Source organism: Aythya ferina (assembly GCF_964211825.1).
Source record: "Aythya ferina genome assembly, chromosome: 2".
In the NCBI taxonomy this organism is placed as follows: Eukaryota; Metazoa; Chordata; class Aves; order Anseriformes; family Anatidae; genus Aythya; species Aythya ferina.
Genome location: NC_140297.1, coordinates 130,780,747 through 130,852,561, shown reverse-complemented (window position 1 = coordinate 130,852,561; position 71,815 = coordinate 130,780,747). Strand labels below are relative to the sequence as shown.

The following is a 71,815-nucleotide window of genomic DNA, read 5'->3' as shown; positions in this document are numbered from 1 at the left end:
ATAATTTTTCTTCCTTAGGAGCAGACAAAATGAAGGTCACTGAGAACAGTGGATCTGCACAGGGCATTCATTCTGCACAGATATGCTGGTCAGCTCTGCAGCATCCCCAAGTCCTGAATTCTCTGAAGCCCGTAGGAATGCTGCAGTTTCGAAGCACTGTGAGCAAGACTGAAAGAAAGCATCTCACAGGAAAATACCCTCAGTGCGTATGCAGGCCACTGCTATTTTGTTACTTCAAAATAGCATTTTCAAAATGTGCTTGAATCTCAGAATTAACTGCTTTATCATCCCTCAGTTTGGATTTAAAAAACAGATGCTGATACACATTTAGATCATTTAAGAAATAAGTTTCCTTAGCAGAAAGTAGGTTCAGTGTCTAACCTTGTTCTGGCAAAACCAAGGCGGCACTTTTCTTCTGTTGCTTATTTTTATCCTGGTATTCCATAATGCAATGGATGAGACAACTGATGGGATTTGATTTTGATCTCCTCTCCAGAGGAGAGGGTTTAGTGGTTTAGGCAGCAACATTCAAATATGCAGCCTATATGGAATAAGGTTTCACATCCAAACCAGTCAGGCTTAGTCTTTAACTTATCTAAAGTAGACAAATGAGGTTGCTTTGCCAGGATCTCCCAGGTAAAACCTCAGCCAAAGTCCTGACTGCTCCATGGCAATTAAAACTCCCTGGCATTTTCTCACTCTGCTCACACATGCTAAACATCCCTCCGCAGCTCATTACACTGGGGCCTGGGGGTGCCCTACGTGGTGGCTGCTTCTCCATGTTGAACTTGTGCTCAGGTGGCTGGTGGCTGCAGGACAGCAGGGAAATGCTGCAGCAGAAAGGTGTGAAGTGAATGTAAGATATCCCCTGAGAGAAAACAAAGATGCTTTACCAGGAGCCAGTGCTCGCTACGTCAGATAGGTAATGTGCAGCATTCATTTAACCTGTCTGTGCAGTGGTCATCAAAGCTTTTAATAGCTGGTACCTTCAAAAGCAATAAATTGTTGCTTTGATTTGCTTTATTCCAAACTGTATTTATGGACAGCTAAGGGGCATGCTCAACTTTCATTTTTCTTTTTCCATGATGAAATTTAGTTCAAGAAAAATTGTTAAGAAAAATGGTTGCTTCTATTTGCCAAGAAGTCACATTTCCCGTTTTAAAGAACATACTTTTACATAACCGTTTGCACAGTGAAACAGAAGGTCTGGGAGTTGTTTTCCATCCTATTCTTCCTAGCAAGAACAAATAGCACACACATTTTTCTCAAAGCTGCATCTTACTGACAAAGAAGACTGAAAGCAGGACTTAGACTCTCTCTTTGGAGCAGGGCCTCCCTCTCCAACCATCAGTGTACCACATGAAGCATGTTTTGGTCATGACTCTTACAACATTAAAGTTGCAAAACTGCACAGGAAAACCTGGCTAGTTAGATTGTTCCTTGGTGGACTGCTAGTATTTTGACAGCAGAAAATAAGAACAAGTTTCTGTATTATTATTTCTTGGTCCAATCACAGGAAAAGTACTGCAGGAGCAGAAGAAAACTGTTTTGGCAAACTACAGATGACTTGGTTGAAAAAGTTCAGCCAGAAGAAAAACACGGTTTTACTGTGTGGAAGCCATACTCTGTGATTTTGAGGAATGAAGACAGGGTTAAATAAGCTGCCCAGCTATGGTGAATTTTCCCCCTCTTGGGAAGGTGTCTGTAGCTGCCATGTATCTGTGGCCATTGACCCCTCTACAATTTGACAAAGCTAATAGAAGCTGTCCTGCCAACAGCACATTACTGAATTCCTTTTGCTATTTTACATACACTCTTATACACATGGACACTATGGCATTTTCCTGTAATTAAGAAGGTGGCTGCAAATCAAACCAGCATTTTCTCCTCCCCCCCAATGTACTCTGCCCCCTTCAGCATCTTCTGCAACCTGGTGTTGTTCCTCGTGGAGGAGCTTGGCTTCCTGCAGCACACACTGCAGGCTGTGCCTTGTGAGTGGGAGAAGGGAGGTCTCGTGGAAACAGCTGCTGCCTGGAAGCACCTTGACTCAGAGCTTGCATGGAAAGAAAAAAGGGGTTGGCCTGATTGGAAAGGAAACCAGGCGGTAAAATAGCCAATCTGCCTGCCCCCACCTCAGTCAGAGGGCTGACTGAGTGAAAGGTAGCTCTGCCTGGGTGGCTTCAGTGTGTGCTCGTAGATTGGCCTTGTGTACAGTTACATCCCAGGTCTGGTTCTGGAGATGAGCTGAAGCCTCCTCAGGTGAAAGCAAAGACTACCTGCATTATTCAGGGCTGTCCAGAAGAGGAATGAAGCTCTGCTGTTACCAAGATGCTGACAGTGTGACAAGTGACAGACTTGCTCACTCATCACTATACACAGCTCCCCTAAAGTGGGAGCTGAGACCAGTGCTGCAGCACAAGTGGTGCAGCTGAGGCACTCAGCTTACGGTAGGGACTTTAGTGTGGCAGTCATCCCTGTCCTTGGCCAGTCTGAAGGAAGAAATGCATTCCCAGCACCCAGCACAGCGAGAGCTCCCCAACGAGCCTCTGTGTGGGTGCCTTGGCCTCAGAGATGTGCAGGTGTGAATGTCGGCAGCCAGCTCCTGCGAAAACACCCTCGCACTCAGAGTGCTGCTCGCAGACCACACAAAAAGCCTGAAAAGCTCTTCTGCTGTTTCCAACAACTTTGCAGGCACTTCCACACGACCTGTGACACAGCCCTGAGCCGTGTCGGTGGCATGGACAAGCCACACAAGTTCAGCAAGAAGCCAGCAAGGAAAATCACAGGAGCTGGAGCAGCAACTTCTTGCTTGCAGGGCTGACACCGCAGCTTGGTATGTGCTGGGGGGCAGGGGGGGGCGTTGATGTTTTTGCAGGGCCGCAATGAGAGTGCCAGAGCCACTGCTTGAATTGGGCACCGTAACCATAGAAACAGCAAGTTTCCGGGCGGGGATGACAGGTTGATGGGATTACTCTTCAAAGCACTTGCTGCCTTGGGAGAGCAGGCCGGGAGGGAGGGGACCAGAGTTAATTTAGCGCACGCAGCAGAGCGGGGGGCAGCGGCGGCAGGTCCCTGCTGGAGTGAAGCCTGCAGCAGTGACAAGCGGCTCCTGTTCACCATGACTTGTGCTAGTCCTGAAATCAACCTAGGAGGCACACAGCGATGAAGAATGGGGGGGTGCACACAAAAAAAATAAGGCCACCCCCTTCTGAGTGACAGTCATGACCAACAGGTGCTGTGCGCCGCACTGCTGAGGCTGCACCTCGAGTATCTTGGTCAGGTTGGGGCCCTTACTACAAGAATGTGGAGAGAAGGGCAACAAAGCTGGTGAAGGCACTAAAAAACAAGACTTATGAGGAGTGACTGGGGGAATGGGGTTGTTCAGTGTGGAGAAGAGGAGGCTGAGGGCAGACTTCATCACTGCCTACAACTACCCAAAGGGAGGCTGCAGTGCCTGGCCCTGGTGAGGAGGTGTGAGGGGAGCCAAGGGCCTCAGTGTGTGTGAGAGGAAGGGTGTGGGGTACAGCTGTGGGGCGCAGCGTCCAGGGAGGTAGCAGACCAACTGCGGCATGGCACAGTATGGCATAGTATGGCACGGTCTGGCATGGCATGGCACGGCACAAAATGGTGGGGGTCTCTGAGAGGGAAGGCTGCTGCCTTCTGAGGCCCATTGCCCCTGTGCTGCGGAGGCATTGGTGAGGTGCGAGATGAAGCTCTTTCAGACGTGCCCTTCTCGTGCACACTCTCCTTTTAATTCCCTCGGCCTTGGGCATGCAAAAGGCTGCTCTCCTGTCTGCCCTCCTGACCGCTGCAGGCAGAGGTGTGAGAGGTGCATGACGGCGCTGTCTCTACACGTTAGCAATTTCTGGCTAATAAAACTGCCCTTTGGGCCATGGTTAACAATTAGACCGACTGTGAGCACTGGGCCCTGCCCAGTATCACAGAGGCACAAGGTAATTTAAAGCTGTTCGTGCTGCTGTTCCTCCTCGTGCCGGACGGAAAGGTCGAAACAAACAGACAGGCAAACATTTCTTATCTTCCCCCTGCAGCTGACAGCCAACTGCAGTTATTGCCTCCGAGCCCCAGCCACGCTCTGCCTGATGGCTTCTGCAGGTCACCTGGAGAAGGCAGCGCCTGCAAAGAGCTCCCAGAGCATCCCTGGTGGGCCTGGCCCCAGTGCTTTGGGAGCTATGGGTGGGCTGAGCTGCAGGAGGCGACTGCTGGGACCTGGAGGTCAGACCCCACGCACATGCAGTGAGTGCTTGCTGCCAGGTAATTTCTCCTACCACATTTTTTCCCCGTGTTAGGAAGGGGTTACATGCACCTGGACGGGAGATGTCAGGTGCAGCATCTGCAAGCCAAACAGGCAGAAACGTCACGGCGCCTGCCAGGGACCTGCTTCTGGTCCTGCAAAAGTGAGTGAGCGGTGCAGACAGCTGTTTTCCAGCAAAAACACACAGGCTGGAAAGGTGGATGCACTGCAAGTGCTGACACAAGCTTAATTACACAGCACCGCAGAACAGACAGACTTATGAAAAATGCAGTGTGGGAACAGAATATTTCTACCACCTCCTGTTAGCTGCTTACAGGCAGCTGCAGCACTGCTCTGGGTTTCTCAGCTGCAGCTCCTACTGCCTGTAGTCTGGTCCCTTCTCCCTGCTCCTTTCCCAGAAGGGGTGCTTGGTCAAAATACAGGCAGCTGACTAAAATGTGCAGCAAGTGCATGCTGATTTCTACCTCAACAGCTGGGAGGCTGAAGGATGCTGTTCCAGGGGCTCGTCGCTCTCTGCTGTGACACCGGGCACGTGCCTGTCACCCTCCTGCCCTTCGGCTGCAACACTCTAGGGGATCAGCTTTGAAAGGGAGCCCTGCTGGAAAGGCTTTGTGTGCATGAAAACTGAATCGTGACGAAACCGTCTCAAACAGCACAGCCTCATTTCACCTGTGCTTGTTAGTAATATTGTTATTTTTTATTATTTAGTACTATTTTTATTTTTAATAATTTTTATTATTTATTTTTATTATTTAGTACCCCTTTATTATTTTTTATTATTTATTTTTATTATTTATTTTTATTATTTATTTTTATTATTTAGTACTGTATTTTATTATTCTTGTTATTACTTTTATCATTTTTTCCCTTCCTGCCCGCACCTCAGCTTCACACAACAGGAGGCAGCGGCTGTGTGCGGGGAACACACCCAGGCGCGGCGGGCCTTCATGTACGGGCTCCACACACACCCTGCCACCACGACACGACACCACGACACCACGACATGACACCACCAACCCCACACCGCAGCTTTCCCACGGCCGCGCGCCGCGGGGGCGGCGCCGCGGCGGCTGTGCCGGGCGGCGATTGGCCGAGCGCCGCGCGGCGGCGGCCAATGGGCGAGGCGGGGGCCGCGCGTGGCGGCGGGCGGCGGCTGCAGCTGCTGCTGGTGCTGCTCCTACTGCTCCTACTGCTGCTACTGCTCCTACTGCTGTTACTGCTCCTACTGCTGCTGCTGCTGCTGCTGCTGGCCGCGACCCGCCCGCAGCGGCTCGAGGGGCGCGGCGCGGGGCCGCCATGGGGGAGACGGGCGCAGGGCGTGCGCCGGGCCCCCTGCTGCCGCGCGCCCTCGTGCCGCGCGCCGCCCGCCGCCTGCCCAGCGGCCGCCCTCGCCCCGCAGCCGCCGCCGCCGCCGCCATGAAGCGGGCGCACCCCGAGTCCAGCTCGTCGGACAGCGAGGAGCTGGACGAGGCCGTCGAGGTGGAGAAGGAGAGCGCGGATGAGAACGGGTGAGAGCAAGGAGCGGGGGGGTTATGGGGTGTGGGGGTGTGGGTATGGGGGTGTGGGGGGTGTCCCGTCTGCTGCGCTGCCCGCTCTGCCCTCCTGCCCCCCTGCTCAGCCCCGCTCCTCCCCGCAGGACGCTGGGCTCGCCGCCGGGCTCCGTGTCGCCGTCTGCCACCTCGCAGATCCTGGCCAGGAAGAGGCGCCGAGGGGTGAGTGAGGGATGGATGGATGGAGGGATGGAGGGGGGCAGTGCCTGCCCGACGGGACGGGCTGCCCCCTCCCCGCAGCCCCTCACCCCGCTCTGCCCCGCAGATCATCGAGAAGCGCCGCCGCGACCGCATCAACAACAGCCTGTCGGAGCTGAGGAGGCTGGTGCCCAGCGCCTTCGAGAAGCAGGTCGGTGGTTCCCAGCCCGGCACCGGGTTTGCCCTCCCCGAGCCGCTCCGGGAAGGGCTCGGGCGTCCCCGGCCCTGCCTGGAAAGTTTCCCGCTCCCCCTTCCCTCCTAGGGATCGGCCAAGCTGGAGAAGGCAGAGATCCTGCAGATGACCGTCGACCACCTGAAAATGCTGCACACGGCAGGAGGGAAAGGTACGGTGTCCGTGCCGCACAGGAGGAGCGTGGCCACCCCCAGCGTGCGGGAGCTGCTGGGGAAAGTGGATGGAAAGCCTGCTGGGTTTTGCCAGCTCTTTAGGGCTTTCTTCTTCTTGGGGAAGATTTACAGCCCAAACGTTTTACAGCACTAGCTTCGGCTTGTTGTAAGGGAGAAGAGCTGCAAGTCTAGCACTGTGTCAGCCCTCTGAGGCGAACTGGCAAGTTGGAAAACACATATTTCTTGCTGTTGTCGAATGTTTGTTTCTCTGGCATTCTGAAATTTCAGAGCAGAAGCTAAAAAAAAATACAGCTTTCAGCGAGTAGTGCAGAGAATGAGCAAAAATGGTGAAATGTGCTGTGCAGTGAATAAACAAGTTGACTCTCTAAGTCAGGACTTGTGTTTCAAACGAATTTCACTGTGCTGTGGTTTTGCTTGCACTGGGAGACGTGAAAAGAACAAAAGTACTTTCCTCCCAGTGGTAGCGTGCAATTTCAGTTTAAAAACGGCAGTCTGTGACCGGTCTTGGGACTTGCAGCATCACAGCACAGAAATAAAAGAAAACCTTGTTAGCCTAAAAAAACTAAAAACAACAGCAACAACAAAAAGAAATAGAAAGGAGTTTGGCAGCTAATCTATGGTTGGGAATACTAACCACATCCAAGTGAAATATGCTTTATAGGGCAGGGTGGAGTGGGGAGGCAATGTGTAGACAAGGACTAGAAAACAGCATCTTAAGACTCCATTCTTTTCTCATAGGTTATTTTGATGCTCATGCTTTGGCTATGGACTACCGGAGTTTAGGGTTTCGAGAGTGCCTGGCTGAAGTAGCTCGATACCTTAGTATTATAGAGGGTCTGGATGCCTCTGACCCTCTGCGGGTTCGACTCGTGTCTCATCTCAATAACTACGCCTCTCAGCGGGAAGCGGCGAGCAGTGCGCACACTGGCATTGGACACATTCCTTGGGGCAGTGCCTTTGGACATCACCCTCACATATCTCACCCGTTGCTGCTGCCTCAAAACGGGCATGGTAACACCACTACTACGGCGTCTTCCACAGAACCGCATCACCAGAGCAGAATCGCCGCCCCACACGCTGAAACTTCCTCACTCAGAGTGCCCCCAAATGGCAGCGTCGGACCAGTGCTCCCTGTGGTCACATCCACGACCAAACTGTCTCCTCCTCTTCTCTCCTCCATGGCATCTCTGTCTGCGTTCCCCTTTTCGTTTGGCTCCTTCCATCTGCTGTCTCCCAACATGCTGAGCCCGTCTGCACCAACGCAGTCAGTGAACCTCGGCAAACCGTACAGACCGTGGGGGACTGAGATTGGAGCCTTCTAAGGACTAACCCTTTAGTAAGGGTGGGGAAGCCTGCAAACCTAGCTGAGCTGGGTTGTGCCACGCTTAAAATTGAAGTTTTTAATAACTGGGACAAAGGTACAGCTTCAACTTAACTAAGTTTGTCTAAAAACTATCTCTTTGGATTTTTTTTTGTTCATTTCTTTTCTACATTTTTGTATTAGCTTTTTTTTTTTTTTTAAATAGTTGCTGAAGTTGTCCGAAAATAAAATTACAATAGTGGATGTTAACACTTGTGTTAGATCTGTTCTGAGCATTTAAATCACTTTTGTAAACAGCTTGTTTCCAATGTTCCATTTTTCCTGAGTACATCAGACCGCCTTTTTATGAAGAGATATCACCTGTTATTGTTAGCAACAGCTTAGTTTAGCTATTAATTTTTCCAAAACCACTCTTCTCAGCCTTAACAAGCTGTGTTTTTGTTAGTATTTTGACATTGAGATGTTCTGTAACGAATTACTCTTTTTGTAAACTATATTGGAGTCTTATATTTCTGAACAAAGCGTTGACAAATCAGATGGACCAGCTTGACCAGCTTTATCTCAGAGCCCGATTTCTATTTCTTCTGCAGTGACTTGGTATATTTGGTGGTCATATTCTAGTCCCTAGTGGACATTTATTCGCATCACAGAATCACTACATTATTTCTTCCGCCCAAAAGAGCAGCATGTGCTTTAGAGCAGACTCTGAAATGTGGAGGGTGCAAAAGTGAAATTACAAACTACACTGGTGGTGAGTTTTGTTGCGGGAGATGTGAAGGGGAAAAAAAAAAATTGTCACCCACAGTAGTCTTCCAGCCAGAGCAGGTCATATGCATATTCATTTCAGAGGGCCAGATTCTGCTCTGAGTTACAGTGGAACGATTGTTCTGTTACCCTGTGTGCTCGGGGAACTGAAATCAGGCTCTTTCCCTCTGTGAGCTCCAAATTTGCACCTGAAAAAAGTTATGCTGGTATTTAAATAGCCAATGGGATGGTACAGTGGGAACCTGTTCAGTGCCCAACCTTATTGCTTAACAAATGTATTCTAACTGGTGGATTCTTTATTTTTTTTTTTTTTTTTGGTCGTGTTTTACTTTTAGGTGCAGTTCAGTGCCACTCCTCATTTTGTAAGGGCGCTGCTGCATTTTTGTGTGTGTGAGTGTGTGTGTGTGTGTGTGCATTTTGTTTGTTTTCCTGAGAATCTTAATCTGAACAGGTTTATCTAGTGAGTTCCACTGGACTGAGTTTGACTGCTCTTGTATTTGTGTTGTGGCTAAATAAAGGAGAAAGAACAAAGTATTTTAAATGACATGTTTGTCTGATATATATTATATATCAGTGGACAATTCTGTGCCTCTGCTATCATATACACTGTTGAAGAATTGCTATTGAGTGTGTCTGTGGGTATATGTGTTTACTTTTTCCTTGCTCGTGTATTACCTACGCTAGCTGAGTGTAGCATAAAGAGCTGCTGTGCCTCAGAGTAACAACCAAGGCAGTGAAAGTTAAGGATGCATTTTGTGTGTTACTGCTACCTGCCAGGCAGCGTGTGGGCAGAGGGTGAGGAGACCTCGGTTGCTGCTAAAGAGGAGGTTGAAGCTGCACAGCAACTAAATATTACTGCTTCATCTTAATATTAAAAAGTGATCATCTTTACCAACGCGGAGGCCTTTCTGGTCACTCATGAAATCTGTAACTGTTCTGTAGCTCTAACACAGGTCTGTACTTGGCAGCCTAGTTGTGTTCAGATGTACCCACGGTCTCTGACAGGTTCTGTATTTGTCACTGAGCAGTGTTATCATCACAGCGTGCTGCTTTTTGGAAGCACCAGCCTGACAGCCTTAAACACAGAAGGAAGGTTTTCTCCTTGAAAGAGTTGTGAGCGGATGGATCCATCCTACCTGCAAATCTCTACCTGGAGAACATCAACAACTTCTGGAAGTACCTCACTTCTTCCCTGTGCATTTGAGTTTGTAGTACACTTGCCTTGGTACATGCTGTATCCCTGTGGATTTAGCTCTGCCAGAAAATAGCAGAAAGAGCTCGGTCCTGTGGGAGAAGACTGCTTTGTTTGAAGAGGGGCTCTCGGGCCAATTAAGGAGTGGCGTTGACGAGAGGCTGAGAGAGGGCTAGGCTTTCTCGGAAGGATTGCCATGAGGCTGGAAAGAGTGGGAGGTTATTTGAGTGTGTAACCTTGTTCTACCTTCCGTCCCAGGCTGCCTGGGACCACTGCTAGATATGAAATGCAGAACACTGTGGGCAGCTAGAACTACACAGGTGTTATTGAGGAGAGATTAAAGTGTATAGTATTTCATGTATAAACATGAAACAGGAGGCTGTAAAATTCCAAATCTAGTTTCCTCGTCACAGTGTGTATTGTCTCCTGTTTAATTATGCTCTGCCCTGTCCCTAATAGGCTTTTATATTAAATTAGCAACTCCAACGTAGAAGATTGCTATAGTGCATGCAACTATACTTTAGATCTTCTAATCAATGACAATGCTTCTCAGCCTTTTAATGGTTATTTCATTGACATTCAGATGACTTTGCCTGCCTCTAAATAGCTGGCTCTTTTATTTAGAAAGACCCCTATAACTATTTCTGTCCCACTGTCCTAATCTTAAGCAAAATTGAGAAGCATTTCACAATAAATATTTAGCTGCTGGTGTTTATCTATATGCAGTCTTCTCTTTCCATTCCCAATGGCAAAAGTATTAAAGACAAGTACCAATCTTACTCAACTAGTGCAGTAAAGCTATGTTAACTTCTAGAGACTGAAGAAACAAGTCCAGGGCTATACAGCGACTTGTGCTGCTAACTCAGTATTTCATGCCTGGCAATCACTTAACGATATCCGTTTTGTCAGCAGGGAAAAAGGAATGGCATTGTTTGTTCTCCTTTCTTCAGGAGACAGTGGTAGCTGGAAATTTTCTGTGTAAGTGACAAATGCTGTTGTTTCTTAAAAACTGCAGTTCTGAGACATTCTGCTATTTTTATTTCCTGTAGAATACAAGGTTTCTGCAGACAGACTGAGAAAGGCAAGATAAGCTTGCTCCCATAGGCAGCAGATAGCTCCTGAGCCCAAAATATTTACTTGTTTACCCTAGTGTAAAAAAAGCAATTCAGGAGCAAAAGCTTACCAGAGAGGTAGTGGAGAAGAAAGGAAATGCAGATGTGACTTGATCCCATGACCCCCAACTACCTTAAATCTCTTTGGATGAACCCTGTCTGTCCGGAAATCCTCAGGCTAGCATTTTGTGTGGGATGTAAGACGATGTGGTATTTTATACAAGCAAATATTGTCTTCCTTTCTTGAGGAAGCTGGATTCAAGTGCAGGATGAATTTAAGAAGCTGGAAATACTGCATATAATCAGATACAAACCTTTGGAAATCCACTCCGATTTGGCATAAAGGAATAGCTCATCAAAGTGATATTTTTTGCTTTTGGAAAGAAGCTGTCACTAGTTCTTAGGCCTGTTTCTGTTCAGCGCTCCCGCCTTACACTTGCAGCGTGACACGGTTTATTAGGATCACGCTAAAATACATGAATCCTGACTGTTGCCCTCTTCACTCACACATCAGCGTGTGAGTCCCCAGGTGACAGGAGCCTTTCCAGGCTATTACTTAGTGGTGGGAAGCCCACGTTTTTCCGAGAAACAAACAAGCCCAAGCGAGCACAGATAAACTGAAACCCTTCTTCCTGTTTTATATTGTGTGCCTATTCACAGGCATTTCTTGCCAGAAACTCCCAGTTTGGATCACAATATACTCCATACTGAGCTGAAGCCTGCAGTGAATAATGTGCAGGCCACTGGCTTTGTGCTGGAAGGCAACAAAAACGATTTACAAAGCCCTTTTCTGAGGCCTCACATGAAAGGTTGTAGAGACAGGCTGTGGTGCTTGCCAGGTGACTCAGCACACGAGGTGTGAGCGTGCCCATGTATTAACCGGTCTACCTGGCCCCGTAGAGCAGCCCGTGCTTTGCCAGTAACCGAATGCCTCTCCTTCCACTTGCCCAGCTTATAAATAAAAATGAGAACAGGCCCTTTCTTCTGGAGCCAGAAGATGCAGGCACTGACTCATGCTTGCAATATAGTAGCTTGACTGCAGTAATAAATGTTGAAATGCCAGTGCAAAGCAAGATACTGAAATTTGAAGGTGTCTTTTGGGAGTCTGAAGAATTCATCTGGATGAAGCCTTTATTAAAGAAGTACTTGGGTATTTCATGTTGTTCTCTCTTATTCCACCTCATCCCACGTATTTTTTTTTTATAGCAAATTCTACTTATTATTCATATAGGATGAAGGAGTTGACCAAACTGCCTTGTTTTGACCCATACTGTCTGCAGCCTGCCCAAGCCTTCCCAGGACCCCAGAGTTCACAGACAGAGGTTCTCTTCCAGCTGTGTCTTGTTCTTCAACATATCCTGTAACGCAGCTGTATGATGCAGTGCTCAAAACAGCTGACCACTTGGAGCATCGTGCCCTGCTTATAAAGCCCTTAACCACATTCCATTGCTTGGACCTTTTCAGAGGCTTTTATCAGGCTTCTTTCTTCAGGAGAAGCCTCCTGGAAAGGAAGAGGAGATAGCTGGAGCCAGTTCTGCATATCTTTCGTGCTTCTGCTTGTCAGGGCAGCCTCAGCACAGGGAAACCCCTGCAGACCACTCTCTTTTCTCTGCATTGGAAAATCTTCATGGAGTATTCCAAGCAGCTTGCATGGTCTCCAAGGTAAGCTGTAATATCCAGGAGCAGACAGTAGTAATGGGTTAAATCCTGGTGATGTGTGCGTTTCTCCATCTTGCCCTGTTTCACAGAAGCAAGGATGTTGGAGCAGAAAAGTTGGTGGAACAGCTCTGAGAAGAGAATGGTAGAGAGCAGGAAGGAAGGCTAATGTGGATCAGAGGAAAGCTAAGGCTGTGAGCAGAAGAATGAAGAGTTGCATTGTTTGCATTGCCTGTTGCAAAGATACGGAAATAACTGTCATCAGATGACAAAATAAGCTGCATGCAAGTACGTAAGTGATTTGGAAAGGGGAAGGGAATAATCTTAGTAAATCACAGTTTTGCTCAGTCAGCCAGAATCAAATGAGCAACACACAAGAATTGAGGCAAATAATTTAAAAACAGTAAGGTGCTGGAAGAAATGTGTGTGGATATCTTTGTCTACTCTGGTGGGTCATCTCCCCAGCTGGGGAGGAAACAGGGCTTGGGGGACCTACTGCAAGAATGCATCGCAGCATGATTTGCTGGTTGTGTTTGTACAGTCTGGTCAAATGACCGTAAGAGAGTGAAAGAATTAAGTGTGGCCTGTGAATGAGACGGGGCTTGTAGCCTCACATGATGGAGAATTTGATATATCGGGATAACTGATATAAGCTCCAAATGACTGGCAGGCATTTCCACGAATTTCTCAGTTTCTCACCTGCTTAGCTCCCAAATTTTGGTACATTTGATTTTCAGTATGTGTTAGTCATCGACATAGGTGTGAGGTCTCCTTCACCATGAAGTGAAGAGGGCAGGTGCGTGTTCTGGTAGAGAGAAGCTAGACCTAGTGAAAGTGAGTATGGAGCCACTTCTCTACTTCTAGCAGAGAGCACCAAGAGCACCTGACTTGCTTTGCATTATATGTAGGCTATTTATAGTGCAGATAATGACTTTGTAATACTGGTTCCTATTATCACCAAGCCTGTCTTCTTTATCAGAGAGGCCATTTCAGAGACTGAATTTCAATATCAAAAGATGAAATGAAAATAATTGTCATCTATTGTTGTTCAGTGATGGTTATGTAAAAACTTGTGGGATTTTATGCTGATTTGAAAAAGTAGCGAAGGGAACTGAAGTGGGTGCTGTAGGAACTCTTTCACATGCTACACAGCAGGCAGATCTATTTTTTACTTCGTAAGAGAAACATCAATTTGATTGAACAATGTTCCCTGTATAATGTCGATGCCTAACTGTCTGTAGATTGCCCCTTTGAATTTCTCTGGGATTCATTGCGTCTTCTGTTAAGAGGAAATTATCAACAACAAGAGGAAATCCTGTACTAGTACTGAATAGTCCTTATTTTAAAGGTACTTCCCTTCTTGTGGGAATTGTATATAATCAGAACAACACTCCATAAAACAGACGAATTATTTTAGAAGGAGACGGGTCAGCCTTTTATTTAAAAGGTCTGACGTTATCGTACAGAAGAAAATCAATTGTTAGAGTGGATGACATTCTTCCATGAGTTGCTTGTGCTTCACAAAGGTGGGGCAAAGTTTAAGGCATTGGTAACAGGAAGTTTGGGCTCCTTAGAGACTTGTTTTTTGGAGCACACAATGACAAAAGTACTCTTTTTCTTCCCAAAAGCAGCACGAGGAATAAGAATGATTAAACTTTACCCTCTTAAGAATTTGCATGGGTGGGGATGTGAAGGGTGCGCGTACCTGCTGGACAAAACCAAATACCCTTCACATTTGGTGGGGAAGGGGGCAAGATGCACCAGTCAGCAGTGTTATAAAGGACATGCAGAACAGCAGCTCATTAGAAAACAGACCCTTCCCTTATATTTTGGTTCTGAGGTACTGCAGTTATGACTACACAGTGTGTTTTTTTTCCACCACATCAACCCGTACAAGTTGAGCAAGAGGCAGGTGCAGCCCCAACCTGAAGCCAGGGGCTGGACTGCAGTGTCCCAAGACTCGGGGCACCAAATCAAACAAGCGCACCGACAGGCGTGATTGCAGATCCGAGGCCAAGTTGCTGTCACTCCCTTGCCTGTTGCAAAAGAGAGGCTTGAAACCCCACATACTCCTCTCGGCCCAGCCAGCCACAAGCCAGACATGCACTGAAAGAAGTTCAAGCAAAATCTGTTACAGAGCTATAAAAATCTGTGGGTTGTTGTTGGTTTAGGCAACGTTTGTCCAATTTTTATCTCCTCTCTGGGAAGGAAGAAGGCTCCCTGCTTTTCCACAGTGCTGACAGAGGTCTGTGTGACTCCTTGCATAGCCCCTCAGGAATGCCCTCATCCTGCCTGTTAACAAACTGAGGCCTCATTTTCCGCCCCGGCAGCACAGCAGCATCCCAGGCTGAAAGCACAGCTTCAGTGACAGAGCTGGCCGAGAGCCATAGGGGCCCAATACTGGGAATTCCCATGGTCTGCCCCCAGGGACAAAGCTGAAGGAGTGACGCATCAGGTTTCCGGTTAGAAAAATCCCTGCTTTTCTTTTTTTCTGTTTTACACAGCATTAATATCCTCATAATGTGCTAGCCAGACAGTCTGACTTTATGCATTTTTTAAGCAAAAAGGGAGCCGTAATGAAATTGTTCATTAGCTTTCATTTTGGCTGTATGCTTTCAAGTAAAAAAAAAAAAAAAGAAAAAAGAAAAAGAATCCCCTCTTATTGCCAGCTCCTATGCTAGGAAGTGCAGCCTTCCCTCCATATTATTTTCATTGCCTTGCATGAAATAGAAACCCAGTCTGTATCAAACAGTTGCTGAGAAAGCTGTGATTCAAGCTTTATATAATGAAATACTTTTATACCGAAGTCTATTGGGATGCAGCCTGTTCAGCTCAGCTATCTGCATTGCATTAACTTTTATATCCCCAAAACTCCCATCAGAAAGGAGATTTTTATGAGATTGCATTTGACACACCCCAAACAAGGTTCCTTTAATAACTATGTCTGAAGCTTCTGACTGCAAAAGGCTAAAGAAGACTTTGCCAGGGGCTAGTGCCACCTCGTATTTAATTTTCTGGTGACACTATCTGCTCCTTACTCATTTGCAGCAGACAAACTGTTGCAACAATGCTGTTAATCCTAGGGAACCGTGAGAGATAATGAAGACAAATTTGTATATGCAACCCATACTCAGCATCTTTGTTGAAAGACTGCAAAAGTTGCAGGATGAATTGTATTCAAGGGGAGTTGGTAGGGCACAGCAGAAAATTTCAGACACTTTTTTATATTTAAATCTGACTAAAGAGGGGATTTTTCTTATTAATCCTCCTTCTCCCAATCACCAGGGCTTTTCAGTTTCAGCAGTGTTTTGTTTGCTCCTCCAGAGTTAGGTGATCTTTGCAATGTCCCATGGAGGTGTAGTTCTGGGTAGGGACCTGGGACTCAGAAAGGTGAAAACAAAACGGCTGGTTGAGGTGCTTGGCTGAGGTGTATGGACCTGTTGTCTTTTTTTTTTTTTTTTTTTTTTTTCCCCTCTTTCAGCACTTAAACAAGATTTCCTGGACTCAAAGCACAATGGCTCTTGACTTTCTGGAAGCCATGGATGATGAGTACTTCTTCACATCAGACAGAGTTAGTTCCCATGTCAGAGTTCTAGGCAATGAGGAACACTGGCAACCCTTAGAAAGCCTTTTCCTAGTATCCCAAAGCACTTATGCAAATGGAAGGAATAAAAGAACCCAGTTCCCCCAGCACGCTTCAATCCCCTTAGCAGTAGGGCTGTATTTCTGTATTGCACACTCCAAAGTCTCCAAACACCTTCATCTACTTCAGCAACAACTAGATCCCTTCACTACTCCCTGATGAAAGAAAATCCAGCCTGTAGTTGGAATGAAACAGAGTTCTTAGGCAAAATTAATGCTCCCCTTAGATGCATTTTTGTGTATTTGACTTCACAACTCAACATCATGTTTTTAACATACTCTTTTGTGTATTATGTACTAGGTCTTAAAAAAAATATTTGAAGGCACAGCTTCCCATATGAGGTTTCAGATCATCATGCATACAATTCATTGGTAGGGCTGAAGGTTTCAGATTTTCTACTTAGACCCCTTCAGCTGGAAGGGATAATTGGTGACACGTGAGGGTTATCTTCATGTGGACCAGACCTAGAGCAAAGTGAGTGTACAGGGAAGGAAAATTATCTGTCTAAGGATTTCTGTGTGGGGGTGGTGGTGCAGGATGCACAGCTGAAGGCTCTGTTAGGATGGCACAGATTGCCAGTGTGGGACTGGGTTGTGGTAGGAACATGAGGTGCAAGGTGGGATCGCAATGGGAAACCTTGCAGTGACAAAAATGTCAAGGAGGTGGAGTCCACCGGTATAGCGCAGCTTTGGGAAGGATTTAAAGAGATGAAAGAAAACTTGGTGGGACTGTGGAGAGAGGATAGGGCTGAGGAAAAGTTCGTGATTGAACGGAGAGGAGGCTCCCCCCAATACTTCTCATTGCTAGAAATGGTGGTTAGCAATCCTATGTGATTTATCAGAAACTTGGACAGGAGAGGTGGGGGATGAGTGAGGTAGGATAACTTGGACTGTACCCTTATTAAGATTGGGGTTGCCTCTATTTACAAAATGAACATAATTATCCAGATGAGAAGCTGGCAGTAAAATAGCTCTCCTTTTGGACAAGGTGGCCTGAAGCCTGACCTGCTGCAGACATGTCTGTGCTCTTACAATCTTCCCTGGACATAAGCAGTACTGTTTTAGATTTTATTTTTCCTGACTAATTGCTTGTTTCCCTTCTGCTGCCTCTCTAGTTCTACTGCCAGATACCAGCAATAATCACAAATATGTAGCACTAGATAAACAACTACATGCTTTGGCAAAGCATTTGTGCCTACACATGGCTCAGTTGCCTCAAATGGCAAATCTGTATCTTGCAGTGATGGCAAGAACCTATTCAAGAAGTGAACAAAGAGTCCTTATAACCTTGGGCAAATGGCCCCTCATGATAGTGTCAGGACAAAAGATGTAATTTATACAGGAGACCTGTTTAGGGATTCTCAGTAAAGAGAGAAAGGCTGAATCTCTTTTCGGTAGGAAGGAAAACTCTTTTCTGGAGGACATACAAAACTATGTCAATTATGACTTTCCTTAGGGAGCATGCAGAAAACACAGTACAGATTAGTGTCTCTGGAACAGTTTTGGTTTATGCTCTGGCTTTCACAAGACTGGAGGAGGAAGCCTGTGAGGCAGCAGAGCAATTGCTGTGTTTATTTGGGTGGCCCATGGGAGCAAAGCAGCGCCATTTGGGGGCGGGGGTGTTGGCTCTACAATAGCAGTGGAGCTGTTTGGGTAACACTTGCATACAATTTTATGAGAGAGAGAAAAAAATAGGCTTCTATAGAAATAACTTTTACAACTCTGTTGATTTAACAGAGAAGGAGAGTGCAATGAGAGTGCTTTTGTTCCAAAAAAGGACTTTATAGCATGCATTGTCTCCTGAAGTCTCAGTGGCATTCTGCAGGTTGAGGCACAGGGGGCTGGCTCTGTTTGGTTTTCCTTCCTGTCCCTCTCTAAGGCCAGCAACTGTGGCTGGGCTCAGTTCTAACACATAGGGCACCAGGGAAAGAGGATTTCCTTAAAAACCCAAACCAAACCAAAAAAAAAAAAAAAAAAATCGGTGCAGAGACTTGGCACAACACATAATAATTGAAATTTTCGCCCTGCTGTTTTCATGGAGGCAAGATTCTTGTAGCAGTCCAAGAATGCCTTTTCTTCCTAAGACCTGTGAGATCAAGTGTTACGTGGTCAAAACTGCAAAACAATTATTATATAACCAAGCAGGGAAATTTCCCTTCCAGAAAGTAATCTAGTGTCGGAAAGCATCTTTTGTCCCAGAGCTGTACTGGCAACTCTGTGGAGCAAGAATGCTGTGCTCCTGCAAATGCTTTTTTCCAAACGAGGGGCTATGTTTCTGCTGGTGAAATAGTCACTGTTATCAGGTTTGAATTAACTAAAAATGGGGATATTGTTCTGCAAAGGCCAGTCTGAAAAGTAAGTCACGGTGGACACACTGAATTATCAGAGCCTCCTGGCTTACGAGCAAGCATACATAAAAAGTAACAGCAGTTGTAGGCGTCACTGCAAATCCTCCCTCCTGGCCCCTGAACTTTCTCTTATAATCTCAGAGATAACACAGCCTGTGCATGACACACAGGGAATGACACCGTGTGACCTTAAAGTTTAAAGACACGTATGCTTCTAAGGTGTCCAGAGGAGCAGGGAAGGATCTGTATAACATTATTATTATTTTTTTTTTTTTTCCTAACAGATGCTTCGTTCTGAATGAATCATTGAAGAAGTGGGGCTAATTTGAACCATGTACACTAGTGGTGTGGAGAAAGCGTAGAAAGAGTCATGCTACTTTGAATTTTAAGAGGCAGAGATGCCTTGTCTAGAGAGGAAGCATGATGGCAAAGCGCAGAAGTGCTGGCCGGAGGATTTTGGCTCTCGTATCGCCAAACAGACAGAAAGTAAGGCCTCATCCTGGGAGGGAATGTTTGCCATCTACTTCCCTCTGTTGACTGAGTTACTGAAGTACACTAAACTTGGGTAAACCGAAGGCAAATCTCACAGACAACAAAGTGGGATTCAAAGGCAGAAAATCAGCCAGATTCTTGGTGTTTGTAAACTGGTGGAGTCTGGCTAAAGATGTTGTAATGGCTGAGGACCGGACCACTGTGCTTGTAGTTTAAGCAGCCAACTTTTTATAAGACCATGCTCCCAAAAAGAAAAGGCACATATTACATGTACACACTTCTGCAGGCGCTTCTCCTTCATCTTTTTTATGTCTAGATAATAACACCCCAATCTAAATTTTTCTTTGCATCCAACTGTCAATCATAACCTGCACTTGGCAATGAATTAAAAAGGAAAATGAAGCAGAACTACATTTTTCTTGTTCCAATCCTGTTTTTTAAAACAACAGCCTGGTATTAATCACCACAGCTACCGAGTGTGGGCAGTGCTTCAGGAGAGCTTTCCTTGAGTATTGCTTTCTGTCCCTGAAACATTGGTAAACTCACACGGGCTAGGAGAGTCTGTTTCCAGTTCTTCATAGAGTGCTATGGAAATGTGATGTGCCTTATAGAGGGACACCTTTATCTCAGTAATATCAACCCTCAGCAGCTCATTTGCACTGGTGTCCAACTGCACAATATCTTTCATCCTATCACGCTCTGCCTTGACCACAGAGTATACATTTTCCTCTTTTGGGCAGTCAGAAATGGCAGCAGTGACTCATGTTTGACACTTATGTCATTCGATATGAAAACCATTTCCACTGGAGACTTGCAAGGCCCTGTCTTGCAGTTTCTTTTGTTTTCTCACTACTTCTCTGGCATCCTCCTACGTGACATTATGTTTCAGAATGCTAAGAGGGTTGCTCAGCTGGCACAATTTCCACACAATTGATTTTCTGCTGACAGAAGAGTGTTATTCAAAGGGGCTTCAGCTCTCCCTAAAGCATCCCTCAAATTTCAACAGATTTATGTTTTCGTGGTTGCCTGAGACACTGCAAAACAGCATGTCTGTGCTCAGAACCAGACTTCACCCATGCTAAATGCACCTTCATGGCCTTGACATGACCCTCCTTCTGGGTGTATGGATGGCTTTGCCCCATCACCTGCTGGACACTGTTTCACAGCTCAACCTGCACTGAGATGTGACTGCCTGGGAGAGAGCTTAGAAATGCTGTGGTTCTCTTTAAGAGAAGGTTTGCAAGTCTCTTAAGGCTTTTTGGCAACAAGAGGTGATCATCTGTCCATCCGCAAATTATATTGGCTGGCCACCACATGGTAGTGGTCAAAAATAGCCATGGGATCTTCCGAACTTGCCAAGGAATGCTGCAGCACTTTCTTGGTGGCCTTTGATCAGAGGCACAGGCTCATGATTTGCTTGGCTCTGTTCGGGAGATACATGCTTTAGGGCTCTGGCTTTAGCTGTCATCACCAGGCATCATTTATTGTTATCCTTACTTTGGGCCTGTGCTGGTACATACAACTACCAGTGGATTTACTGTTCAAAGGTCAGTAGTTTTTTAGCACTGGCACAAATCGGGTTCTTCTCTCTTTCAGCTCCTACCCTCCCTTGGGTTATTCTGCCAGAATCCGAAGTAATCCCAAGCGACGTGGGATCACTGCTGAGCTCCGCTGCTCCCAGCACTTTCTTCTGGTTCCATCAAATGCTCTGAGTGCTGGGTCACTGAGGGCACGTTTGAAAACATACATCACAAAACAAGTCCTCATCAAGGTTCTTCAGGTGAATCATTTGCAAATCTCTATCTGCAGATAAAGAAACTCTGCTAAACATCAAGTTTTTTTGTGGATAGATTAAAATAATGATAAGTAATCTTTTCTGTCATCTCCACAGGTTCCTAAATACAACCTATATATCATCTCCTTGACTTTAGGTTTAGCACAGTTCCAAATTAGCAGCAATGTACTTCCTATTTTAGGGCATGTTATGAGGTGGCATCTAGATGAAAAGATGTTATCTGCAATGCCATAGCATGTGCCCTATTTTATTTACTCTAGAGACTCTAAATGTTTCCCTTTCACAGTGATTAAGCCTTTCAACTGTGAGATCCTGAATGACATATTTGGAGCTTGATTCATCATTTACTAACATTAAGGAACAAATTCCTGTTGATATTAATGAATATTAAGGTCAGATCCTTTACTAGCTGTGCAAAGATCAAATGAGCGAAAAACACCTCTTAAATATTACTTTGTCCTTTTCTATGATGTTGCCAGTTAATTTTAAATAATGTTTGTTTCTTTGTTTTAAGTTTCTGTAAGAATACAAAGGTTTAAACCTATAACTAAAAATATTTTCCTCTGAGGACATATTTATTTGTGGGTGTTAAAACACTACCGGTTTTTCTTGGAATAATAAAAAATGAGATAATGTTTCAACACCAAAAATTAATTCAGTATTCTCTTTGGGATGAAAACATGAATGATCAAAACCAAATAATGCTAACATAATACAAAACATTTGCAGCAGTTATTAACAACGTCCAATTAAAATATTCCTTACATGTTCATGAAGCTACAGCCATTTCACTATAATCCATACATTCTTCTTTGAAGCATCCATGAAAAAGGTTCAGGTTTAAATAAAATTATTGCTCTGTAATCAGATTGTGATTAATGGTAAAGAAAAGGAAAGAAACTTTTCCTTCAGTAATTTTGCAGATCCACATCTTTTTTTTTTTTTTTTTTTTTTTTTTTTTTTTTTGAGAGGCAAAGTCAATTCTTCAAAAAGTAAAACACTTCTCCAGTTTGACAAGTGCTGCATTCTGTGCAATTCCTTGTGTGTGACTTAAACAGGTTTTCACAGGGTAAGCACTGCACTGTTTCAAGAGGTGCACATGAATTTATGAGGTCCAAACACTCAAAATGATGTGTTGCCCTGTTATTTATGTTGCTTTATCCGCTCATACAAATCCCAAAGAATGACCTATGTTTGCCACACAATGTTTTTGTCAGGGCTTGTAAGTATTGTCTTATTTTATGGTATGATGGACAAAATATCTAAGATGGGGTGAAACAGGCATATTTTAGAAACTGTCTTTTCCTTTGCATGTCTTTCTCTACCATTGCCTCAGGAGAACTCTTATTCCAGAAGACATTAAGCGGGTTGTAGTAAGAGGGGGTCCTTTTTAAGACATTCATTAGCCCTTAAGAAGTTCGTAGGTTCTCATTCTCTTTTGACTGCTGTACAAAATGAAGCACAGTGCCATTCACGGGCTTAGTCAGAGGGTGAGTAGCTTATGTGGGCAAGTCAGAGTTGTCTGTAGGACTTGGGTCATGAGAGAAGCCTACCTAACTAAGGTAGGGAGTATGTGAGTCATCCAAAGTGTGGGTGAAAAGACAAAATTAGTGAAGCTTTATTTTCTGCTTTAAATTGCTTAGAATCTAATACTCTTTATAGGAACAGCACCTGTGCTTCCTTTGAATTTCCAAGGGCAGTTTAAAATGTTATTGGTGACCTGTGTGATGGCAGAAACTCGAACACAGGACATTTCCACCCAAACTGCTATCCATCTGGCCTCCTGTTTGCAGCAGTGGCCATTCTGTGTCTTGTAGGTGGCTTCCTGTTCATGAGCAGGTTGTTTCTGTGTAGGACTAGAGGCTGTTTCTCCTCTACTGCGTGAAGAATCCTCCTGATGGGTCCCTTGTCAGAGGGTGTTTTTTTGTGTGTTGTTTTTGATAATTATGTTAAAATAATTTTATGACCCTGTATGGAGTTGTTAATGCTTCACAGTTTTTTTCAGTGACTTATGATACCCAAAGTCTTTGAAGTTATGTAGTTAATGCTTTGTCTAGTAGCAGGCCGATTGCAACACTTGCTATTAAACATGCCATGTTTGTAATTTCATAGTAGGGTCATTTCTTATATTTAGATGTAATAAAATAACTGTAGTTACTGACGTGGTTACCTTTGTTGACAGGTAGCAGCTACCTCATACGATGCAATGAATAACATGAATATTCATGGTATCACCCACATACACATTTGCTTTCGTACTCCCAAAGTCTGTTGCTTCTTTGGTGTGATTTATCTCCATCTCCAGGCATTTTCTCAGAATCAGCCATCAAGACGGTAAGATTCATGAGTCTTACCTGATTCTGTGAAAGTTATGGAGTGGTTCTGACTCTCCTCTAGGCATTTTGGTACCTAACATTCACAATCTTTCTCTGAGGCAAGCAGCTGAATAAAACTACAACTGCTCTAGCTACTTGTAACCGTATTTTCAGCCAGTCCTTGTCTAGCCAAGTGTAATGGAGATTATTTTATATTTCATTTCTGTTTGCTTTCTTTTTTCTTTCATTTGAAGAATATTACTGTCTTCACAGTAATGCAAAGATGTGAAAGCATTTTTAAGCCCTTTTCCTAATGAGATAACATGCACGGTGCAAAAGATTTTCTGTGCTTTCAGTCAACTATAGCTTCTAATAAAAGGCTAGTGGAAAGAAAATAAGGCCTTTTTAACACCAGAATAATGAATAAATCTGAGCAGAATAAGGAGAAAGATAATGTTTTCCCATGTTACACAAAGAAAGATTAAGTTTATGTGTATCGCTATTCCGGGATTCAGTATCAGAGTATTTGTGTTTGATTTCCACTGCAAGGCAGCAAAACTCAATACTACATTCAGCATAAATCCATATACTGCTTGGAAACACAGTGTGTTTCTTTTTTAATGATTCGTTTTATTTACACTCCAGATCCATACATCATTCAGTTACTGCTAACTGGGTGTGCTTGTCACAGGACTTTAGAGCTACAGAATGCGTACAGAGCTCTTAACCACCAAGCTGAAATACTTAGCTGAGGTCTTGCTTTTGTCCCACCTTTAAGCCATTGGAAAATGGTCTGAAATGTGGTGGGAAAAAGGGAGAGATACAGGCTATGCCTATGTGCTTAATTCCCTTAGGAATCAATTATCCGTGCTTTAGAAACCTCTTGCCTTGTTCTCTTTGCCTGGAGAATCAGAAGAAGGCTACAGGTAAAATAGTATCTGATTGCATGTTTGTCACCGTGTATTAAAGGACAAGAGGCAAGCAGGAATCCCTTTACAGTGTAGGGAATAATTTTTCTCTGAAAGAAGAAAAATAGTTGTTTCTACATAGTTTCTATGTGAAAGGAGTAAAATGGGAAAAAGACAAAATGTTCTGTATATTTTATGGGTACAAATAAAAAAAGATGATTTTTTTCCAGTATTAAAACTTAGAGGAAAAAAAAAAAAAAAAGAATCCAGTTTTCCAGTTTTCCCTGTAATCTGGGACAGTGCTCTGAGCTTTCAGTAGCAAGCAGTAGCATGTCTGGGTGGCCTGTGCCAGCCAGGAGGGCTCCCGCGAGGGTTCCTAGGTCTTCACCCTAGGCCAGACACTTGGAAAACAGCCAGTGCACGTGGGTATTCATTTTCAGTGAGCAAGGAGAAGAGCCACTCCATTTCTGAAACCCCAGGTGGAGAGAGGCCTGCTCCTCGGGGGCAGGATTACTCTGGGCTGGTGTTTGCCAAGAACAGGAGCTGGCTTGTGCAAGCCAGCAAGGCACATCTGCACGGCTGTTGTGGAGTGCTGTGGAGCACATCTGTTAAAACAAACCGACACCCAGGAGCGCTTACGCTGGGAGGAAATAGGATGATTTGGTAGCATACAGGCAGCCAAGCTGTACTTTTGAGGAACGACTCTGCCTTCGTACGGGTGTTTGAGCAGGGGGTGGGTGAGCTGGGTGCAGAGAGATGGGGGTGCTGCTGGTCTGGAGGAAGAATTTTGTCCAGGATACTCCCCTTCTGTGACAACAATTTCAAAGTTTCCTGTCTGCTTCTGTCTCTGTCTCTCTCTTTTTCTCTCTCTTGAAAAAACTGCTGAGATTCTCAAAGATGTGTCAGGTGGCAGACACCACTACCAGGTGAAATCAAACCTGTGGGGCCCACACACCCGTGAACGTGAGTTCACACTATGAGTTTCCATAGGCCTCAAAAAGTGATCAGTCATATTAATAAAAGAAAATATCCCATCAGGGATGTTAAATGTACTGTGTAATTCTTGCTTGGGCAGCTTCAGAGGTGCATGTTGTTGGAAGCTGGAGAAGAACTGCCATGAGCCTGTCTTGTTCTTATACTTGCCTGTGAGCATCTGCCACCACCCACCAGACAAGACCGAGTAGGTCTTGACCAGAAGGACACCCTCTCTTCTGCTCTGGGGAAAAAAACAAAGACAAAAACAAAACCAAACAACAACAGAGCTTGGTGCAAGATAAAGTGCCAACCCTGCTTAGGCTCCATCCGTGCAGCCGTGGTGTCCCTGCCTCCCCTCCGCAGCGGCTGAGCAGAGCCAGCTGTGAGCTGGAGCCCATGAGTTGTGCTATGGCAGCCAAGTGCTTGCACTGGCATGTCCTGGGACTCCCAGCACGGCACTGCTTGGCGGGGGAGCTCCTGTGTGCAAGCTGAGCTCAGCCAGCTCTGAGACCAGGCCAGGGAGCTTGGGGCTCTTTGGATGCATCCTCACACATGTGCTGCAAGAGCCAGCAGCTGCCTTGGGCAATGCAAAGGCCTTTCCTTAGCCAAGACTGCTTGCTACATCTGTGAGCATTAAACATGCCTCGGCACGGAGGCCAAATGGAGCAAACAGTCTCTTAGTGAACTCTCGCAGGGACCAAACAACACGGCTGTGTGCAGGTGGGAGTGTGGGGCCCTGCCTGTGACCTGCCAGGCAGAGCAGCACCCTGCACTGGCCAAAAGGTGCCCAGCAGCACTGTACTGCTCTGCATATTCCAGAGCTCAGAGTGAAGATGTCCAACTTATCAGCTCCTTGTTAAAATGACCAGGTAGGGAAGACTGATTTTGTGTGGCTCCTTTATATTTAACTCTTTTCTCTTACTCATCCACAGATACATAGTTTTGAAAGAAAAAAAAAAAAAGGAAAAAAAAAAAAAGTATGTGGTCTTGGTGTGGAGAGACTGACCATGATGGATCCATGATGGATAATGATAAAAATAATGGAAAATAGTAAGGGAGAATCACCCCCCCCCCTTTTTTTTTTCATATTGAAATGTCCAGCTCGGTTTGCTGATGAGATGTATCAAAGCCATGGAGGTATCCTCCTGAGAGAACAGAGATGCCTGCCTGTCTTCCAAAATTATCTCAAGATAGAGATAAGAGGGGGTGCTGCAGCACCCCCTGCAGCACCCGAGGCATGTCTTCTCCTTCCCCTCCAGCTCTGCTGCAGGCTGTGGTCAAGTTCAGGAACCCCAGCTGACACTCCAACCTGTGCTGAGTCAGGCTCCTTCCAGCACTGGTAAGGAGCACAAGAGAAGGAAATCTGAGCTGGCCCCTCATAGGGATGTCTAAGGTCTAGCAGGAACTGTTAATTCAGGTACAGGCTGTGTTTTGTGAGCAAGCAGCTCTGCCTCTCCTAAACCTGTCTCTGGAGGCAGAAGACATGCATTTATCTGGCGCTGCTCCCAAAATAATACCTATGGCAGGGATAATCTGCAATCTGAATAATACGTTTATGGTTGATTGAAAGCTGTTTATATGGCATTGTACTCCACCAGTTTTTCATCATTTACAAAGGGGGAAGTGTAAAATACAGTGCAGATGTTGAGTCCGGTCGCTTCTTCATCATCCTTTCCTAAGCTGCTCTAAATTCAACTTTAAAGGAGTTAGGTTATACATAAAACACAATATATACAACACGACATATACATCTCCTATATTTATATTGTCCCATTCTACTCTGTACATATTCTACTGTACATATAAACTCAAATCGAGATTTTAGGGCAAATAATAGAGCATCAATCTTCGTGATGTCCTAAAGCACAATAATGCACAGCCTGACAGGTTTTTCAAAATAAAACTCACCGCCCACAGCTGTATGTTAAATAATCAGAGTTTGCCCTCTTCTGGTCACAAGAAGTTGTACATGACGATTTTTACGAACTTGTGAACCTACGGAAATCATCATCTAAAAGACTCTTTGGCAAATTACATATTTGAAGAGGTAATGTTTCAAAAACAGATTTTATTATAGAATAGTTGTATTCCATACAACTTTGAGTTTGTTTAACAACCTGTTGCACATATAATAGGTAAGAGAAATTTAAGTTGTATCTTGGCTGTTTCCTTACATCATTATCTCCTTAGGTCATAATTTCCTGGGATGTATCTTGGATAAAGTCTTTCACGTCCTTCTTCTTCAGGAGCTGCCCAAGAGCTTCCTTTCCCGGGACCCATTTGACCAAAGCCAACCTGTTACAGCAGGAAGACATTTCCCAGCATCCATTTACTGGTACCCAAAAGAAAGGGAAGCTGACATCCCAATGTAGACTTGATGGAAGTGGATGTTTCCCTAAGTAAATTATCAAATATACACATGCTTACAGTCTCTGTGGACCTCTGAATAGAAAAAAGAACCTCCCTTAATTTTCCCAGAGGAAGATTTAAAGCTCAGTTGCTATCAGCATAACACTGAAGTTGTGAAAGCTCAAAGCACAGGCGTTTTCTTGTACATCAGAGAAATGTACAACATCCATGGGGAATCTATAGCAGACTCTTGCTTCTGCAGCTCACAGAGCTTTGGGTATATTTGCATGCTTTCTGCAGGCTGGGTTTGAGGGTCCCCTGTCTCGTGCCAGTGTTTGGAGAGGGAAAAAAAGAGTTCAGTGTTGTTTTTGAAGGGTGGCAGATCTAAGGATGACCATCCTCTTTCTTCTCTCTGAGCTGTTTCATGGGTTGTTTAGCCTCTGATCTGATGGTGGTTTTTTGATGCTAGCTTTTCTTTCTTGCTGTTCCATACATTTCTGAAGTTGCTTTTTTTTTTTTTTTTTTTTTTTTAAATCACCTCCCCAGTATCGATTTCATGGGCTTCTGAATATTGCCTGTTGCTTTTTAGACATATTTGAAGCTGCAGAAATGTAGATACTCTTAACAGTCATCACAAGTTTCTGATGATGGTATTGTAATTCACACAAAAAAAATATTGTTTTACAGCAACCCGTGGCCATGTCACTCATGTTACACTGGAATTAAAGCTGAAAATATCTGGGCTCAGTCTCCAGATTTCAGAGCCATCATTTACCCTATATAAAGACCTAGTGTGAACTGTGCAGCAGGATGTAATGGCTATCCTTCAGAGGCAAGCCTTGCAACCCCGTGTATTTAGAGATTATCTCACTTCTTAAAACCCACCACTGCATGGCACTGTTGCACTATTATCACTGCGGGACCACCCCTGATGCATAGGGAAGTTTATCTGTAATTCTCCCACTGCCCGGCGAGAGCCCTTCGGCGGTGTGAAGTGCTGGCTCCATCCACCGCTGAGACGTGCTCAGCACAGGGCATGTGCTGCAAGGTGCAGGGAGGTCCTGCTGCTCCCCATGCAGTCTTAGCTCCTCTCCACCAAAAACCTGATGAGAGAATTTCATTTGACGTGATGGTATCTGAAAACAGTTGGATAAGGTAGGTGTTCGTGCTGACCCAAGCATAGGTTTTAAGCCATATCCCTCTTCTGGGAGAAGAGAGAGAAGCACTTCTTGGTATGGCTTAAGGTGTCATGAATAAAGCTCTTTCCTACACTGCTCACACTTCTGAAAGGCCTGCTAAAAAGCGATCAGCTCTGTGTACGTGTGCACCCTACATCCAAACCTCCGGACTTTGGAAATATTTGAGTCTGTATGAGCACCAGTTTTGTGGCTTCAGTAGACCACATGAACTTTTCACAGATTTGCAGCATTCCTGTCTGAGTACTCAGCCAGCCTCGATCTGACTGATGGATTAACAAAAAACAGAGCCCTTACCCCATTTTGGAGACAGTCCTGGGACATAGGTCAAAACTGCCTTTCTCACTGGGTTGCCAGCTCTGCCCAGCAGCTGAGCCTTCCCAAACCTCAGAGGGAGGAGGGAGCATCTGCTCTGCGCAGCACTGGCGCTCCAGGCTCCCTCCTGTCCACAGGGAGGTTTCAGACAGCCTGCAGAAAATGCTCCCCACAACAGCACCAGCTGCTCTAAGCTCACAGTTAATCCATCTCTGCAGTTAATCCAAGAAGCAGGCTATTTTTATTTTTATTTTTAAGTCCGGAGAATGCTACTGGCCACTGAATTAAAAAAAACAATCTGAGATACTTCAAGTAGCAAAATGGTAATGCAGGGTATTAGTCAGAGGCTTTTAGAATATATTTATACTTTAATAAAATGAATTCTACACCCACAAACTATTAAAATATCCAAATAAACCCAACAGGAGCAAAACATCAGCTCTGACACTGAGCTACTGAGGCCACATGGCCTTTTTCTTCATTGATTTCTCTGGTGCAGATTTGGTAGCCATGGAGAAGCATCTCCCAGGCAATGCCCAGGTCTGGTTCTGTGGAGGGCACGTGCCATGGAGCCTTCCAGCAGACACGCTGGATGTGGACACCCTTGTTTGTGGAGGCTGAAAGGGCCCAGCACCAGAGGTTTGTCCTCGGCCTGTTGTCCTAGCAAGTGCAGCCAGCAGGACAAACAAGAAAAGGGCCTGAAACACAACCAGGTCTTGTTAAGTCAATGGACAGGGAGAACTCTGTAAGTGACTTGTCATTTGGAAATGAAACCCAAATCCAGGAGACCTCAACTCAAAATTCGGGACCTTAAATAGAGATAAAAGCTTGACTGAATGACTCTTTTCATTGGGGCTTATAGCAAAATGCAAACTTTGAAGACTTGGCAGCACTGAGGCTTGTGTCATCCAGTTTCAGAGTTTGCTCTATGAATCCCCGGCCAGGTTTAATTCTAATAATCTTGCCAGAAAGACAAGGAGTTTAGGCAATGAAACCAACTTGCCATAAAAAATTTGTATTGTGCCTTTCACGCCGTTACAGAGCTCATTGTGCACAGAGCTGACCTTGCAGCCCTGTGCCTGGGTGAGCTTCTGCAGCTTGTTGACTGCAGGCCAGGACTTCCAGGGACATAACTTGGCTCCAGATTAAAACAGGCTGCATAGGTCAGAAACCGACTGTTGCAGATCTGGAACTTTTGGCCCATCTCTCTGAAGGAGCAAATGATGCCACTTTCATCACTTTAAATCAGAAAACTAATCCTAGGATCCTAGGTGTAATTCTTGATCACCTTTTGAGCTTTTACCCTGAGTATTTTTCCCCCAGTATTGAGTGAGGATTAAGGGAACATGTGCATGTGTGTGTAGCTTGTTCTTTTTTAATAATCCCAGTGCTAGAGGTCACATTCATAGGCTCAGTTTATACAGTAATCTTTAAAAATAACCAGCCTAAGCACTGAAAACACATAGCAGGGGTCAGTCCTGTATTAGCAAAGAAATAGGCTTGATTTATTAATAGGTCTTATTTAAATTTAATTTCCATGCTTTTATGACTTCATTAGACTTTCACCTCATACGGGCACATGTCAGAAGTAATGGAGCGAGAGAAGAGACAAGCCCTTTTTCAGTTCACAGAACCCCAATTCTTTATTAATCACAGCTTGCTCACAATGACATACAGGAAAATAGCACTAATGAAGAGTAGAATATGCAGGCAGCAACCTCCGGGGGGATAGGGACAACTTCAAAACTGCAGGTATTTTGGGGATGATGTGTTAGGTTTCGTGATACTGTACTTGGCACGAGCACCCTGTCTAGTCATTCCTGCTGCTTCAGCCCTCTTTAGTCCTAGATGTCCGTCACTAGGTAGGGTTGGCTAACACTGAAGAGTAAAGGTCATGATGAATGGAAGTCAGCAGTGTCAAAAACAAAAAATAAAAGGTAACACCTGGCTCATGGGTTCCTGGTGAAATATTTGGTAGCCTCTTTAACTGTTACACACGTACTATGGTAGCATCAGAGAAGTATCATAGATCATGGCACCTACAAATAAAGCCATTTGATGCTATCTATTATCTGCTCCATTAATAAATTTTCAAGTGGTGAATTAAGCTCACTTTACAATTAGCATTTGTATGGCTGTTTGGCATCATTTAGAATTTGTCATAGCTGTATGGTTACAATGTGCCTTTCAAATTCACCTCAAACTGATACCACTTACTTTTGTTCAGTTGCAAAGCTGTATTTGTTGCCTCTTGCCTCAGAAGCAGAAGCAACAAGCACTGCACACGGTGATTTAACCTCAATTCTACTGCACGCTACAGAGTCCTGTAGCACAAGTTGCATTTAAAGAAACTACATTTTAAGAGCCTTTTGTCTCGGACAGCTGAATGTGAAGTCACGATACCTGTGATCTAGTCACTGTTTCAACAAAGCTTATCGATGGCAAAGCGGTCTAGGTTATCAGGCAATGACTGGTCTCTAGCACCATAGAACTACTACTGACCTCGTGGTGGGTGGGAATGAAAGTCGCAGGGAATGGAGTTAGACGTGAGGTGCTTCAAATGAACAGACCCAGCAAATTCAACCGAGTGGAAATAGACAACATCAGAAGCCTGTTACAGGACATGTAAGATTATGAAATAACTTGCATAATGCAATACTTGTATTTTTTAACAAAAATGTAAGTATTTACAAAATAAGATCCAAGTTTTTTAAACATCAAGCAAATCATTCTGCAAAGAGACCGCATTGTTTTTGTTTTTATTTTTTGTTTCTTTTTTAAAGTTTTTTATTGAGTTCTTGATTTTTTTTTTTTAAACCATGTCATACATTTCCCATACTGATATCGCATGATCCATAATAATATAGGCAGGGGGAGTTTACTAATGGTGGGGATGGGTCACATCCACCATTGCTGTTTTCAGCCAGACAGTTCCACCTGGAGCTCCTTGTTTCTACGGACCTCTGCAGCATGCCTCTCCTGGAAAACATCAAGAAGGGAAAAATCAAACCTCTTTCTCATTCTGCCTACCTCGGAGGCCCCTGATGCTAACACATTTAGGTTGTGCATTGGATACCTGTGCAAAACGTGTTTTGCAGCACAACCATCTTTAGAGGATGCAGCTCAGGAGGGGTGTCTCCTACCTGCCCAGCCCAAGGCATATTCATTGCTTACATTTGTCCTGGTTTCAGTTAGCACAGAATTAATTTTCTTCCTAGTAGCTGGTGGAATGCTGTGTTTTGGCTTAGAATGAGAAGAGTGCTGATAACACCCCGATGCTTTAATTGTTGCAGAGCAGTGCTTATACTAAGCCAAGGACATCTCAGCCTTTGCTCTGTCCTGCCAACGGGCAGGCTGGGGGGTGCAGTAAGAGCTGGGAGGGGACAGACCCAGGACAGGTGACCCAAACTAGCCAAAGGGGTATTCCATACCATCTGACGTCATGCTAAACAATATATAGGGGTGGCTAGCCGGGGGGAGGGGGCCGGACTGCTCGGGGTTAGGCTGGGCATCGGTCAGCGGGTGGTGAGCAATTGCATTGTGCATCACTTGTTTGTACATACTATTATTACTTTCGTATTATCACCATTGTATCATCATTATTATTATTGTTATTATTATTTTGTTATTTTTTTTTTTCCTGTCTTATTAAACTGTCTTTATCTCAACTCACGGGCTTCACTTTCCATTTCTCTCCCCCGTCCCAGAGAGGGAGGGGGGAGGGTGAGCGAACGGCTGCGTGGTGTTTAGCTGCCGGTCGGGTTAAACCACGACAACATTCTCTTTATGCTCTGGAGTTCAGTTTTTTATCTTTTATGGCCTTATAGTTCTCAGCACCTCAGAAAGGTTCATTTTAAGGGTCCACATAGAGAGGTGATTCTCGCGGCCTAGAATATGTCACATGCACACATTTCCTCTTTGAATTCCTAGATACTGAACTAAATACAGGGAAGGATGAATGGGCTTGAATTAATTGTTTGCATGTTGTATGCAGAAGAAGTGACAGCTACTGTGTTATCTAGAAGCCACGAACAAAAGTTCACAGATTGTAGTTCTGCTAAGAAGCGTCAATCTGAGTGTTTTGAACATCCGGTACAAGGGCGGAAGGCATGTCCTATGAGGAGAGGCTGAGGAATCTTGGTTTGTCTGGTTTGGAGTAAAGAAGGCTAAGAGGTGACCTCACTGCTCTCTGCAGCTTCCTGAGGAGGGGAAGTAGAGAGGGAGATGCCAGTCTCTTTTCCCTGGTAACAGATGACAGATGTGCAGGAACACAGGCACAAAGCTGCACTGGGGAGATTCAGATTGGACATTAAGAACAGTTTCTTTGCCATGAGGGTGATCAAACACTGGAAAAGGCTTCATAGAGAGGTTATTGATGCCCCATGCCTGTCAGGGTTCTTGGACAATGCCCTCAATAACATGTTCTTGTTTTGTTTTTAGTTAGCTCTGAAGAGGTTAGGCGTTTGGACTCAATGATCTTTGGAGGTGACTTCCAACTGAGCTGAACTGAACTATGTTATTCTATTCTGTTTTGCTCTGTTCTGTTATAATCCCCTTAGACTGAACAATGAGGTTAGCTGTCCTCTCCATTCTTACTCCTGCTGTGATGGAAAAGGGGAGTTTTTACCATAAGTCAATGTTATCTCCTTCTGCCAAGTTACAGCCATGTTGCCTTTTACAAAAACAGCCACAATTAATTTAGACTTATTAGAGCCACTGTATATTCAGATAATTCTGTGGAAATGGGACTGTGGTCAGGAACAACATCTGTTAAATGTTAGGAATGTTCCACTCAGGGTGTTTATAATACTGTATTATTTTTGGCAGTTTATGGGGTTTAGGGTTTTTGGATTATGCCTACGTCTTTCCAACTGTCAAACCACCAGACTTTTACCTCTCATGTCTGACTACTGGAAGAAAAAAACAACACATTAGACAACTAAATGACAAGTCACAAGGTGGCTACAGAAGCAAAATTATTCCTAGCTGTCTTCTGTTTAAGGCACGTCTAGGTATTTTTGTACATTAGGGGATCTTTTATGGGGATTGGTCAAAATGAACTATGGATCACAGGCCAAGACTGCTTATTGTGTCAACTGAACCTGTAAATCACAGTTTCTTATAAGCTCCATAATTTTGAATGCTAGATTTTCTAAGGGACTCATTTCTCAGGACTTGTATTAACTGTAGTATACAAAGCTATCTTTCACTGTAGGAGCTTCTAAACACCACAGCCTTGGGTCATCCACAATTCTTGGTCACTCTTGAAAGTTATCTTACTTCATCTTTTTCTGCATAGTCAGAGTTGGCTTTTGTGTTGGCAAAACTATAGTCATAAAATTTTTAATTTCTGGTCTGTACAAATATTCCCAGATGAGTTATTGACATCTTAGTTCAGCAGCCTTCTTTGGATTTCATGCACATTTGCCATCATATTGCAGAGGAAAAGGGGCTTAGGAGTCTGTTAACAATAACATAGGACAGAGAATATCCAGCTGTCCATCCTATTTTCTTTTGGACCTTAAAGACAGCTAATTGGCTCTTCCCTTTGTTTTCATAAAATTTGGGATATGTGCCTGCAAACTCATCTACCACAAAAATGTCAAATAACCTGAATACAGTTCTTAAACTCCAGAGTTACCCGGTTCACTTATAACATCAATCTTTGGGAAACTATTATTTATTTCTTACTTTATGAGACTTTTCTTACCACCAAGGGAAAACAGGTGCTTTTGGAGATCTCGTTGGAAATGTCTGAGAGCTATTTTCTTTTTGTTAAACCATTTACTAACACATTAGAAAGTTCATTGTTGAGAGAAAAAAGCGTATTATTTTTTTAACACTTCTAAATCTTAATTCTAATGTTTCTCTTTCTTGTTTAGAAGAGCTGATTTGGAGAAGGTCACTGTGGTGTTTGGGATTTACTAAAAGGAAATTCCTCTGCCTTTAACAAAGATCTTCAAAAGAAAACTTACTGTCTTTTTTTTTTTTTTCTTCTTTTTCTTTTTTCTTTTGCAAAGCTTCTGGAAGAATAGGTCCCTTTCGATATGTAGGAAAGAGTTCTTTGCTTATTTTTCCCCTTGTCAAAAAGGAAAGTCAAGAACTATACATCCACGGGACAACTGTTTGATTTGGTCACTGACCTTTCTTAAAGACCAAAATCTAAATGCAAGTGACCTTTAATTTGTTCACAGCATTTTCTTAAAAGCTAGAAAATCAACATGTCTTTGTCTTGCTTTCTCCTTTTCATGATGAACCTTTGTCTTCATAACTCTGTGAGAATAAACATGAATGTTGGCCACCACAAAGGTCCCAAACCAAGATTAAGAACAGAAGCAGGGGACAGCTGAGTTTTTAATACACATTTCACCATGACAATCTCGATAGCAGCTTTGCAGAAAAGGACATAGAGGTCCTTGTGGACAGCGAGTTGAACATGAGACAACACTGTGCCCTTGCTAGTAAGAAGGCTGACAGTATTCTGGGCTGCGTTAGGCAGAGTATTGCTAACAGGCTGAGGGAGGTGAACCTTCTGCTCTACTCAGCACTGGTGAGGCCACACCTGGAGTACCGTGTCCAGTTCTGGGCTACCCAGAACCAGAGAGACACAGTCATACTGCAGAGAGTCCACCAAAGGACATCTAAGATGATGAAGGGACTAGAGCACCTCTCCTCTAACAAAAAACTGAGAAAACTGAGACTGTTAAGCCTGGAGAAGATAAAGCTCAGGGGGAGCTTTATCTTTATCATTAATGAATATCAGTACCTGAAGGGAGGATGTGAAGAGGACAGAGCCAAGCTCTTTTCAGTGGTGCCCAGTGCCAGGACAGGAGGCAATGGCCACAATCTAGAGCACATGAGATTCCCTCTGAACACCAGAAGCACTTCTGTATGGTGCGGGTGACAGAGCACTGGCACAGATTGCCCACAGAGATTGTTTCCTCCTTAGAGATCTTCAAAAGCTACCTGGACATGGTCCTGGGCAGCCTGCTCTGGGTGGCCGTGCTCCAGCAGGGGATTGGACCACATGGCCTCCAGAGGTCCCTTCCAGCCTCAACCATTCTGTGATTTTTCAAAAGTGGTTTAGATAGGCATCAGGGGGCTCTGTTTTAAAAATAACTCAAGTTTTGCAACAGAAAAGAGATACCCTCAACCTCTCTTCAAAATATTGGCTAGATTTTCTCCTCTAGTCTAGGTGAGGAGTGATGGTGCAGTTACCTTTTCTTGAAGACGTTCAATAAGAGCAGCTAAATTAGCTTCACGGTTTTCTTTGATCTGTTCCATTTTCAGTATCAGCTTTTCCTCTGCCATTTTGCTGAAGTTGTTGTTCTCCTCCAAAGCCTTTTGGAGCACTTCTCGCTCATGTTCTCTCTTCTCTGCCAGATGTTTCAGCACCTGGGCCTCCTGGGACTGGGAAACAGAGAGACATGTGGCTGAAATTAGTGTCTCACACACCCACGAGGAGTAAAATAACCCCCTCAGGGCTCTTCACAGTGTTTAGAAACTGTGTAAAGTTTGTTCCTTTGTTGTTACAGGCACAGTTTGGAAAGATCACTTCTGTATATAAACAGTATTAGTGTCAATAATAGGGGCTTAGTGGCACTGGCTAAATGTGGGGAATATGACTTATGCAGCAGCAGAGAAGCCTCTGAAGTACTTCTGTTAAAGAGAAATGCTGTTAATGAGAAATGCTGCCCTCAGCTACTGCAGTGGTTGCTTAACCTCTCAGAGCTGTGGTCTTTTAGATAAGAGAGTTTTATTTGCAGAGATCTGGGATTGGAGGCTGAAGTGCACAGTGTTAAAAAGGAGAAGAGGCACATTTTTTGCCCAGGCTGGACAGTCCTTCAGTGTGCATGAATTGTTAATAACAGGCTTTGAAGTTTACCACTGTGAAAGATAAACAGAACCAAATCAGACAATGGTTTTTCCTCATGATATTTGTGTTTCACTCCATCTTGGTAATTATGAAAGAAAAAAGGGTTTTATTTTATAGAAAATAACAACAACAACAAAAAAAACTATTGCTAATTTAAAGTTTAAATTCTACCAGGAAAATGAAAAGTGGAGGAAGGAATTAAGCACATTCATCCTATGCACAACAGTGTGCTATTCTTTGTGAACGCAGAAGCACAAGCTTTGTTATTGTTTTTTAAATCAAATTACTGACATGGAACCACTAATCCTAGGAGGGAAGCCAAGGAACTTGCAGCACTGGGCCCATCCTCCAGGCAAGTCTAGTAGAAAAGACAATATGTTTCAGAGGGGTTATTTGGAAATGATAAACAACATTGTATGCTCTTGGGTAAAATAAATTAGAGGGAGCATGAGAGGCAAACAGAAATCATGGAATGAAATAAGGCTCCAGGAAGATAAGTGTATATTTCAGTGCAGATAACAATACACTGTTGCCATTGTTAACCATAAAAATGAATTAGTTTAAGGCCTAAATTAAGGGTTTTAACCAATAATTACAATTAGCGGTAATGAATCCTATTAAATTATATCATGTGGTTTTTAATGGAGTGAAAAAAGCTGCAGTTCTCTTACATGTAGAAGATCAAACGAGGAAGAGAAAACATTTTAACAAAGATAAGGTAAACATACAGGCAAATGTACTGACAAGGCAAATTAAGCAGATTCTAGAAAAGGGAGCAGAAACCAGCCAGAACACCTTGCATCAAGACATTGGAATAAAACATCTATAGCTTTAAAAGGCTGCAATGGCTTGAGATCAGAGATAAATGCAAGTTTTTAATAATCTTGGCCACTTACTATATTTGCTTTCACCTCTATCCTGGTCACAGTTACGGGCTCATTTCTCAGTCTACGACCCTTGAAGCACTCGATGATGAGAGTGGTCTACTGAACTGGATTGTACCTTTCAAAGATCTTTGTTGCTTTTACCACTATAGCACATGCTGAACAGCTACTAATAGAGCAAGTAGCAAGTACTTTTTAGATCTTTCCATCAGACAAAATTAATGTTGTGCAGGCTAATAGATGTTGCAAATGGGAACAGAAAGTCCCCAGACAGGCACAGGCAAGAAGAGTTGAGGGAGTTTCTCTGGCAGAGAATGGAAGGAGAATGAGCCAAAGGGAAAGGCACCTGAGCAAAGAAGGTGTAGCCTGACTCAAAATTCATTAAAAAGCACGCTTACCAAAAATATCAATAATTTTAATAATTGCATGATAAAAGGCTTATTTTGAAGCAAAATGCTTTTTTCATGTCCTTAATGTTTATCATTTCTTTAAGCATATGCCGTTTCAAAATGGAAAAAAGTTCTTTTGAAAGATTTTGTAAAATGTAAAAAATAAATAACTTAATATCTTCATCCTGTTGGAATGTCTTTGGACCAACCTGTGTGGCTAAGTTTGACTAGTGCTTATGAAGTTTTTCTGCATTTTCTTTTTAATTTAGTCTTTAATGGCAATCTTCTGTTTGCTTTTAGAAAAGTTATCATCATTTTGGCTGCTGATCTGAATTTTGTGAACATATACATAAGTGATTTAAAAGTACCTTTGATAATCTAAAAAATACTTTCTTTTCTGTTGGGAGTTTGAATCAAAAAAGATAATATGATACTGATCTTCATGTCCATTCCCATGAAAGGTTAAAGAAGTGTTTTAGTTTGAAAGGCTAGCATTTCAAGATGTTAAAACATACCTTGGTATAAGGTGTTTATATACAATCAAGCATTTTGAGATTTGGTAAGTAGACATGTCCATGGATGTATCCCATGGAGATGCTATAATAAAAAGCAAGCTTTGGACTATGACTCTAAGCAGTATATTTGAAAAATAAACATTGGCTTTCAGTGGGAGGTGTCAAAATGCCTTTGGGTCTCTGGGGCACTTGCCTGTTTGTCAGAATTTGTTATCTTCCATTGAAGCCCTTTGCCTTCTGGAACTACTTCCTATTATCATAAGTCCATGAGAACTGTGAAAAATTAGAGTTACCTATCAGAGTACACACAGTTCTAGAGGCCACACTAGCAGATGAAGTATTCAAAAGTAATTTAGTCACTAATGCCTGATAAGGAAGAAAATGCTTATGTGGTAATTCAGTGTTTTCTGGAAGCAAATTGCATAGACACTGGTAAGAGTCCAAATGAAAGCTAAGCCAGGCCACGGGAACTGACTGCATGTTCCTAATATGATTTTCCTTTACAATGTGCCTTAAAAGGCATTCCTTCTTTTCCTCCTTCAAAATGTTTGGGGTACCCAGAAGTGGTTCAAAATAAAGGACTCCCCTCCCCATCACAAACCATCCAAGGGGTAGAGTCTCATTTAAACTGATGTTCTCCTAATGCCATTTACAACAGCTGTGAGTCTGTCTGTTTGATTGTATTCAGATCACTTTTGAAATCCCCTTGTGATGATTTTGGAATGTAGTTGGTGTGTTTTTGTACTGGATTGTTGAATGATTTTCTGTTTCAAACACATTTGGCAAAAGAAGTTGGCCACCCAGCCTGTTCAAAGTCTACTATGCATCCAGAAATTGCCAAAATGAATGACCCTTGATACCTAGTGTGGCTGGGATTAATGAACTCCCTTTGTTGGTGTTGGCTTTTAGCCACTGTGTTTGGACAGTCTTGACATAGGATTCCAACATACACAGGAAGTTTTTATTCCAAGTTTAATTTTCAACATTGTATTAAAGTGCTGGAAAGGGTATTCTCAAATCCTTGATAGTCCATTTTCTAATATACTTGTAAATGGTTTACAATAAATGCTTCTTGCATAGTTATGAGAAAATGAGGGAAAAAAATCTGGAAAGGGAATGGGAGATGAAGATTAATAAGGAGAGAAAAGTATAAAATGGTGGAGAAGGGAAAAAAGAATACTTAGAGAGGAATATTCAGAAGACTTCTTAAATATTAAATGGCTTAATCAGTGCAGCTACAGCTGCAGCTAGGTGTAGAGGAATAAAAATGTAGTTAGATTATTCCTGGTACAGACACTTTTGCTCTCAGAAATGTACTTCTGTGCTAAAAAGATGGATAATGTAGGCCAGCTCTTTAAGAAATTCATGCCATTTTTCTAAAGGATCATGTGCAACCTCAGTTTCCAGAGATGAGTGCTTCACAAAGAAATCTTTATCTCATGCTTATCTGGCCAGAGATAGATGCAGACAACTTAGAGCTCACTTTAATAGAAAAATTATTTACAGAAATTCTATTTAGAGATGCTTTAAAAATTGTTATTATTATTAATTACTAATTATTATTATTATTACCGAATCACAGAATCATCTAGGTTGGAAGAGACCTCCAAGATCACCTAGTCCAACCTCTGACCTAACACTACCAAGTCCTCCCCAATTATTATTATTATTATTATTATTACTCACAGGAAGAAAATTCCACTTACCTGAATAACAGGTGCTCTTGTTTTCTCTCATTTATCTATTTTTCTTTGTTGTATAGCTCCAAATATTGAAATCATTTATGCAGAGATAAAGGATTACTCTTAAAGCAAGGAATGGCCTCAGAAAATTTTTAAACTGGGAAACTCAGCTTGAGTGCATTTCCCTGACAATCTTGGTTATTAGAGTGTGTGAGACACACTACCAGTCATGAGAGTTCCACTTTCCTAATACATTTATTCACTCTATGGCTTTATTTTAAATTAAATTGTTCTGCAGAAGCTGAGAAAACTTTGGTATTCTTCAGTGTATTGTGTACTTAAGAGATACTACAGGGCAGGATTAAAAGCTCCAACTGCCATGCAATTGCCAGCATATAAATGCCCAGTTATTAATCAGAAGGAAGTCATATGTTGAAGAAGTGATGTTTTCAGGGCTGGAACTGGGATTTTTCCTTCCATATAAAGCAAGGGAATGAGCCCAAGTTAGACGTTACTCATAGCACTGGCTTCCTCCATCTCTTTGTTGTTACATCATATTCCTCATCACTGCCTACAACTACCCAAAGTGAGGCTGCAGCCAGGAGGGTGTTGGTTTCTTTTCTCAGGTGTAAGTAATAGGATATGATGCAACAGCCTCAAGTCGTGCCATTTAGATAGGAAGATTAGATAGATTTAGATAGGAAGAATAGGAAGATGGGAAGAATTTTTTCATGGAAAGGGTGCTCAAGCATTGAAACATGCTGCCCAGAGAAGTGGCGGAGTCCCCATCCCTGGAAGTAAGTAAGAGATGTGTGGATGTGGCACTGAGGGACATGGTTTAATGATGGGACTCAGTAGGTCAGATTGATGGTTAGATGATGATCTTTATGGTCTTTTACAGTCTAGATGATTCTATGACTCTTTGATTATATGATTTTATATTAACAGTGTTAACAACTCATATAGCTTTAACTCTACAATCAGCAGCATGAAAGCTAAAAAAGATGATTGTTCTCTAGCATTCGTTGTGGTGCTAACTACTAAGGACTGACATGATTTAATTTCATCCCAATACAAAGCCATTAAGAGGTTTTCATTGCATATGGTTTCTCTCCCTCATTCCAAAGTCTACTAAAAATGTACCTCCCTTTAGAGTTTCATTTTCATGCAAGTTGAATATAGGCAATAAAGATATATGATTCAACATACAGCTTTTGAAGTCTGTACATCCAGTGCAATTGTGGCTGAATATTCAAAACCAATAGGTAAAATTTGATAAATGCCAAAAGTTCCTTAAGAAATTAAATTCTGCTGCTTCCAACGTCACTGTGCACTAATTTCTTAAGAGGAAATGATGACGAGATCTTTCTGATTATCTACCAAGATGGGAAAATATAGTGCACACATGCCAAAGAAGTAATGGGATAATAATGACACACAACAAAGAGGGTTCTGTAAACAGAAAGGACAAGTCTGTCACTAGCTCAAATGGTCTTGCTGTATGATGTAAAAAGGAAAAATATCTCAGGTGAAAATCTCAATTTGGTCTGAGAGTATGAGGTCACAGTGACTGTCAATTGAGGTAGGAAAAAGGAGGAGAAAAGGAAGGAGCCCTATAAAAACATATAAGGAAATAAGCATGAACGATGAACATGAAAAAGCATACGCAGGAGGCTGCTGGATTGCATGTATTGCTGTAGATATTCTCACGACTTTTAAAGTTTATTAAAGAAAACACTGCCTAATTGACAGAGCAGGGCGTAATTCCTAAAAAGTGTGAAATCAGTTAGTAGTGTTTCAAAAAAGGCTATTCTCATCAATTAGTTATACTTGATTTTAATTAGAACTGTGCTGGAAGGACAGGATCTGGAACGGTTATGCCAGACAGCTGCCATACATAGACAGAAAAGTATGATAACAACTGCCATGTTGGATCTCAGAAAATGTCTGCCTGATTTGTCTAGCAGCAGAGAGTGGAAGGAAGATTCTTATGGGTAGTGTATACAAAGCTAGGCAAATCTGCCTAATTCTTTCCTACATACATCTGTCTTCCTGGTTTCCATCAGGTTAGGTATTTTCTGAGCCAGATGTTGCATCCATATAATCATGTTCTGCAAGGTACCGCTCTACCATTTTTTTTAATTTGCTTTTTGAAATAATTAATATTTTAATAACATCTAAATAACCTGTGTTAACAAACACAAAAACTTGATTAAGCAATACATGCAAAGGTAATTCTCTCTCTCTGTTTTGAAATTGTTATCTAGTTTCATTGAGTGTTTCTTCCACTTTGGATTGCATGAAACAGAACATAATTGTTCCTATTCATCTTCTCATTACTATTCATGACTTTATAGAATTTTATCTTCCATCTGTTGTCTGTCTCCAAGCTGAGAAGTGGACTGTTTAATTTATCTTCTTATACTCTGGTTGCTTTTTACCTTTCTCTGCACTATACACTTTTTTTTTAGACCAAAACTGCAGGTGATACTTGGGATGTGTGAGCACCAAGGACTTGTAATGAGGCTTGGTTCTTTTCCTTGCAATTTCTGCTGCATTGCCAATATGGAAGATTTAATCTATTAAAATAACTCAGTTAGTTATATGTTCATTCAGAATGAATATAGTATTAAGGGGAAGAAACTGCAGGTGTCTGTACTGCCATCACTGATTACTAGTTTATGGCATAATGAGCTCTCTTTTAGGAAGAAATGAACAGTAATGAAATCAATGAAATGAAATGTCTGGGACATTCAATCTATATTTCCTACTAAGTATATGCATAATATCAGGCTTCTTAATTGCTGCCATTTCATTCTGTGTCCAAATCTTTACTTGAGCATTTGTACTCAGTACAGAGGTACTTCACAGATTGAGTCTTTGAAGCATGTCATCATTTGGGTGTGTGAAAACTCATACTTCTGGGCAGGTGCTACTGCTTATGTGTATGCCTTTCACATTTAGACATGTCCTTCTGCTTTGACACAAGTAAAGACAGAAGCAATAGTCTTAATGTGCAACATTCGAATGACTGAATTGTTCAAATTAGTGAGATTCAGAATAGTCTGGTTTCATTGCAAGTCAAAAATAAGGGCCAGGTTTTAAGCAAATGTCAGCAAACCAGATTTACTAACTTCAGGGGATTCACTTTTCACCACACACCACTGTAATGGATCCACTGACTCTCCCAGGGACCCCTGATCTGGTCTGACAGAAGCAAAAGGAGAGCAGAGAGCTTTTTGCTGTTGAGGCTGTCCCATGTGCTATCTGCATCTCAGGTTTCTTGTCCAAAGCTATCAGTATTTTAATGACACGTGTTTCCCAAGCATCCAAATCAGTCAGGTTTGTCTGCAAGCTGCTGAAAGAAAATAAACTAATTTTTTTCCTTTAAAAACATTAATAGATTTTGTCCATGCAAACATACTGTGGGTCAGTGATGGTAATGCAAAACAATGATGGCAATGGATAGGGAACATGGCTGTTATCCTGTATAATGTCTGGTGTAATTACTAGTATTTTATTAAGGCAAAATACCTTTCTCCTCTCCTCTGCAGCCTCCAGCTTCTTCTGGATCTCCTCAAGAGAGAGTTCTTTCTTCTTTGGAGAAGCTAAAGTTCGTGGTGCTTCTGAGACCGGGGATGGTGGCTTTAGGATCAGTTCAAAAGCCTGGCCTGAGGCACGTTTGTTGATCTGTTTAACTTCCATGTCTGCACGATAAAGTGAGAAATGTTAAGTCTTTCAATACTTTGGTGGTATCAAGGAGAGAAGCAGCACTGACATTAATGTAGGATCAGAAGTACAGACAAAAGATTTAGCATCTTTGCATTGGACATTTAAAATGAAATAGCAGATTATGGGCTAAAAACTGTTCTCAGAAGCACATCCCATTTTATCTACAATAGTTTAATTATACCCTAATCTTATAAAAATAAAAATTTACAGCAGTTTTGGAAGCTTATTGGCGTTCTGTGTCATTTCACGCCCCATGCGAGCAGTGCCCAAGCTGATTAATTTTTTAAGCATGCTTTCATCTTTTCTTCATTTCCTTGGAAATTATGTCAGCTGTGAAGATCTGTAATTCTCAAATAGTAAGTATTTCTCAGGGTACTGGGAAAAAATACAGTTCACCGTGAAAGGGCTTTAAAAGTTTAGTTAGTTGCTATTAGGACCAATATTGAGCATTGCAGGTAATATACAATCAATAGTAGACAACAGCCAAGACCAGCAAATGAATTGTTAAATCAGCAAAGTATCGACTGCCTAACATTAGGTACCAGGATGGTTATCTGAGTCATTTCCTAGCATTAGCACATTATCTGACCTGCAGGATGATTTCCAATGAAAGTTACTCACCATCATATTTATAGATGTTCATGTTGCGAGGTTCAGGATAAAAACAGGAGCAGATCAGAGAGAGCATGGACAGCTCCTTCATCTTTTCCTTGTAAGCTGAAAGGAGAGACCTTATTAGAATAATTAATTTCCCCAACTTCTCCTTAGTGACCCTCTACCTGGGATGACAGACTAGTGACCAGCAAATCTGATTGATCATGCACCTGGCAGATTTATCTAAAATATTTACTTTCAGCTATTTCTTCTGGACATGGAGCCTTTACCACATCAAATATGAGATGCTCAGTACTGCAGAGACTGCTTCTGATCTCCTGCATGACCTCAGCCTCAGCTAAAATGAATACAGTCATCTTTGGTTTATAGAAGGTGAGTCTAGCTACTAGGCAATGTATTTAGTATTGGAAGAGTGCCATGACCCCACTATCTCCTGGCAGGTGGAGAGAAATGAAGCTCTTATAAAATTCTATGATGTATCCAAATGCAATTGAGAACAGCTCTGAAACACTGCCCATGTATTGCCATAGGCAGATGCTAAAGACATTATCCGTTACAAATGAAAACGTCATCCAGATAATTAAAATTAAATCCAGAAATGAGGATACATTTATAAAATCCTTAGGATAATATCCTTAATATGTGTAAGTCCTTGAGACAAAGAAGCTTTTCCTTCCTCACTTGCTGGCCAAAATACTTTGCTTCCATACTCAGGTATAGTGCATATCAGCTGATGCAATAAAGATGCTTGTGCATCTTTACTGTTAGTTTGTAGCCCAGTAATTACTATAGGCCCCAGTGATATACTGAGGATGAGTTCTAGAAATGGTGATATCAATACCTAGCCATTACATTTGCCCTTCCTAACATTTCAGTTTATTAATTGGAAAATAGTCTTGTATCTGGTTGCTTGGCAGGTCAATGACAGAGCCCAGACTAAAGCCAGCTCTCCCAAGTCCTCCTTAGTCAACACGCAAGCCATTGCACACACAGCATAAAGTATATATGTTGGGGGCTGCTTCAAAACTGACCTTGACACACACATATTGCTGCTGCTATCAAAATCATATCTACAGAGGCAGACACGTGTTTTCTGCCAGCATGTGAAAATATGGCTTAAAATATAACTTGGGCTGAAAGTATTGTACTTAACAGAATAGACCAAATTAATCCTTGTTACAAAAGGAAAATCAGAGAGCCCTTTGATCTTCAAATAGTGGATACATATGAAATTGTCATTCAGTCTTTCTTGTGGCTGCTTTAGAGTCTTTTATTTATTTATTTATTTGTTTATTTATTTTCCTCAGAAAGGCCCCTTGAGGTTAACGAGGGCTCAAGAACCCTAGGGTACTGCTCAGAATGGTGATATTTGAATGATACATCAGTTTACAAATGGATTTCTAACTGCCAGAGCATGATTAATGTAGCTAATGTAGCTTCACATGGGCAATCATGGACACTAAATAACCCATCCAAAGGACATACAGCTTTATAGATACCACAAGAGAAAGACAGCACCTCAGACCAAGAGTATACTGAAGGCTTTGCTTTCTCTGAACTAAGGTTGCCAAGGAAGCTTGGACTTTTTTTTTTTTTATTTTTTTTTTTTTTATTGTCTGTTTGTTTTTGAAACATAAGTACTAAATTGCAAGATATAACTCAAAAATCCTCTGAAGAGTCAAAGACATCAAACTGATATCTGTTGGTAGTCAAACATAATGAAATGCTTAACCATTTAAGCCTTAATTCAACAAAACATTTAACTGCATATGTAATTCTAAGCACACAGGTGTGGTCGTCCAGACTGTCCTTGGAGGAGGGCTTGTCTAGCCAGCTGCTCACACCACCAAAACTGCATCCTTTTCAGCAGAGAGTTTGTGGAGTGGGAGCACATGAGGCCCGGCATAAAGGGCTAGTAAACATACAGAAAACAGACTTGAAGTTGCCTATCAAAGACGTGGCCATTGATGGCACAAGCTGACAGCTAAACATTCTTGTAAAAGGTATGATGAATCACTGCTACAACACATAGCTTGAAACATCTTTATAGATAGAGGCATGGAAAGAGGTGTCCTAGGAACCTTGTCTTTTGGGGGTCCTTGTCATTATTTTTTATCTTTGTTTAACATTGAAGATGTGTTGTTTTCTAGCAGCATTTAAAATGATCAGAAAATGATGTCTGTTCTGCCAGCTTATCATCTGCAAAACATGGCTGGAGAAAGATAAGAAAATGCTCAGCTCTCCTTCCTTTCAACATAATAGCTGCACTGAAAGCACACTGGTGAAATGACTGTCTTATTTCATTCTGGCTACTGACAGAATTAGGATGATTTTCCATGCTTTGCAAACATTAAATTTCTTTTCCTCATTGTATTGATTCAGTCTCTATTTGTCCTAGAAAGTCCTTCAGCCACACTTAGAACCTGGCTTGAACACTCACAGCAAGTTCTGGAGGCTGCTGCAACCCTGGAAACCAAGCAACACACGAGTTACATGGGGAAAGCATGGAAAAGGAGACCTGTTCTGTCTCAGGCAGCTACTGGGAGAGTGTGTAATATACTGCACTCCTGTCCTGTACTGTCAGTGCTGACATGTAGTGTTGCCTGTTGGAGAATTGAGGTCTGAGGGCCTCAAAGGAATTGAAGACCTACACACCTCTTCAGGTGTCCAGCATCAGCGGTGTGAAAATTACTCCCCCATGACCAGACAAAAACAGCTTTACTTAGCAGCTTTAAATATCAGGAGCCATGCATTACTCAGCTGTCCTTTCCTTAAAATGCCATGCATTAAAGAAAAAGCTGTATTATTAGCCCATTGACAACTACGTAGGTGCCTGTAGATGGTGATCTAACTAGAGTGATTGGCCAGTGTCCCACAGGGAGTTCGTGGCTGAACAGGGATACAACCCTGGTTTCCCAAACCCTGTAAAGCTAGTGTTTTAGCCATAAAAACATGTTTTCCCTAAAAGAAACCCTTTTTTTTTTTTTAATGTTAAAAAATCAAAAAGCCAACATCACAACATTTATGTAATCTGCACAGGATTTATTGTGTTAAATGAAGTAGGCACAAAAATGCTCCATTTTATAGTGGAGCATTTAAAAACCCCTAAAGAGAATCAGTGATTGCAACAAAATTTATTTTTCAAATAAACTTTTCCTAACTCATTTTCCAAATGTGTTTCAACTGGCTTGCTAATTATATAGCTCCTTGTGCAGTCATGTAGGGTACATATCATAGCATTAACTGTGCAAGTTAAATGAAGGAAAGTAAATGATGGTAATCGTAATAATACAAAAGCTTTGATAGGGAAATTACTAGGGAAGAACAATGTTGACAAAAGACAGCAACATCATCTTCTCAGTTACAGGCAGCAAGATTTAAATGTTTAGATGCATTAAATGCTTTAAAGTTGGGCAAGATCCCAGAACACTATTTTTTGCTAAAAATCAGAAGGTATTTTGGTATTAGCAATTCTTGTGGTTTTGCAATGAATATCCTATTATTTACAGATCTTCTTAAATTCTAAGTTGTGTATTATTTCAGATTATTATTATTATTATTATTATTTTAAGAAGTGAATTCCTCACATCCATAGCTGCTGAAAAGGCTTGGAAATAAAATATTATCAAATACCCATAAAACCTTTGACAACTTCAGAGAAGAAGAATCTCAGATTGGCTTGAAACTCAAGATTGCATGTTTTTTTCCCCTGAATGAATCCCCAGTGCATCTTAATATCACAATTTTAAGCTAATATCACCACCTCCTGAAACTTCTGGCATAATATATAACAGCTGGTTTTAGAACATTTTGATGCTCTTTATGCTCTTTTTTTTTTTTTTTTTTTTTTTTTTTTTTTTTTTTGATGGGCTCTCTACTTGCAATCCAAGTTAGATCTCTCAGTGGCTTTCAAGTACTACTACATCTACATGAGCAAGTAGCAAAGCATATGGCAGGATAGGATCTGTGAAAGGACATACTTCTAAGTACACCATCCCCATGCTGTGTGTATTTTCTTTAGAATATATCCCATGTTCTGACCAACCATTAGCTCCTGGAGCATAGTAGTACTACTAAAGGATACCTTCTAGTTTTCTTCACCTCTCAACTAAACTAGTCTGTGGGCTTTGAGATTGCTCTGCAGTATAGACCAAAGCATGGTCAGCTGGGATATTTGATGATTCACTTCAAAATTGCTCTCCAGATCTCAAACAATGCATTTACTCAGATGCATTCCATAGTCCTTCACTAATGGCAGAAAATTTGTCCACTACCAGTCCTTCAGCTCACTTGCCCATTTGTTGAAGCTAACGGGAGAGTGCTATGGCTGCCATTGAAAGTCAGCAACCAGTTACCTGCTGGTGAGAGAAGCAGGGAAAATGCTGGTGAAACTACCTTGTCTGCTCTTATCTGTTATCAAATAGCTATAAGGAATTTTTTACAGTTTACACTGTAACATGAAAATCTGTCCTGACTGATGGGCCATGGGCAATTTTTGTCACATTTTGTTCCTTGGCAAAGCACAGTTAGGACAGATTGCTGTGTCACAGCAGAGCCCATTATTCATAATCAAGACTATTTTTAACACATGAAAGCAGAGAGATAGTGTAAATGTTACTTATAATTAACATCTGATGAATGCAAATCTGTTGATTCATTTTACTTTACTGAATCCAGTCTGTATATAAGAAAATGTTATAGCTTTTTGAAACTTGAAGTACCACCAGCCAACTAATTCCTGAGGTTCTGCACACCTGGAAGGAAGCAGGAACTGGCACAATGCCCATAGTCAAAATGTGCAAGCCAGAACATGACTCAGCCCTGTTCCCTTGCCTGGGAGACAGTCAGCTTGCTGTGATGAATTACAGTCACTGAAGTCCTTCTTTGTCTTTTTGATTTGGAAGAGACTGTAAGAGTAAGAAACATGATTTGATGAAGCATGGAATGCAAGGTACAGAAGACCTACCACAACCATCTTCTGTGCTGATTTCTTAAGGGTGTTACTGACACAGCAGTTTGCTACAAATTTTACTTTGTTAATGCTCCCTTTGAGGTGATAAAAGCAACACTTTAATTCATTAACGCCAGAAGGCACACTGTTGGCCAGTAATTTTACTTTATGTTGGTAATCCACTTTATTAATGTACTATGTTATTTTCTGTTAAATAAGACAGTGTTGTATGATCATAACTGTAACTGATATTTAACAGAAGTAAGCCAAGACAACCTTGTATATCTGGCCTGCATTTCATTCACTCTTTGTTGTTTTCTTAGTCTTTTAGGCTATAATTTTGATTAATCTCTATTGATTAAAAACAAGCAAACAAAAAACACGCACACACACAAAAAACACATTTAATTGATGTTATTATCACTTCTGATCATAAATGTGTCTATTCTTTTGTAACTAGTCTTTAAAGTTACATTCTTCATGTACTGTGAAGCAGCTTAATATTGAGACAAGTATAAAGTTTTGGTCATGCCCCCTGCCCCTGAATTTTGTGATATGTCAGTATCTACATGTATACCACAGAGGAAGTGGGTACTATGAAAAGGAAACAAGAAACAGAACAAGGAAAACAAGTTGTGAATTACTGAGATTCCTCTGTGAACACTAACTTTAATTTTTCCTACCATAAGTCCAGAAAGAAAGAACTTGGACAGATCTAATCTACATTGCGATGACTGAAAATGTTGTATCATGAGTTCTTCAAAAGACAAAAAATGATGCAAGTGACAGATCTGACCCTTCAGCTGCTTATTATGATTGTGTCAAATTTACCATGAATGCAACCATCAAATGCAAGCATTTATATGCCCTTTCTACAGCACAGCTCAGGTGACAGCACAGTATCTGACTGGAAAACCCACACAAAGGAATACACAAGCAACTGTTTGCTTATGCAAAGCCCAATACTGATTTTCTTGAACATGCTGGTGCATAGATGCAAACACAGGTGTCTTGTCAACATGCAGATTGCAGGGTGGCACAAGTCAAGTTGAAAACTGCCCCTAAATTTACAACTTAATTGCCAATCATGACTATACATTTTCAGATTGAAATGGACTACTCCAGATGCCATATCTATGTTTTTTACTTAATGAGTGTGATTGGATTCAAATGTCTGTTCACTTTATTTTCTGATGTCAGAATGTTAAGAAGTGAAGTAACTATTTTGTATTATTTCAATATATGTAATTTTCACTGGTGAGACTATAAGAAAATCCACTTACTGAACCCTGACTGCACTGCAGAGAACTTCTCCCAGGATGCAAATAAAAATAAATAAATAAATTCCACAGATCTGATGGTACTGTAGAAATTTTTGCTATCTCATGTCTTACAGAAAAGTCTTCAATTTTACTTTCCATTCAAGGCTACTGGTAAGAGCAGTACTACAGTAGTACAGGTATCAGCCTGAGTCTGATCCTATCATTAATATTCCTGTTCTCAAGGAAAATCCCTATTGACCAACTTCTCACTCAGAGACTTACACGAATGATTTAAGGATCAAAACCTTAAGCCCTGGAATTTTTGAATGCATGGATTTGCTTTGCATGATTTAATGCTCACTGTTTAAAGTATTTCCTTCACCTTGTATGCCTGAAGTGTTGTCACACACTTTTGCCAGCACATTAGAGACATTAGATTCCTTCACTTCTCTGACAGATTACATATAAAGTGGTTTAAAAAGTCAGATATTTCACCCCAAACTTTCTACTGACAGCTTTGAAGATCATCCCTGCTAAGTAGCACTGAACCAGAATCTCAGTCTCCACATAGGCTAAAAGCCATGGTTTAAGGAATGCTAATGTTCAAGGATAAAAGCCAGAGAAGCAGAAGGCCTCAACATACCTATCTCAGTGCTGTTGTACACAGGTTATCTTGTCTCAACATTTCTGAGACTGAGCCTGCCACCTGTACTAACCTGCTATAACAGCTTAGCAGAGTTGCCTCAGGAGTTCCCTGTAGCAGGAGACCCTGCCACATTTATGATCCTTCCCTCAGAAGTGATTTCCCTCAAACTGTGCTGCTTCGTGGGTGAAAAGCTGTGGTGCTTGACTCACTCCTGGGTCCAAATGGTGGCCACAGCACAAGGTAAAAATGATAACCACTTGGAAAGGAGATGGGACTTTCTACTAGATAACAAACAAGTGAGGTGTGGGGTGGACAGAGTTAGAGCTTGGAAGGACACAAGTCCCAGAACCTGCAGCCAGCCTATTTTTCCTGACAGGCCTAGCATGCAGGTACCAGTCACCATAACAGCAGTTATGCTGCTTGCTGGTGACCCAGGTACTGGGTGGGATGTACAATTTTGAGTCCTTTTGAACACATTACTTTCCCCTGGAGCACCCGGTGGTCAGGGATCAGACTATTGGAGATGACTGCTGTCTCCCAGCACGCTCTTAAGGTCATCTCATTATTGTATTGCAGGAGCATGCTGGAGTCCAGCTGGGATCTGCGCTACTTTCTGTACGAACACGTCAGATGTGAACACCCGGTGCCAAAGACCTTACAGTGCAAGTGAGAAAGCCAGGCAGAGAACACCAGGGATGAAATGACCCAGAGGTGACAAAAATTGCCTCAGGTCACAGAGTTAGTCTGTAGGAAAGCTTCATGAAGAACCCATGTCTGATTTCTGGGTGAGTGACACCTCTGTTGGCCCAGGTTGTCTCTCTGAGAATGGTGCAAGCAGTACCGGTACCAGCTGGTGAAACAGCCTCTCGAGTGAGGATGTAAATCAAAATTGATGAAACAGAGCTGTAACCAGTTAGTTATGATCAGCCTGCTATGATCAAACAACGTCTCCCAAGGTATGAAGTGTGCTGCAGGTTCTATTTTAGCAATAAGACTGGGTTAATAGAGCTGGATTCCAGCACCAGATTTTTTCTGAATCTCAGACTCGGCCATGTATGTGTGTTTGGAACAGCTGCACGTATTCAGTTTTTCATAATGATCTCTACAGCAACTTCCACTGACTGGATTTTGTATCACTGTGATCCCTCTATGTAGGCTCAACAAACTCTTCCTGGTCTTTCATCACCTGGCCTTGCATCATCCACTAACTTTGGCTGACATTTTATTCTGTGTTGGCTGTGAATATTATAGCTAGAGAATCATGACAGAATCCTGGCGTATTTTTCATCTCACAACTGAAATAAATGTTTTGCTACTGCTTCCTGTCATCTTGACACAGTAGATTCTTTCTGGACATGTGCTGATATTATTTCAGTTACATTATGACATATTCCCCCCTTTCTCCACATCTCTGGACTCAGATTGCAATCAAATTGTTCTGAGTCACAGTGGGCTTCTGGGTAGAGCAACTTTTAGCAGAATTACCCCCAGGTTCTGGAAGAAAGCTATTGATACAGCATCAAGCAAAGGGATGGCTCAAGATACTTCTGCAAAGCAGACAATTAAGGAAAAATGGCTAAGGAGTCCAGCTTTTTCTGTTTTCATAATTCAGCTGTTGTGAAGTAGAATATCTCCATCAAGTGAACAGAGCCACATTGCTCTGTGCCATTTTCCATTAACAAAGAGTATGGTCCTTGCTGTTTATCTGGAATCTGTTATACATGTGTTTTTTTCAGAAATATGTCAGATACATTTTTTTTTTTTTATAACTCATACAGAGTTTCTAAGCACAATCCTCATTAACACACATCTTGTACCACTCCAAAGACATCCTTGATGTCTTCCAGTGTTTTAAAAACTGTTCTTAGAACTAAAAAAAGTGAAAATATTAATTAGTGATAACTTAAGGCCCAGAAAATGATTTGCAAATTAAATTGCAAGGTACATTTGTTTGTTTTAGGCAAAGACAATATTGTAGGCAAGTCAGCTAAGTAGAAATTAGTGTTTATATTATATGGGATAAATACAATTATAATTTGCAGTTAGGATGGACTCTTGATCTTTATATTCCAGTAATTAAATGTATTCCTTGCTTGCTGAGTCATTTCAGTGAATGCAGAACGTATTGCAATTATTTTTACACTATAATTACTGGAAGAATCCATTTTAGAAACAGTATGCTGCTGTGAGGGATGTATAAGGTACCCCTCAAACAAACCTGGTCCCATAGGCTAGAAAGCCTATTTTATAGAGTCTGGAAGAAACAAATAGGAGCATTCATTAGGTTACAAATATGAGTATACATATACATTACACATATTTATATAAAGCTTTTTTACATAAGTTTAGTGGTTGATTTTGAGCAATCTGCATGTGTTTAATCTACTTAACCCAAAGCCAAACACATGTAACTGCATCTTTGTGCTACACAATCACTCTTATGAGCTGCCATGACTACCGGCTAAATATCAAAATGCAAAAGACAATCACAGAATCACAGAATCACAGAATTTTCTAGGTTGGAAGAGACCTCAAGGTCATCGAGTCCAACCTCCAACCTAACGCTAACAGCCCTCCACTAAACCATATCCCTAAGCTGTACATCTAAGCGTCTTTTGAAGACTTCCAGGGATGGTGACTCCACCACTTCCCTGGGCAATGAAAGGAGACAGCCTGAAAAATCCATTTTTCTTCTGGATTTTGAATAGAATTTTAATGTTGTGGTACATTTTAAAATAAGGATGTCTCATCTGTGTGAATAAAGGCATTAGTTATTCCTGTACACAATTACATACAGCATCTATAAGTAGATTATGTAAAAATGAAGGGCTCTTATCTTTGCAATAATACAATGACATACATATTATAATTGTGTTAATTAACATAACATTTTAAATTTGAGTACCAGAACAAAATGAGCTCTAAGCAAATGAGTTTTAAGTCTTTATATAAAGTTCTTTAACATTAGAGTTTGTATATGTGAAAAACAAGTAATTCTGAAGATTTTTGCTTTAAAACCATGCAGGTGTGATAATGACAACTCTGCTGCAGATACCCTGATGCTCTGTTTTATGGATGCTTTATGTCATATGGCTTAAATCCTTTTCTTTTAAATGTATTTATAACAATGTAAGAGTTCCCTTGATTGGGTATATATGGGAGCAAGGGACTGTATTTTCATTACAGGTATTCCAAAGAGACGAATTTCTGAGTTTAGACAAATTTAAAACCTGAGTTAAGAAAGTCTCTCCATATAGGAAGCATAACTAAGGTATGTTAATCTCTGGACAAATGTTTTGGTCCAAAAATAATGTCTTGAGGTTTTAAAGGTCTTTGAAAATACTGTGCAGAGTAAGTTAGATGACAGCAACTCCCTGATCAACCTTGTTGATACAAAACATTTTCTGTAAAACTCATCTTTTCATTTGGCATTACCTTACAATGAGTGGGAAGCAGATTGACTAGAAAAGTATCTTTTGGAAGATTCCCAAGTCTAGAAATTGTGGCAGCTCATAGACATTTCAACTATCAGTATATTCACAGTGAAAATTTATTTTCACAGCATTGAAGAGCATCGGTAATTGTCTGCTAGTCTTCTACACAGTCCTAAGAAATCCTACAAATGCCCAAGTGAGATTTCAGATGGTGTTTTAGTGTGTGGCTATATAAAGCTCTAAGTGTCAATGTTGAAAGATGAAGCCAAAGCACAATATATGAATGGATACCGGGGGAGTGACTTTTTTTTTTTTTTTTTTAATATTATTATTATTATTTATTCAGAGAAATTATTTCAGTATTAAAAGTCTCACATGAAAGAGACTTTTTTCTATTTCTTCCACCACTCCTTGAAAGGTATCAGATGAGATGACCCCCAGTTTAAGAGGAACATGGACAAACAGGAAAGGGCCCAGTGAAGGGTTGCCAGGAAGGTAAGGGACCTGAGCAGGTGGCCTGTGAAGACTGGTGGAGGGGGCCGGTTTTGTTTAGCTGGGCGAAGTATATCCTAAGGGATATAGATAGACTATACTAACTACTTAGAGCTAGGGGGAAGATCAGTGAAATGACAGATTCACACTTGCATGTTCCCCAGGTAATGCCAAGTAACAAGAAGGATCAGCAGCCACAAATTGTGGCTTGGGAATTTGTGAGATCATCCATGGAAGTTTTCAGAAATTGGCTGGACAAAGTGGTGATGGCCCTGCTTCAAGCAGCAGGACAGTCTAGATGACCACTGGATGTCCCTCCAACCAGAACCATGGTCCAGTTCCCACAGTAAGCTCTTCTTCACACCCCATGATATTGTGGAAGATAAGGGTTGCTAAGCACCTTACAGCCCCAGCTCCCCTCCTCTTTTGTATTCACATATTTTAATGTTTTCTATCCCAACAAAAATGCATCATATCTCACTGAACCTCTGCACTATCTCTGTCATTCAGGACTTGTACATTAGCTGCAGGCTTTTGGTGAGCTTATCCTCAGTACATTACAGGACCAAAGCCCTTAGGCTCATTCTTTCGTTGTTCCCCCAGCCAAACATTTCCTCACTGGCCTCCATCCTACCTTCTTTCATGCCAAAAAAACCTCCTGGTTTCCTTTTGCCATGTTGCAAGACCACCTTGCCATGGTAGCACAAAAGAGACACCAGCCCATTCAGCTACTCGCCTTTAGGTGTAGTCATCACCAGAGGTCACTTCTCCAATCATCCTACCTCTTTTTGAAATGCAGTGATTCAAGTACCATTTCAGGTTTGCAATCAATAAACCATACAGAAGAGATGGGGTCATTTAAAAGAAAAACAAACAAACAAATAAATAAAGATATAATTGTAATGTTAAAAAAAAAAAAAAGGCTTTGTGTCACTGGGAGGATTTTGTATAGCCTGTGGTGTTTAAGTAATTATTTAATTCCTGGAACTACTGCATATAAAACGGCAGTCTGAGCATCAGTGAATCTTAACTTACACAACACAAGAAATACAGGGTCTCTGCAAGATTTGTTATTGAGTGAAATCACTACATCATATTGGAAATAGAGCATGCAAATATAAATGTGCCTATTTTAACTATAAAATGTTATACCAAATCCAGTCCATGTAATAAATCTAAGAGATTTATTTGATTGGACATGCTTTGCCTTTATTAGTAAAATTGATTTGGGCAGTGTCAACAATGAAGTGACTCTTGCAAAGCAACGGATGAAATCTTCAGTAACCTTGACTCCTGTTAGGTGACAAGCATTTTCCAGTTTGTCACATCTTCTCTCAGTCTGAGAAGAAAAAAAAAAAAAAAAAAACAAACCAAAATATGCTATGCATGTATACTACAGTAAAGTTTGACCACTGAGCTGTAGCCATTTTTAAGTGGTCTTTTATAAGCCTCTCTGGAAGATATGGTCCATGTTCTGTAACATTCTACTGTCAGGAATGCATCCTAACTCTCAGTAAAATTAATTACAATAGTTTGAAGTTACTGTCAGTCCTGAACTTTAGCTGATTAATACCACATTTTACTAGCCATTAGATTATTTATGGATGAAATTCCAGCCTTGTTGCAAGTTGATTGAAAAGTTCTCTTTGACTTTGGCACACTTAAGTTTTACCCAGCAGATGCTTTCTGAGGGGCTAAGATGGAATTCTGGATCTACTTGTAGAATGTCTATTATTCTGTGGCTTTCAGAATTTTTTTTCTGCATGACTAAACTATCTATGCAGCTATTATTACTAATGAACTGATTTACACTTTTACTATTTTATCCTGGCATGTCTTTATGCATATATTCAAATATTTGATTGCCTAAATTAAGAAAACAATGATACCACTCAGCATCGTATTGCTAAAATTTATCAGCAAGGCATAGATTATAAATATTTTTGAGTACTTTAATCAGAGGATGTGTAAAATGAATGAAAAAAAAAGGGAATGACAGCCTCTGCTTTGAAACCATGCTGATGGTGCAACTAAATTAGTATATTATTCAGAATTGATTAAATTGCCTGAGAGAGAGCAATTGTTGGTGAGATATTTTTGTTAAAATAAACACAATAAAAAAACTAGAACAAAAAACACCGGTTAGTTGCAGCCACCTGTGTTTTAAGTAGCTTTGCTCAGATTTACATAATAGAAACATACTGATTTTTGAAGAGGTAAAATAAATGCATAAATTTATAAGCTACAATAAGTTATATGGGTTTTAATAATATGACTGCTCTGAATTAAGTCTTTCATGATCAACCACAGTTTTTTGTATCTCTCTGTTCTCCTTCCCACTTTTATACTGTTTTAAAGTTTAGCGATTTTTTCAATTTATGAAATATTACTGAAAATATAGGTATCTGGAGTTCATGTGTTCTGTCAGCCTCTCTGTAGCTGTCTGTCTGCTAGCCTGTCTCTATTTTCCTGCAGTACTGGTCCTCACTTACACGGAAGTGTTGATGAATTCAGAGGCACCTCTCGGCTGCTAAATTAACCACATCTGGAGTCAATCCCTGCCAAGATGCTCTATTGATTTCTGTGGGGCACTGGTGGAAGGGTTCTTGGCTCATTTACAGTAAGGGAGACTTTTTGCTTCCAATAACTAGATTTTCAGGACACTGTGCACCAGCATATCCCAGTGTCAACAGCCTGTCATTAAAAGCAAATGAGAGCCTCTTCTGCGTTGTTCTGCTTGTCCTTTGTAACCTTATCAGCCTTATCAAGCTTCCACAACTGGACAGGCTGTCACATTTTTCAATATATCCTAAAAGTAGCAGGAGCTGGAGATATCCAAATGTCAACTTATAATGGCCTGCTTTTTCTCTTTTATTGTATAATCAAATTCCTTTTCCTGTATTAAAAAGTCTCTTTTCCTGTATAATCAAATTCTCCTTTATTAGCGTAGCTGGCTCTTATATGACTTTTCAAAATAATAAAGGAGATGTTTCCTTCCTAAGCTGCTGCTTCTGGAGATTTAAAAGGGGAAAAATGGGTTCATCATACATAAAACAACACGGGTCTATTACCGTAGATTTACACTGGTATCAGACCTAATTCTAGCACAATCGATGTTCCTGACCTTCACCCATCTTATCCATTCAGATGTACAGCCCATATGCCACAGTTGCTATTTCCCATCTACTGCCACTATTTTTTTTTTTCCTCCACTGCATTAGAAAGTGTAGGACTCCTTCCACTGAGTACTTCTTTGATAAATTGCAACAATTTGGTCAATAATTTCGTTGGCTGGAGGGCCACCTCTGGCTGAGTTTGGGGAAAACTTTTAGCAAAATTCATTTCATCATTTCTGGGAAGGTGAATAAAATTAATGAAACTAGGGAAAAAACAAAAACAAAAACAAAAACACAGAGATTGTACATAATAAACTGAACAAATGCTTATTGCATTTGTTTGAAGGGCTGTAGAGCTCTGTGCCAGGAAATCATTCCTCCATTGAAAAATCTGCCCAGGCCTGGCCATGGAATGTCATTGAAATATCTGATTACAGGCTTCACCCATGGCGAGGAGAGACATGTCCAAGCTTTTCAGCCAATTTCTCTGAGGACACTTTGTGCTGTACATGACTGATTCCACATGGGCTGAGAGCAGTGTTTCAAACACTGCTTATCCTGCTTGCTGTGCAGAAGGGTGCTGGAAACAGGAAAAAGAAAACAACTATCCCATGGTGTCAATTCCTCCCTTTCTGGCCCCTCAGAAGTGGGGAAGATTATTGGAGGATTATTAAGGGTTGTGTGAAGGGATGAGAGTTGAATCTAGATGGTGAAAGAAATTGTAGACAGCAGATAAATAAAAAAAAAAAAAGGGGGGGGGTAAAGTTGGTTAAGGAATGGGATGATTTAAAAATGACCAAGAATGAAGATGACATTCTGTAGTGGATAAATAGATTGGGTTAAGAAAACAAGGAAAACTGCACCAAGGAGTTGGATTGGGACTGGAAATCAGTAGGTGGGGGGGACGGAGCAGATGGGAAACTGTGTTTTGGATGGCAAGGTGCTTGGAAGGAAGTTCAGAGGTGAGAAATCAAAAATAGAAATCTTCTTGAAGGCTAGCTCAGACTTTTTTTCTGAAGCATAAATAGCACTAAGAGACTATAAAAATGTCAAAAATATCAAAAAGCGCCAGCTTGGGGACAGACTGAGGTCTGTCTGATCCAGTATTCCATTTCCAGGACACTTTTCCCTAATTTTTGCTTTATTCTAGGAAATTATATACCATATAGGTGTTTTCTTAAAATGTGGCCCATATGGATAGGACAGGGGTCATCATAAAAGCACGGGCAACCACTGCTTTCTTTTAAAATGCTACTGAGGAGAAACATTGCTGGCTGTGTTACTGCTGCTCTTTGATACAACTGTCTACGGTGAGCACATTGGATTGGGAAATGACAGAGATGGGTTCAATCTCATTGAAAAATTAGGGGGTTCAAGCTGAAGGGTCCTAATTACCACCCAAAGAAACTCATGTTTTTTTTTCTGCTCCCATGATGTTTCTATTTTTTATCCTCTGGATGTAGTGTGCACAATTCATCGATGGTTCTATAAGCTAGAGCTTCCCAGGTACTAGGTGGGGCTCATGCCCTGGCTTGTTTGCCCTCTTGTTCTCTCTCCAGTGTGAAGCTGCTCCCATGGGATGGCAGTAAGGGGCCGCAGCTTGGTGGCTCTGGTGTTCTCTAGGGAAGGTGGATACACAAGGACTAGGGCCACCACATCCCAGTGCCATACTTGGAGACCAACCACCAGCTGTTTGGCCAAGGGAGAGGAGTGGACCCGTTGCCACCTTTTTCCTCCTGCGGTGATAGAGAAGAGAAGTCTGAAGTAGGTCTTTTCAGGAGCTGCAGGGGAAGTGCCTGAGGGAAGGTTTATGTCTCAACATTCCCCCTACTTGTATTTCCTCTAGGAGATGGTGATGAGTGCAATCACTCTGGGAAGACCTTGACCATAGCCAGAGGTGCTGACCTCTCCCCACCTTTTGTGTAGATGCAGTCACACCTGTATCCCACTGCAGGTGCCCTAGAGGTTTACTAAATATCCTCAGTCACTTGCCTAAACTAAAAAACATTCATAGTCAGTAATGGGAATGAAACAAACAAACAAACAAACAAACAAACAAAACCCTATCCTGGTTTGCAATTCAGAATCTAATGTGTGAAGGATCAAAATGTCTCCACATAATAACTGTTACAGCAATGATGGGTTTTGTGTATTTGAATGAGCGTACAAATTATAATTTTTAATGAACAGTTTGGATTAGACAAACTTACAAACATACAGAAAATAATGTTTCTAAATGTAGGTAGCAATGCCTAATGTTTCATATAGATGCTGTGCATCAGTTTAACTGTACATCCTGCTGAAAGATCTTAAATTCATTTCTTTTGTTAAATTATGTATTATCAGACAGGAAAAACATAGTAAGTGGAAGAAAATGAAATAATTAGAGAGAAGCTTTGTACGTTGGATATTGCTCAGACATGTGATCTCTTGAATATTTTGTTCCCTAGGGGCCAGCACTTCTGCATTAGGCTTTTTTTTTTTTTTTTTTTTATATAAATTGGTTGAGGATGCAGGTCTGTGCATGCTGGGATCTCCAAAATATTTTCTTCCAGTTTTTGAAAAGTGCTGAGCCACTAGAGTAACAGACACTGCCTTCACCATAGACATGGATGCCCAGCACCTTTCAGAATCGAGAAGTGCCTCCAAGGTAGAACTGCTGGCTGCTGCTCACAGACAGACTGACCCAATTCTAGCATCACACTGGAATTTGCCCTCCACAGTATCCACAGAATTCATCATGTGAGGTTTACGTGCACCCTAGGAAAAATCATGAATAGCAGACATTCCTCCAAGTCATCTACCAGATTTCTGCATCCCCCCTGGCTCAGGACCAGCCCTGACTGTGCTGAAGCCAGTGGCTGAACTCCATTACCCCATGGCAGCAAGACTTGTTTTGTGAATTTGATGCATCTACCATCCATTTTATAGTATTGCTGAAGAAGACGTTCTCTGCAAGTGCACTGATGACAACGGTAACTTTTGCTTATAAAGGTATGGACAATTCACACTGGATTTTTGAAGGTAGTTACTGTGGTGGTGAGTGATCACTACTGGTTCATGATGACCTATTTGCTCCTCTTCAAAGCAATGTGCTACTGAGAGTGTCAGGATGAAAAAAAAATGAGGCCTGACTATCTAAGTTGAAAGACAAATGTACTTAATACAGATAAAGCCTGAGGGGAGCGTGTTCAAAGAAAAGACTTGTTGGACTTCAATTCCAGCTGAGATGTTGCCTACTAGCAGAACAGTTGGTGACTAGTTGCCACCCTCAGTCCCCTGGGGTTAAGTGGTAACTGAAGTGCTGTATAGTATTTGACAAATCTTTCAGTGAGTTAATTTTGCAACTACATTGTTTTTTTTGGAGTGGTACCATTTTAGGCTGCCCAGTTTAAGACACCTAGGGCTAGATTTATTTCTCAGGAGTGCTAAATATCTCTTGTTGCTTTTGTCTATGAACTAATAAGGTAGTTCAATTAGACCTACAAGAAAATGCTACATGGGTCAAGTACTGCCCAGACCTGCCTGCCCTGGGAACCCTCTGATTTCTGTGCTTCAGACTACGTGATATTGCCTACTTCTCACAGGAGGCTTTTAGGAAAACTAATTAGTTCATTTTTGCACAGTCTTTGAAGGCTAAAATGCCACCTCAATATATTGCTGAATATGATCATCCAATCCCTCTGCTATAATCAGTCTTTTAATTAATGGTATTAATTTGAAAATGGAAAATTCTTTTCTAAAGAAATGAATATAAATGTCACCTGGGAAAAATGTAACCATGCTGTTATATTACATGCATAATTATGGTAAAAAAATGTGTGCGAAATGTGATCTAGAGAAACGTGTTATTATAGTTCCAAATACCAAAGAAATGAAAAAAGATTCCAGGCTTAATTAATTAAGGGAAAATCTGAAAAAAATCAATGTGAATGAATTATAAGAATACATTATTAAATAAGGAAACCTTTAGACTAGATAGAGCTTATATTTGGACAAGAGGTGATGGAAGTAGAGGTGAGAGAACATTTTGGGAGTATTCAAGCTGCTGAATTTTATTTTTATTTCCTCAGCATGTTGTGGGATGCCTTCCATAAGATGATGGAATAGATGACGCTCTGCTCTCCTGCCTCTGCATTTCACAGGGTAAGTAAAGAACTGCTATCAGGCAATATAAATTCTTAACCATATGGACTGTTTTCAAAATTATTACTGCCTGAATTTTCAGTAGCAGGAAGAGTAATCTACTTCTTAAAAACAGGGAAAAAATGTAAGTAAATGTTAACCTTGAGTTCTCTAGTGACTTGTACTCACTAGTAAATTTGCATTAACATAGTGATCAAACCTATCAAAAGAATGATCAATAGACTAATTGAAATGTTTCTTCTTCTAGACCCTGACAAAATTTGGAATAACCATGTCTCAGTCAAAACACATTTCTGTCAACATTATGAGACAGCAAACTCTCTTTTCTGAATCTTGCCTGCATTCATTCTCGTCTTAATCTCCTTTTGTTCTATTCAAATGTGTATTTTTCTGACAATTAATAATAATTCATTGATGATTTGTGTTCCTTTCTATATAAAAGGGGAAAAAATAGGTTAAAACCTTCGCTTAAAACCCGTACAGTATGGAAAGGAGGATGTTGAGTCTGAATGCAGCCTGGCATTTAGCCATATGTTGTTTAACTTAAAGCTTGTCTCTGCCATTGATGTCCAGATGACTACTAATGTGAAATTGTTAAAGACAAAGCAGTTGTTTAAGTGTAGTGGCAAATCAGGGCAAAATGCTTAGCACTGTGCAGTAAAAAAAGCTAGTTATTGAAATAATTGAACCAGTTAAAATCAACAATCACGCACATGTTTATGACTTCACATGTATGTTTACATACCAGATAAAACGATAATGTAGCAGTCCATTAACAGACAAAGAGCAGTGGCATTACATCCATCAAGCTAAGTATCTAGATCTGAGCATGTAACTAAAATGCAGAGGATAAAACAGAACATTACTCTGAAGCACTTTTACAAAGGTTTGATCAGTCCCACTGAGGGGCAAGGTAGGGCTGCTTAAATTCCCTTATTATCCTAATGTCAAGGTCCGAATTAAAACACTTCTTTAACACACGAATCCTATGTATTTCTGTTAGATGAATTGCTATAAAATAAACAAGGCCTATAATCAGGACTGAGACTTTTTTTTTATGGTAATTGTCTGAACATGTTTTCAGAACAAATAGTCCCTAAATTAAACACTATAAGAAAATACTCAAATAATGGGTTTAAACACCTTTTTTAGTTCCACTGGCACAACTGCCTGCTTCACCCTCACACTTTCACATACTTACCCTAAGAGAGTTTATTCAACCACATACATGGTCTACATTGTCTGTAGTGACCCCACCCAAAAACAAAACAAATAAAAAAACAGCTGATTTAACTGATTAAATCAGATTAAATCAGCTGATTTAGCTGATAAATCTATCCATATAACCCAGATTTTATTTGGAAGAAGGTGTCCAGGGGTGAGCAAAATTTAAAAATCTCCAGATTTTCTGCAGTCATGTTATATGGAATTTTAAAGTAAGACAGATATGTGCATGGTATGCATAATTTATATATTAAGCAAACTAAACAGGAAAACTTTATGAGCAGTCAGGCTTTACAAGAAAGTTCTTGTAGCTGTTGAAATTGCCATGTAAATCAATGGAGTTTTCCTTTAAAAGATTTTATTTAATAGAGCCTTAAAAATTTTTTATTTTTTATTTATTTATTTATTTATTTGCTTTCTATGGAAGAAGATTAAAAGCAGATTTATCAAGGTATTTAGCATCTGCCTAAACTGAGTTAGGCAAAGACTTCTGCCCAAAGCCAGTGGGACTGTTCACATGCTCAAACTCAGACACCTGCTTAAGTGTCTTGCTGGAGAGGGGCCAGAAACGTAATGGTGGACCAGCTTAAGCCGATTAGAAATGTTCTGTTGGCTCTGATGGCAGCAAGACCTAGCCTTTATTGTCACTTTGCAAACTACAGTGCTCAAAAGGAAAAAAAAAATCAGGCACTGTGTAGTTCTCTCAGTGGTCTATTGGGTAAAGCTTAGGTACCAAGCAAATGTAGCTTATTTAGCAGTAGCTGGAAATGTGTATGACTGAGAACAAGTCTATTCTTCTACATGACAATAAAAATTGTTCTGCTGAAGAAATTCTCAAAATAGAGATGAAATGACTTATTCTAATATGCTGCCTAGATCCCAAATCTCTCTAAAATGAATACGGAAAGGAGGAATAAAGTTAAAGAAAAGGCTCCTCTTTGCCAATACCTTCAGGAGTTTAAAAAGAAAATATGCTTTTAATGATGTTTCTTTCCTTTTTAATTGAACGCTGTTGCAATTAGCATTTTTAGAAACCTGAGCTAGGTGGTTATATTGCTTCTTACTGCTTTTCTAAGCAGCTGGTTAACCAGGTATTAATAGGCAAACGGGAACCATATAGCCAACCAGTCTCTGGGCAAATCTAATGATTTCCGCCATGTCTCTTGCTGCAGAAACCTTTATATTTGTGTGCTGCGAGCTCATTAATCAAAGGCTGAAGAGCCCTTTCCTTCCCACTGACAGGATTCCTTGCAGGGCCTTCTGCAGCGATAAGTCTCCAGCTGACTACAAATTATCAATACCGATTACTAGATTGCTGCAGTGGGGAGGGGACGGCGTGCTCGGCACTGCAGGGCTGGCCAGACTCCCACAGCCCTGTCTCCTCTCCTCTATTTGCATATCCAGCTGTCTCAAGCCTCCTTCCCAAGGGTGCCACAGCCAAGGTAAAAGGCTTTCAATCCCCACCGATTATTCCTCGGGAGCGGAAGATCAGCATTCAGATAAATAAATGTGCAATGCATCACTTATAGCCAGCGCCAGGAGGATTCGGAGCAACTTCGTGCAACACGGTTAAGAGTGGTAACAGCATCTGCACGGAATGGGAGTCTTTTCTTAGGAAAGGAGCATAATTGCGGTGGGGCACTCCATCATTATTTTGTGTGATTTGTGTGCTTTAATGGTGAATGATTGTGGAAACTTGTATTTGAATGCGACAAGCGGAGGGTTTGCCTCATTCCACACCCACCCACCCCACCCCCCCCCCCAATAAAAAAAAAGGAAAAAAGAAAAAAAGAAGAAAAGAAAAAATAAAAAGAAAGGAAAAAATAAAGAGAGAGAAAGAAAGAAAGAAAAGGAAAAAAGCATGAAGTAGCAGGGTTTGGATGCTTTTGACCCCACGGTTGTTCTGCGTCTCCCTCTCCCACGCCCTCCCCTGCGATTTTCTGCTCCTCCACCCATCTCAGCAGCCTCCCGCAAACAAAGGGGCAGCAGCAGCAGCCGGGCTGGCGCCGGGCCCCCCTGTTTTCCCCCTTCACCCCCCCCCCACCAGGACCAACGCCCGGCGGCCACAGCGGGGCTGGGGGCTGGAGCCCCCCCTGGGGCCGGGGCCGCTCCCGGGATGCGGGATGCGGGGTGCGGTGCGGCGGCAGGGCGCGGCTCGTGGGGGGGCACCGAGCAGGGCGGGGGGGCTGCCAGCTCCAACACGCGACATCGCCCCAGCCCCGCAAGCTGCCCCTTGGGAGAGCCAAAGCAGGGTGGGAGCCGCTAGAAAACACCAGCTAGCGACGATGCAGTGACCTACTTCCCTCCCCCCACCCCATTTTTTCCCCTCCATCTTCCCCCCCCACCCCCCCCCTCCCCGGCAGACTGCAGGTGCGGGCGGGCGGCGGCTCCATCTCCTCCTCGCCCCCCCGCAGCCCCCGGCGCCGGGCTGGGCGCGGCCGGCCCGCAGTGCGCTCCGCAGCAGGTGCCCGCCGCAGCCCCCCACCCGCAGCCCCCCCAGTCCGTCCCCCCTCGGGGTGCCTCTCCCCTGGGACCCCCTTTCCCCAAATTACACCCCCCACCTCCGTCCGAGGCTCTTTTGGGAACGAAAAAAGGGGAAGCGCTGCCTCCCGCGGCTGGGGGCTGCGGGGCGGTGGGAGGCGTATTTACGGCGGGGATAACTTTCCGGCTCGTTTTTCTTTTTTTTCTTTTTTTTTTTTTTTTTCTATTTTTTTTTTTTTTAATAAATATATCTGCCTCTGTATCTTTGGTGCCGTGAGATAGACTAATGTTTAAAATCAGAAAAGCGAAATGAAAATTGTCATTTTCGGAAATGAGGCTGCGCTCACGCTGCCGACCTCGCCCATCAGTAAATCCTTCATCCGATCTCAGGATGCTAAAAGAGACCCGGGGTCCCCTCCCCTCTCCCCCCTCTTTTTTTTTTTTTTTTTTTTCTTTCTCCATCAAAGAAATAAAAATATGTTTAGCGTCGTCTTGATTTTTCTAAACTTTAGGGCCACTGAGAAGAGCTGCCGGTGCAGGCAGTGCTCCCAGGAGTTGTACTGGCTGAAGGAAAAGAGATGCGTTTTCTTACCCATTGCTGTTTTAGCCATGGTGGGATGTGCAGGCTCTCAGAGGTGGTGAAGGCAAAGGGGTCCAGCTACAGCAGTGGAGAGAGGGAGAGAAGACTGAATAAGGCACTGAGTCAGCAGAGTGGGGCTGTGCAAGAGAAGGAGCAAGAGGCAGGAGCCCATGAATAATTATCACTCCTTTACCCAAGCAGATTGGCTCTAGAGGTCCCCTGACATGACTCCTGCAGAGCCAGAATCTCCGGGCATTAAATATTGATCCACCAATGGTGCTGGAGTACAAAGTGCCAGAATGCAGTTTGAAATGGAAATCAGTCCTTGAATGCCTCTCCCCCCTCGGTCTGGCTTTAATAGTACATTCCATGTCAAATGTTTTATGTCTTACATGAAAAAAGCCTATTGGTGTTGAAGGCGCTGCTGTTGCTACCTGTGAAACATGCAGAAATTCATTTTAACACATTTTATTCCAAAGGTCTGACCAAAAAAAAAAAAAAAAAAAAAAAAAAAAAAAAAAAAAAGATTACCAATGGAAAGGGTTTCAATAAACCATTTCAATAAACCATATCCATAAAACAGCTGCTTAGATTACTTTTTCCTCTGCATCTCATTTCCTACAATTGCATGCAGATACCATATACAATTGTTTTATGACACATATTTATTTTAGAGTGCCCAAACCTAACCCTGGACAACTCACATCATGCCAAAACCTGGGGAATGACAGCTGGACCAGCTCACACCCGTGAAGGGCTCTGGGAAGCCCAAAGCAGGATAAATGTGAAAAGAAGTGCCAGTAACCACTTCCTTGATGAACACTGGGAAATTGTGAGCCTGATTTACTTGATGAAGAGTGCAGAATGTCACCTAATAAGACTATTACACAAAAGGGGGTGGACTCATTTTAAGGATTCCTTTTTATTCATTTTAAGGATTCTCTGTCCCTGTCAAGAGGAAAGCCAGTGAAATGACTGATGGCTAACACATGTGGGTGGTGATCTGAAATGCTTGCTAGAAACATGGTAGTGCAGGGATGTGCATGCACACCTCATGGGCTGGAAGCAGTTGCTGGCCTGCAGGAGTCACTGCCTGGGGCTGTGCTGCCCCAAGGACGATGCACCATGCTTGCAAGGCCATCTCGTCCTGCTCTGCCCAACTGGAGCTCATTCGCCTCTCCCAGGGGGAAACCAGCCTTACTGTCAAAGGCATGCAGTGATAACAGACTCCCAGGCTGCTGGCAGAGAGGCAGCCATCGGGTGAATTTTCAGCTCGGAGTCTGGAGGATGCTACCTGTGGGGTTGTTTTGTGGGGTGGGTGAGAAAGGTGGTGAGCGAGCAGAGGTCTCAGGGAGGAGCTGTGTCCTGCCGGAGCAGGCAGGGCACTGGCACCTTTCTCCTTCCTCCAGCAGTGCCATCTGCAGCTGCTCAGCCCATGCACTGTGCCATCATGAGCTGCAATGCTCTTCCTCTGCGTGCGCTTCCCCGGGACAGGTAATGCAGGTTTATTCTTTTCAAGCTGCCTCCAGGGTCAGAAGAGCATCTTTGCGTAAAGCAGGGCCTGGAGCCTGAGGCCAGCTTTCTCTTTTGAGTCACTATCGATCGTTTCTGAATTGCAGGAACTAGGTTTTTCCTCTAAGTGAGAGCAGCACGGTCTGGAAGCGGGCTGGGGGAAGGAAGCAGCCCCACTCTGTGCCCAGAGCGCTGCTGTGATTCACCGCGCGTGGGGCGCAGCGCAGGAGGTGCTGCCACGGCTCCCCGCTGGGGCAGCTTTGGCTCGTTGGTCCGTACCGGGAGGGAGGCAACCCTGGGGGGGTGATTTGCCTTCCTGGGGACACCCTGCCCCCGCGGACAGCTGTCCTTTGGGGACTGCTTGTATCTTTTGGGGCGAGACAACCTTTCGGAGGGGAGGCTGCGGGAGCGGGGAGAGTGCGCGGCAGGGCGGAGATGTGGCTGCGCGGGGCTGCCTGCAGCGAGGGGGGCTTATCCCGGGGGGGTAGAGGCCGGCTGCAGGGAGGGGAACGCCTCGAGGGGCTGCGGGGGTCGCCAGAGCCCCCCGCCCGCGGCTCGAGAGGCTGCGGGCTGTGAGCGGCCAGGGCAGGCGCGGCCGGGAGCTGCCCACGGTGCTGAAGGAGGAGAGGGAGGAAAAGGAGGGGAGGGGGCGGGCTGGGGGGGGAGAAGCGCAGGGAGGGAGGAAAAGAGGGAGGGGGGTAGGTAGGGGCACAGAAGGGGCATGGAGGGGACAAGGATGGGGCAGGGATGGGGCGTGGAGGGACCAGGGTGGGGCAGGAATGGGGCAAAGAGGGATGGAGGAGGGGTGGATGGAGTAAGGGTGAGCAGGGATGAGCAGGGATGGATGGAGAAGGGGTGGGCAGGGATGGAATAGGGCTGGGGTAGGGCTGGATCAGGGAAGAAGGATGGAGCAGGGCTGGATAGGGCTGGAGAAGTGGTAGACAGGGATGGGGCAGTGATGGGGCAGGGATTTGCAGGGATGTGGCAGCCGGGCGGAGGCAGGCAGGGGTGCAGCCCAGCAGGGCAGCGCCTTCCCCCCCTTTCCTCCCCCATCTCCTTCCCCCGCCGGCCCTGCGCCAGCGCAGCGCGGCAGCCGCATGGCGGGGCGGGGGTGGGGGCACCCTGCCGGCCCCGCCCGGCTCCCGCAGCCTCTCCCCAGCGCCTTCCCGGCACCGGGGCTCGGACACGGCTCGGCTCGGTCCGGGGAGGGGTGCGGGGGGATGAGGATATGAGGATGGGGATGGAGATGCAACGGGGCGGTGCTGCCATAACGCGGCTCGGCTCGGCTCCCCATCCCCCGCCGCCGCACCCGGCACGCCCAGCAGGCAGCGAAGCCGCCCTGGCATCTGCCTTCCCCGTTTCGTTCCTTTATTTTTTTTATTATTTTTTTTTTTTTTCAGGGAAAGCAGCTGCGGGGCGCGGCAGGCGCAGCGGGAGGGCTCCCGGCCCCGCCGCATGGCAGCAGCCCTCCCCGAGCCCCCCGCCTGGGTTGCGAGGCCGGGAGCGGGGCAATCACAGAATCATAAAGGTTGGAAAAGACCTCCGAGATTATCCGGTCCAACCACCCCCCTGCCAGCAGCTCGCCGCTCCCCCTCGGAAAGTGGTGCAAGAAATCGCCGGGCAATCACTGCCTTGTCAAAGCCGTGGTGTAGATGGGAGCGATATATTAGATGTGCCATACATCATGTCACCTTTTAATGCTGTGTTTCATTGGAAAGGAGAATGGAATTAAGCTCCAGCATGTCCCAGCATTGCTAAGACTTGTGCTCTTTCACAGCCTGGGCCTTCTTTCAGTTGACATTAAAAGGCTCCCTTAGCCCAGCCCTACCTCTGGGTCTGCAGATGTATGGGCTGTAAAGATGCACCAGCACTCCTTAGCTGCTCCTGAATGGCAGTAGGATATGTCTGGGGTTTCTTCTGTGGTGTTGGCCAGATAATTGAAAAGTCTTTTTTTTTTTTTTTTTTTTTTCCTTTTTTTTTTTTCGTTTTGTTTTTCATTTGTTCTTTTCTTCATTTGCTAGAAAGAATCTTAATTTTCACCCCCTTGGAGACAAGGGAGAGAGGGAAGCGATGCTGGAAAGTGAAATGTTTATGCAGCACTTTGAAGGCTATTGTTGCTAGGTAAATGAACTACATTGGCATTGAAAATGCTGTTTGCACTGGCACCTACAAACAGCAGAGGTGGGAGTAGGTCATGAATCTCTTGCTGTCTGCCTGTGCTTTGTGCCTCTCTGCTGCATAGGCTGGGAGGCTGTGCAGCCTTGTTTATCTTACTTAAATAACTTGAGAAATTAAGCTCTTATTGACTTTGCGGAGGCTTGTTTACACTTAGCCTTTGTCATTAGGAAATGTAATGGACCTTACTTATAGCAGCTGATTTTTTGCTTTGGTCTCTCTTAAGTCTTCTATAGGCCTTCCCAAGCAAGTTCTCTTTGTGTCTATGCAGTTTTAGTAAATTAATCAGTAATTAGCTCATGATTAGCTTCTTTTCATCTCAATAGCTTTCACACCTCACCCAAACCTATGGTGAAAAACACTAGTGAGATTGTAAAACGTAATTCTCAAAAGTCAGAAAAAATGGTGCCTGTGCAACCTTAATTACTCCCCTACACATAAATATTATGATACAGTTTTTAATTATGTACGCATATGCTGTTTTTCCACCAGATTCTCCCTGCATCCATAACAAAACGGATGGTGGTCCCTTGGTGAGGACTATTTGATATTTTATCTTCATTCTGTTCTCATAAAACAGGACCTTGACACAGTCCTCTGTGCCCTTGAGCGTGGGGACAATAAAGATTTTCTTGTGAGAACATTTGCCAGAATATTTTTCTAGCATGGGTGAAAAAATCTTTTGTCCAGACTTATTCCTCACAGCAGGTTAAATATAGATTAGAATAAATTAGCATAGTGTGTATTTCAGTAAGCAACTAAACCCTACATATTTTAATGTGAAAATAGAGAGAGACTACAAACCTGTGATTCTGTAATTTTTGTAACACTTTGGCTTTTTTGTAACTCTTTTTCTTTCTTTTTTTTTTTTTTTTTAATTCCTACAGAATGCTATAAATATTATACGAAGCAGATTTAAAAAAAAAAAAAAAAAAAAAAAGATGGACCCATCTGTGTACTGATGGGTCCATTGGTAGAAAGAGCAAGCACTGATACTTACATGCAACTGTGTCATGTATGAACCATGGTCACCATTTTCTTTTTGAATTATGCTGTTCCTTATCCTTTCATTTTCCTATGCAACATATGAGTGGCAACATGCTGTTACATTTCAACTAGCATTTCTCCACTTCTGAAATTGTGCTTTTTTTTTTTTTTTTCTGGGCGTAGCCCATCTAAAAATCATCTTGTTATGGCTTGATAGTGGCTTGGTAAGCCAGCTGCAAACAATGTTGCCATTAGTGATTTCAGCTGCTGCTCATTCCAGGCGTTGGAATACCTTAGTGTTAGCCTGGTATCATGCAGGCTTTTATACTTGCACGACTGCACATGGTG

The 71,815-nt window shown here is 42.5% G+C and overlaps 2 protein-coding genes across 2 annotated transcripts; one reads left to right on the top strand and one right to left on the bottom strand.

Annotated features, from left to right (window-relative positions):
• Positions 1 to 5,427: 5,427 nt before the first annotated feature.
• Positions 5,428 to 9,014, top strand: HEY1 (hes related family bHLH transcription factor with YRPW motif 1). The gene is made up of 5 exons (XM_084511212.1): positions 5,428 to 5,781; positions 5,910 to 5,985; positions 6,089 to 6,172; positions 6,284 to 6,365; positions 7,126 to 9,014. The coding sequence occupies exons 1-5, from the start codon at positions 5,570 to 5,572 to the stop codon at positions 7,707 to 7,709; spliced, it is 1,038 nt and encodes a 345-aa protein (XP_084367338.1). The 5' UTR covers positions 5,428 to 5,569; the 3' UTR covers positions 7,710 to 9,014.
• A 21,370-nt stretch (positions 9,015 to 30,384) lies between these two features.
• On the bottom strand, positions 30,385 to 67,119 carry STMN2 (stathmin 2). Its single transcript, XM_084511220.1, has 5 exons — positions 66,806 to 67,119; positions 44,468 to 44,563; positions 43,649 to 43,821; positions 35,987 to 36,178; positions 30,385 to 31,747 (listed from the first exon to the last, which is right to left on the bottom strand). The coding sequence occupies exons 1-5, from the start codon at positions 66,822 to 66,824 to the stop codon at positions 31,688 to 31,690; spliced, it is 540 nt and encodes a 179-aa protein (XP_084367346.1). The 5' UTR covers positions 66,825 to 67,119; the 3' UTR covers positions 30,385 to 31,687.
• Between the last annotated feature and the right edge of the window lie 4,696 nt (positions 67,120 to 71,815).

Bases quoted from the DNA above. Each gene is read 5' to 3' on its own strand.
- HEY1 (XM_084511212.1), top strand. From the start codon at position 5,570: ATGGGGGAGACGGGCGCAGGGCGTGCGCCGGGCCCCCTGCTGCCGCGC. The intron at 5,986-6,088 runs GTGAGTGAGGGA...TCTGCCCCGCAG, and splicing joins CCAGGAAGAGGCGCCGAGGG to ATCATCGAGAAGCGCCGCCG. The intron at 6,173-6,283 runs GTCGGTGGTTCC...CTTCCCTCCTAG, and splicing joins CCAGCGCCTTCGAGAAGCAG to GGATCGGCCAAGCTGGAGAA.
- STMN2 (XM_084511220.1), bottom strand. The intron at 43,822-44,467 runs GTGAGTAACTTT...TTTATCGTGCAG, and splicing joins GAACATCTATAAATATGATG to ACATGGAAGTTAAACAGATC. The intron at 31,748-35,986 runs GTAACTGCACCA...GATGTTTTCCAG, and splicing joins TTGAACGTCTTCAAGAAAAG to GAGAGGCATGCTGCAGAGGT.